Source organism: Schistocerca cancellata, chromosome 5 (genome assembly GCF_023864275.1).
Source record: "Schistocerca cancellata isolate TAMUIC-IGC-003103 chromosome 5, iqSchCanc2.1, whole genome shotgun sequence".
Taxonomy (NCBI): Eukaryota; Metazoa; Arthropoda; class Insecta; order Orthoptera; family Acrididae; genus Schistocerca; species Schistocerca cancellata.
The window spans coordinates 394,762,997-394,829,841 of NC_064630.1; the positions used below are offsets into that span (position 1 = coordinate 394,762,997).

Consider the following 66,845-nt stretch of genomic DNA (forward strand, 5'->3'; position numbering starts at 1 on the left):
TTATTCACCAGATTTAACCCCGTGTGACTTCTTCATGTTCCCGAAATGCAAAATGGTGCTTCGGGGGCGGCACTTGGGAGATGTGGAAGCCATCAAGGCGGAAATGACACGGCAACTGAACAACATCACAACTGAAGACTTTCAGCAATGTTATCAACAGTGGAAACGGCGTTGGCAGAAGTGTATCGCGTCTCAGGGCGAGTACTTTGAGGGAGACCATATTGTAATACCTGAATAATAGTAAAATAAAGTTATTATTCAACTTTTATACGTATTTTCCGGACAAACCTCGTACTGTAGACACCGACTGCGGGAAAGAAAATGCTGTGCTGTGAAAATCTGTAATTTCCTTTTCTTTCTCAAAATCAGTTTTAACAGAAACTAGGAAAATTATATTTATGGCTTATTGACTTTGGATTAGAATATTACTATGGGATCGGAATCACCCGAAACTTTATAATTCTACCCATTCATAGATGAAAACTGAGCGAAATACTGTCATTTAAGCTACTATCCTCATCCACCAGATGGAGAGTTCTCTCACATCCCGTATACCAATGATCCTAATCGATGTGCGCATTCATTTTAAGCGACTTCAATTCGTAGTCAATGTTTCGTTTACAATAACAATGAAGAAGGCTGAAGGTCAGAGACAGGAAGGAGAGGGTGAGAGAGAGGACATGGACAGAAAAGGGGGAGGAGGAAATGGGAATTGGAAAGAGGAAAGAGCAGATGGACAGGGAGAGGGGGGCGGAACAAGGGGAGAGGAAGAGGAGAAGATGGACAGGGGGGAGGGGGGAGAAGGAGACTATATTCCACTTGCCTTACATATCTAACAACTGCGAAGCGTTGGCGAGTTAGCTAGTGTACTTCAGGAACAACAAAGAGTCCCGACACATTTCCCTGGAGCATGTCTACAGCTACTTCTTGATCCAAGATAACATGATGCGGCATACCAAAACCTAAAGCGTCAATATAGTTATCCCTGCCAGTCACTAGTATTAGGTCAGATGCTTAGGCCGCTTCTTGTTCCAGTGCCTCGGTATGCTACAGGTAAGCCCCTCACGCGGAGTGAGCAACCAAAGCAGTGTGCTGACTCGCCCCCGCTCAAGGGAGCGGAAGCAGGTGGTGCGCGTGAGAACGGCAGTGCAGCCGCAGCCACGGCTAAGCTGAGGCCTGGCCGCTGTTGCGCCTGCGCGCCGCGACTCCCCCCTCCCACTCTTCCCCTCCAGACCAGCGTCAACTGACACTGGCGCTGCGCTTGTAAACAGCTGCGCTCTCAGAAGCAGAGCGGCGGCCGTGTTGGTACGATGCAGCAGACTGCACGATGCCGCACCGCCCGGCCCCGGCGGCCACGCTAGCCCTGTACCGGCTGCTGCCGCTGATCTCCGTCGTGGCGGCCGCCTCGGCGGCGTCCGTCCCCAGCCTGTGCGACGCCGAAGCGTGCCACTGCGACGGCGCAACGGGGGCGGTCACCTGCTCCTGCGCGGGCCGCGAGCAACAGGTAACTAGCGCTTCCACGCCGGTTCTGGCCAACTGCGCAGCGTTCTGCACGAGGTCGCAGCTCCGATACGCCCACTCGACGGTGTTTTCCGCGTTGCCAGCTGCAAGTCTCCAGTGACTCGAGGGAATATCGTGTGTCCTAGTTTCGCGGTGCGTGTGTGACGGCTGCAACTCCGGCGCACCAATTACTCCATCCAGTTCATTCTCACACAACACCTGCCGAAGACAACTACGATGTGTCCCCTACCTGCTCTTTTGCACAGCTGGACACTTCCATTCATTCCATTTTAGGAAGCGTGTTTAGACAACTGGCAGCTGGTTTCAACGTGTAGTACACAACAAAGTTGTGTGTGGATATGCTATCCGCTGACGGACTCTAACGTAACATTGTTGCTGACAGATGTTTTAAGTGTTCATCCACAATATAGTATCAGTGCATCGTTTCTTTCCACGACAAAAATGAATTTCGTATTGCTTTAAGGAGATAAAAAAAAGTTATTTAAGTATCTCCGGAGCTAACGAAAATTAGACTAGTGTGTGATAGTGCCTCCTCCCCACCAGATTTTGAGTGTGTTGTGTGATAGACTGACCTTTAACATACCCCGATGCCTACGTTCGCCTCACCTTTAACGCTTTATCAGTTATGCTACAAGGGAAATTTACAAAATCTGTATTAGATAAGACAAATCTGATTTTGATGCATGTTTGTACGTATATTGTGCATAAACTGCGAAAAATGTAATGGGGGCCACTATGTAACTTTTACAAAGACGACGGCATCTCTCGCCCATAAAAATATTACATTTGTATACTCTATACACCTACCCCATAAGTGAAAGGTCTGAGAGCCACGTGATGAACCGACGAAATAATTTGTGCTTGGTGCGAAGACTGGAAAGGATTCCTCCGGCCTTATTGAGGTAACTGAGGAGTTATTTGAAGGACTGGCTCAGATTTCGAAAAGTGGTAACTAGCAAGTAGGGCAGCGGCGTGCTAACCAGTGTCTCCCTCGCACTGACGTCACAACGCCTCTGGTATAGCAAATCGCCTCTAGTATAACAAATCCGTATAGTCCAAAAAAAGTTACTAAAATCTCAAAAGTGATGCCACGGTTCACTTGTGAGCGAAGTACGGTGCGTTTTCGCATTCATACCTGTTCATAGTATTTCTTCACAACATAATTAAAGCTTGTGTGCGTATGTAGGGTGTATCAACCCGATGTGCGCACTGCCTCGTCTTAAAGAATGTTTTCATTGTTCATACATGTCAAACTTCTGATATAAAGGAAATTATTTTCAAAACGTGTTTACGTTGCTGCTATAGATTAATTCTACAGCTGTTAAAACGCTTCTCATAAATGAAGTACCAATTCCTTCGGCAGAGATTACGCGCGGTTCAGTTCAATGCAAAAGTATTTACCACATGTGTGAGCACGCTCGTATGTGGAGTGTGGGAGGCGTGGTGGCGAACCGGCGGGTTGCGTAAGCAGTGTCATATGCTTATTCAGGACTAATGCATCTGTGTGTGAAAGCAACTTAACAGCCCGGCGCTACCAACTACTGAGCAGCGCCCACATAGATGCCGCTAGCAACAAGCGTGCCTGAAATCGCAGTTTACGCCCATAAAGCGAATCTCTCATTAACAGTGTACGCGTTGTTCTGGAGGTGCACGTAAAGTGGGAGCGAGAGAGTTAGGAGGGGAAGTTATGTGCTTCCTGCCTGCATTACTCGAGTTCAGTATTGTGGTGTGTCGTAACTTCTTTCATTGAAAGCGTTGCACTGAATCCCCGTTTTGTACTAGGTGATTCAGAACCATATTGTGAAAAGTTGTTCCCAGCGAAGGCAGGCTTACCAGTCCAACTGAGATAAGATACGATGAGATATTGACGCCTCTCGTTAGATTGTGAAACAGTCGAGTATTGTGCCAAATCCACGGTGCAGCACAAGCGCGAACAACTCAAGTCGAGAAAAACACTCATCAGTTTTCAAAACTACGTATTGGAACCGGAGAACACTCATTACGGAACCATCATTACAAATAATACGGTAACAACGGTTAAATTACAAGGTTCCCTGACGCCTATCATGCAACAGGTTAAATAAAGGAGTTAATTGGTTGTCGCCTATTTGAAAGAATTATGTTGGCAATCAACTGATGCTGTTACAGACTGAGTCAAGATTAACCTCAGCGGTACCTCTCTGCTATTCTAAGAACACAGGCAATTCAAGAGCTCGCTTGCACAATGACTGGAAATAGTGACATTACCTTTGTAAACTACCGATAACTGTCCAGAAAATGTACCTCATAAATCTTTCAAATTCAAATTTTCACAGAGCAGTGAAATGTAGCAGGAGAAGTTTGACCACTTACCGGCAATGTCAAATCGTTGAGGAGAGCTTCCAGGCCCTTGAACATCAACAAAAAAAGTTCCACATATCAGCAGTCTTAGTGGAATGTTGTTTTTTTTTTACATTTAGACGGATGCAGTACGTACAAAAACGGTAAGCTGCACCGCGGCTCGGAGTTCATATTACACTGAAGGTCTCCCTATACAAGCCACTGAGTTTTGCAGGAAACAAGGAAGAAGATAAGTGTTTAAGGTACTGAAGATTCCATCATTACAGGCCAAACACGCTCGCGGGCTGGGAAACAAATAACTTGCGCCGTTCTAAAGTGAACCTGTATCCGCCTTTTGCGATTAAGGAAATCAAGGCAAATCTAAAATCAGGATGGTCGGAGGGGGATTTGAACTGCCGTCCCCTCAAATGAGTGAAGTGTCCCACCACTTTGTACTATCTTCACTACGAACATGCGTAGTGGAGCACTGTAGTGTTCAAACGAACCGTCGCTTTTAGAACAGCTTTAGTTCTCTACAGAAGCAAAAGTATGTAATCTGTACCATTCCACCGCAATTCTGTATGTGGAACAAGTCACTAATTGTTCCATAAAACGTCCATAGAAACAAGAGCTATAATAAATAAGATAAAAACAGATGGTCTGTTTTGCACCGTACTTTTGATTTACGTCTGCCATCTTCCATCTACACAGATCTACTGTTAAAGGGTAACCTTCGCACTCAGTTATATTTCAGACGCTACATCACAGATTTCTCCAATCTTAATTTATGCGCGACCATGTTCCCCACCAGATCCACAATATGAGAAAACAGTGCCATTAAAGCTAGGTCAGCTGCAGAAATCTCTCGTTGCCTGGAAAGACTGCAGCTATATGGGAAAACGAGCTCCACTGCGCGTAGACACTTTGTATGCAGATAGCGTTCCATCGATTACCTACGTCACAGGTGTGCGTGATGCATCGCAGACCGTAGCCAGTAGTCTTCACGCAATCCTTGCATTTATGCAACGAAGCTTCCAGAGTCATACAAATGGGTCATCGCCATAACGTTACCCTCCGTGGAATTCAGTCTGACATGATTTACGCTCCACAGCCTTCAGATCTCAGGTATCTGAATATCCGATACGCTCTCTTCTTCAACTCAGGATAATGCTTAAAGAACTACGAAGTGCGAATAATAACAAGCAAGGGGCAAGAATATTTGCTTTTGCCCACAGGAGTGCTGTCAAGTGAAAAAAAATTAATTTGCATTAACAGTACTGTCAAGTTGTATATCCCAGCGAAGTGTGTGCCTTACATAGCAATATTCACCGCCGCATTTCCTAAGCCAAATACGCCCCCCCCCCCCCCAACAAACACACACACACCGCACCGACGACAGCATTTGAAATTATAATTCCCAGTCTCGCCACGTCGGAAATGATGTACAGCATTAATTTCTCTCTGAATATTTGAGTAGTTGCTGCCCTCATTTGTCTCGTGCGCGGAAACTGGAACAGTTCTCTATCTTGGCTTCTTAAGAGACCCAGAATTACTTCAGAAATGACAAATTCTTAGACTGCACCCAAGATTTAACTTTTAAGTTCTTGTTTTACCGTAGATACAATTTTCATGTAGTATACACTGTCTGAAGCAAAGGGACTCCCGTGACTTAATGCGTATTTTCCGATCACATTTTCAGGAGTCACCTTCCCAACGAATACTACATATTTAGTGCTGAATTTTATGCACTTTGCAAGGAAATGCAGCAGATAAGGCATCTCAAAGCAAAAATTTTCTCATCTGCTCAGAATTCCTGTGGACAAACTGATACAAAAGATACAGGACATCCTTCTCCTTCAACAGGAGGTGGAACATGCATCATGCGGCCGGATTCCAGACACGTGGGAATCTGCAGAAGCAACCAAGCAGATAAGCTGCCTGAAGGGTACACATGAAATTCCCCTGTGATCTGTCACTTCTCTGTTGTCAGAGAGTCATGCAACTGTGGGGAGGAGGAGTGGCTGGGAGCGGACGACAATTAGCTGCTTTCAGTGAAGCCAAGTATACAGCCGTAGAATACCTCATGCCAATCATTCCACGAGACAATCTCACTCTGTGTCCCACTTCCGAATAGGATAATGTCCGTTAACGCATGCTTTCTACATGACGAGAGACATTTCCTCCCCCCCCCCCCCCCCCCGCACCCTTTTCACAGTTTGACGCCTGTGACGTAAGAATCACAGTACATTTTACTGAGTGTATTTCATACCTTCAACGAGAGAACGTAAGCAGACATGAGGGGGACCTGCCAACCATTCTCTCTCGACAAGTAGACGAATGTGGTAAAACTTAAAAATCTGTGAACTCTACCGTATTTTACAGATAATAAGACGCTACGGGCTATAAGACCCACCTCAATTTTAAGCAAATTTAAAAAAAAATTATTATTAGTTTGCAAAGCCAGACTAAAAAAATTCTTAGTTTATAAAACCGAACTGATATTTAAAATCCCTGAAATTCGTCATCTGAACTTTTCTTCTTCTCCTCCTTCTCCTCCTCCTCCTCCTCCTCCTCCTCCTCCTCCGTCGTCGTCGTCGTCGTCGTCGTCGTCGTCGTCGTCGTCGTCGTCGTCGTCTTCTTCATATATATATATAAAGTCGGTCTTCACTGAGCGTCACTTACGCCGCATTTCTTCAGCGATTTAACAATAATGTCTTCTCTCTATCTGGACCATGTCTGTTTTATCCACTGACACACTGAGTGTATGTCGTTTCAAAGCTCCCTTCGGTGTGAATTCGAGTTGGGTTTGTTCCCTCATCCATTTGTTCCATTCCGCTCTCATACACACTTTAAATGGTTTATGTATCAAGACATCGAGGGGTTGTAATTGTGATGTGAATCATCTTTGAATAATAGGAAGCTCTGCATTTCCCTGTCTCAATTTCTCTTTCACTAAACTGATCCAGTACAAGAAGAGAACTCTTCTTCAAAAAAGCACCTCTCCTTCTCTCTCACACTCTGTTAATCCATAATTCCATACCAGCCTCGTCCATTCAACCATTTCCATGTACGTGAACAATATCTAGCAGTATTTCAGAATGTTTTGGCATTGTTTTGCGCTTGAAAATGATTGTTGGATTAAGTTTAATGCTGTCAGCACAACATGAAAGGCCAACAATGTATGGAATTTTTTCATGTTCACTATTTTTTATAGTTACAGTTGTAGCACCTTTCATGGCGACAGTTCTGTTACTCAGCACATCAAATGTCTGAGGAGTTTCGTCCATATTCGCTGTATTTGGATTAGTTCCACAATGGTTTTGACGGTATCCTTGAATCCAATTAAATATGTCACCTTCTAGTTTTGGCCATTTTGCCTTGTCTATTTGCACATTTGTCTTCATTTTTTTCAGTTCTTCTGTGTATCGTGAGTGGCTTTTCTGTTGCTGGAGTGCCGAAATGATGCTCAGCTGTCCGTTTTCATGTTCTTCTGCATATGCTATTACTTACGAAACTAGTTGCTAACAAAAATATTGTAATGTTACTGATGACACAAATCACTTTAAATTCAAGTTCACTGGCACAGTAGACTGCAATGACTACTGATCGTGGGCTAGAGAGCATTCTGGGTTTGTGATGACGGAGTGGGAGGGAGGCAAGTGTCAACAAGCTTGTGAATCCCGGCAACTCTGTTTGTTGCTTCGGTGCACTGCTACTGGTAATTGAATCCAATATTGCCAGATAGAGATACGTCTCCCGCGGCATCGAATATCAAACACTGGACATTTACATATTAATTTCGAGTATACGACGCACCTGAATTTTGGAGGCAATTTTTTGAAGAAAATGTGCATCTTTTAGTTCGTAAAATACGATAGACTCTAGTCTAAGCTTTAAAGCTGGATGTTTTAGTGTGTGCCAGAATAGCCGGATCATCCATTCCGAGTCAAGGGATCAACCGGCTCCGTAACTCTTAGTATCCTAATTTCTCAAATGAAACTTTTCTCTTTCTAGAACTGATATAGGAACAGTTCTTTCTCTCGTATGTGGGTGGTCGTGCACGTGGATTTTAGGGAAATGTTATGCCTTAATGCTCTTTTTGTTTTTATAGTTTTACCACTTTTAGGCACAGTCGTGTCATATTTTAACAAGGGCGCTAAAGACAGTTATAATAATACTGTCAAAGCATTATTATTGAATCTAACTGCAATTTGACATTCGTAAACTGTTGCAAAACATTACGCCGTCAAAACGCAGTAGTTTTACTTTGAGAAATAATTTTGAGATTATTGAGTTTTGTTCGTGTTTCTTGTGATGTTGTACGGTGAAATCCATTCATTTCAGAATATGACGCATAAGAAGTTTGGCAGCAAGGCAATTCATGTATCCAAGCAGAATACTGTAGTAGTAACGTGTTTACTGACGTAACGCAATCGGTACATATTCGTCAGAAAGTAGTATTTTATGTATCCCTCCAATCAATGAGTGATATTTAATTCTTACGTTAGGAAGTTGGAGGTAACTTTCCTGGATCTTTAGAGCATATTAGTTGCATTAACGTTTGTTCAGTATCGAATGAGGCATCCTTCAACGCCTTATATTTTATAACGGTACTTTCCAAATATGATCTGTTCGTAAACATTCATACTTGCAAATCAAAGTATGTAGGATCTTGGAATTACGGATACAACAATCAGCCTCAGACTGGCTGTTTAACTACATGACTGATATTACCGTAAGAAACTAAAAGTTAACCGTCCACATTAACCATCCTAGAGATGTTCCATCGAGAAAAGATAGCTATAGTAGTTCCAGGAAAGAGATTACTAATATTTAGGAAGAATAATTTCATAATTATATGTACGACAGCAATGTGACATTTTAGGAAACTTCCGTAGATTAAGCTGACTCAAATAACGAACATGTCTCGTTTGCCTTAATTGCAATTTGCTACAAAAGCGAGACGACACACTTATATAAACCTCCTTTTTCACACGTTCCGACATGTTAGCTGTAGTAATGCGTACCAAGGTGACACCTTTTCTGCATTTTACCGGATTATACCATCATATTGTCAACAAACTGTCTTTTACGAATATGCTCTCGTCATAATGGGATAGCCTTCGTTGCTGCCAAGAGCTCTCTGCACAGATATAACGGAAACGTTCTTTGATGCGTATGCGTATGACGATGACGGTGGTGCGAAAATCCGTACGAGGAAGTAAAGCTGTTTATTCCCTCTGTCGCTCTTGTCTCGTATGACCTCAGTGTCGACGCAGCACTGCGGACCCAACAGCTATCGAAATATCTCTATTCGACTTCAGACGGTGTTGTTACTTTCGCAACGACCAGTGTCTTTGAAGGTGTTTGTGAAACGTGAAAACTGGCGCCAAGAAAATGAGCGCAATCAGCAATGCCAAATAACTATGCGTAACGGATAGTTTACGTAGCGCAACAAATAAAAAGAATTGCGTAATAGATCCAGTGTGCGATTAACATGTAGCTGCATTTTTTCGAACATTACTGTTGTGAAATGCTGTGACAGCTTATTTACTTAAGGATCAATGTCGCTTCCAGCTGTTATCACTAATGACTCAGGAGAAGCAATTATGACATCAATCTCAACTGAGCTGAACGTGTAATTTGGAAACAACATTCTGTCCTTCCCAATCTGAATCGTAATCATAAAGACAAGCTCATATTAATACAGCGCTTTCTCACTCACATCAGCATAGCGAGTAGTCACCACAACAGTTAATGGAGAATCAGCAAGGGCCTTCTCTACGCGACTAAAGAATATTGGGAGAGGGTATTTACGAAATATACTTCAGTACTAATCTGTAACTGAATATGAAAATATCCAGACTACTACCTGTGTTTAAAGTTATATTATTGGAACTAAACTTCTTGACTAAAATTATTTTGCTGTGTACAGTAAATCGAAAGCGAAAATTTCGTTTGTCTGTCAAGCAACACATACAAGCAGCAGCTTTCCATAAAGGTGAATGCCGCAGAGGGGTAAAATCTGCTGCTAGGTTTCGAACGGAAAATCTATAGACATGCAGACAAAGAATGGCAAAGTCATCCACGCCACAAGCTAGTGTTACGACAAACAGCAGGCTGTTGGGAGCTCTTACCAATGGTATGTAGGGTTCGCACACGGAAAGTAAGGCAGACATAGAAACTTGATGGATGAAATGGAAAGAACATTTAACACACAATGCAGGTTACGGATAAACAGGGATACGGAGAAAGTGATGGGTGTTCAGTATCAGAAAAAACAGCGACATGAGTAACATCGAAATAAGGAATGAAACAGTAGTGATATGAAAGAATTCTGCCATATAGGATGTAATATTACACAGGACGTCAAAAGCAACTAAGATATCTGATTATGATGAGAGACGCAGGTGAAGAAAGCATCGGTTAAGTCTTTGTTCCCGAATATGGTTACGTAATTAAGGAAGAAGTTCGTGAAAGTAAAGCATAACAGAGAATTGTATGGAAGTTACACTTGGACCATGTAAAATCCGGGTGAGAAGGAATTGGAAGCACATGAAGTCTGGTGCTATGGAAGTATGTTAAGATGGAAGAAATAGGACTCGTACGGAGGCGCTCATGCAGTCGTTTTTCCCTCGCTTTATTTGCGAGTGGAACAGGGGAGGAAATGGCAGCTGTGGTACGTGGTATCCTCCGCCATGCATCGTACGGTGACCTGTGTAGTATGTAGATTGTTAAAAATTCATATGGAAAGGTAAGGTATGAAGAGGTACTAAAAAGAGTAGACTAGGAAAGAAGCCTATAGAAAACTGATCAGGAGGGGGGACAGATAAGCGGGACATCCGCTATAGTAGCCAGGAATAGTTAAATTGGCGCTGGAAAGAATTGCAAGGCGATTGTAGGGGCAGACAGTCTAGAATATGCAAGACAGGGGACACATACGAAAAAAACTTCACAAGTAAAATTGTCGTTAAACCAGTCAAAAGCCCGATCACTTTTAAAACGAGGCCGGGCACATGACTGATTTCCCGACATCAACCGACAAATTGTTTTGTTTATGTCGTCACTTTCCTGCCATGTCATAGAGATGTACCTCTCTTATTAAGCAAGCTAGCAGTTGTGGTAGACTGCAGCAAGAGCATTTGTTTTTATGATTAAAAAATATAGGGATGATAGCGTTTTGTTGCTCGATGTACATGTCTGTTGTTACTCCCAAGATGCGCCATCGGAGCAAACCTTCGGAAAGTGAAGTGACTTATCAGTAGTAATGATAACTGCATATATGCTGCATTATACGCTACGGTCAATGCAGGCCAAGGTTCCCCCAACACTCTGATGCCCGAAGATAGATCGGTATGGTTCCTGCTTCACGCGCTCTTGCAGCTATCGCACTCCTGGTCGACGTAGCACCCACAAACGACTATCAATGAGCACAACTTCGCGTAATTCATCTCTGCGCTTTCATTTTTCGCTGCACTGAAACCTGGAATTACAGCATGTGAGCTCTCATTATAATAAATGTAACACTTGGACACTGACACCCGGTATCAAAAGTGTACAGGGAACCCAAAATAGGACTTCGCAGAAATTCAGTTCATGGTATGAAGCGTGGTTTACAATGTTAAATAAGCCAGTAGATGGTCAAAATAGAAATATCTTTCACTGACGCAAATAAGTTATCGGCTAAACGTTTTTACGCTCAGTTTGCCATTCCTGTTCTGTTCGCAGAATGGTGCTTTTAATCTTTTTCCCTTTTGCTAGTCTCTCCAACCTCTTTATCTAAGAGTGGCACTTGCATCCAACGTCCACAGCTATTTGCTTGGATATATTTCGGTCTCTGCCTTTTCCTACAGTTGGTACCCTCTGTACCGTGGAAGTCAAATGTCCTCTTATTAAGTCCCTTCTTGTCAATATTTTCCACATGTTCCTCTCCTCGCCAGACCTGTGGAGAACCTCCTAATTTTAAACATCCTTCTGTATTATCACTTCTCAAACTGTTCGATTCTCTTCTTTTCTGGTTTCCCCACATCCCACGATTCACTTCCATACAGAGCTGTGCTCAAAATTTAAATTATCAGAAATTTCATTGCAGTTACTGATAGCTATCACAGCTGCTAGCAATAAGTTTTTTTCTACGTCACGCTTTTTAATCCCCCCGCTCCTTTTCCCCGTTTTCCAAAAGTGTGTGTTGGATATACTTTTTCCAGCCTCGTAAAATCGTGACACATGAGGAGTGGCTGATCAGAACTGGTTCCCGCAAATGTGAATGCAATGTGATTGTACGATGCGAGATCTCTTACAGATTGACCTAATTTAATTTTCGCCAAATTACAGTGAAATTGGTTATGATACGCTATCTGGTCAAAGAATCCGGACACATATTAGTAGACGATAATTTGGGGTGTGCCACCGTTCGGTTTTCGAACGGCTTGAAACTAAGTTCAATGAGGCATCGGAATGTCTGTGGAGGAATGGCAGACCATTCTTTTTAATGAGCCCCATAGCCAGTTGGGTAGTGATGTTGGACTCTGCCGTCTGGAGCGAATTCGACTTTCTAAACCATCTCAAGAGAGTTCCGATGCGTTCAGGTTCGGACACTATGCAGGCCATTTCATGAATGTTAAATGGCTCTGGCACTATGGGACTTAACTTCTGAGGCCATCAGTCCCCTAGGACTTAGAACTACTTAAACCTAACTAACCTAAGGACAGCACACACATCCATGCCCGAGGCAGGATTCGAACCTGCGACCGTAGCGGTAGCGCGGATTCAGACTGTAGCGCCTAGAACCGCTCGGCCACCCCGGCCGGCTTCAAGAATGTTACTGTCAACAAACCACTGCCTCAGAGAGGCTGCTTCAACATGGTGGAGTGTCATGCTGATACTCACACGTCGCGTCGTCTCCGAACCGTTGTACTGTACGCAGTACACTGCTGTAAAATGTGTTCATATCCTTCTAAAAGTAGCCTTTCCTTAAGCGCAATTAGGAGAACACATCCTAAATTTCAGACACCTACATTTCGTAACACTGCCTTCTCCGTAGTTCACTCGTAGCATTACGGATGACTATAGGAACGTTTCCCAGCCATTTGCCAAATCGAAACCGTTTCACAAGCCATCACCTCGAGCATTGCGCAGCGCTGACTACAGAAATGGGTGGCTTATGAGGACCTGTTCGACTACTTTACCTTATTCTTTTTTGCTCACAGTCATTGTGATAGTTGGAGTGCTGATAGTGCTTTGCAACTCTTGAATGATCCTTTCCACTGGTTTCATGCGGTTCTTTACAATAACTCTCCGTGATGCTCAATGGTCCCTGTTCGTCTCTACACGAGGTCTGGCTGGTCTTGGTGTAGCTGTGGTTGTTCCACTTCAGTTACATCACTAAGTCGACTTTGACAGGTTTGAAGTTTTGAAATGTCCCTGATGGATTTGTTATTCAGGTGACGTCCTATGACAACTCCGCATTCTAAGACTTAGTTCTCTTGACCGACCCATTCTGCTCTTACTGCTTCTCTACCCTGCATCCTTTTATACTGGCGTGTTCGCTTCTCGTGACATTTAGTGGTCAATTCCGCATTACATTAGGGTTCTGAATACTTTTGATACAACAGTGTATACGCGACCGACTACACTCAGCACGTTTCCCGTTTCAATCAATTTTATTACTAAAAAGAGTTTGTTATGAAACTTCTCGGGAGCACGTAAGAAATGTGTACCACATTAAAAATGTACCTTAAATATACGGTCATGTGTTGACGAAACATGTCTGGCTAATTTTGACACGAGAGAATGAAAAGGAAAAAATATGAAATGTGGCAAATAGTCCCAAATAAAAGTGCACTACAGACTACATTCTTGGTCTATAAATGGTAAACAGCGAGTTTTAATGAACTGTTGATGTTCTGCACTTCACAGAAAATAAGTATATACGTCCTTGAACATGGATCTGCCGTGACTAAATAAGGGACTAGACAGAGACAAAGCTATCGGTGCGAAGGAAGAGAATGGTACAGAGGAAGGATTTAAAGAGCATTAGTTTGTCGTGTCGTCGACCACGTCTTTAGTGATTCAATTAAAGATCAGACTAAAGAATAATAGGGATAGCCTGTCTTAGGGCTGTAGCGTGATGTGAACAACGGCAGACTTAAACGAAGACACCCGCCCCGTCGTTCGGCCGGCTCGTTGCCTGCTCAGCTAAGGCCTCTCCTCCAGACGGGCCTCTCGGCTGTCACGTGCTCTGCTGCTCCCGCGAGGTCGCGCTGTGGCGCGCCAATTGCGCTCGTTTGCCGTCAGCTAATGTTTACCGCTGACGCTCACAATGCCCGCAAATTAAATTAAGCGACCGTCCCCGGAGCTTGAGAAACAGTAGAAATCACTACGTTAATTACTCTTCCCTTCGGCTGACGTTCACTCACACTCGGCTCACGCGTGAAGGCAAATGTGCGCCAAGTGTTACTCATCCCATGCAAACATATCTTTTAAAGTATCAACAGAGTACGAAACATAAAATGAGTAAAAAAGTAATATCCTTTCCGTCAAAATTCTTCTGAGTGAGAGGCTGCGTTACGATGTGACGAAACTAGGACGATTCAGCTTCTATAGCAGGCACTATCCATCAGGGGAGTCACCCTCATGAAAAGTGATTGCAGTCTACAGGATATCTGTAAAGTAACTAGGCATTGAAAAAGTTGACTGAATGTTATATTTACAATGCTAATTTATTGAAATTAAGATCATGCATTCATTGTTAAGAATGTGGATGCACACTTTAAAACTCAAAGTAGGAACCTACGACGTTGATCAATGGTCTCAAATGGCCTAGTGTGGAATCAAAAGTCCTCTGGAGAAAGTCGCATGGGATATTGCTGATAACGTCCTGAATCTGCGCTTCCAATTCTTCCAGCGTGAGAGCTTTCGTCCAGTACACTTCATATTTTGCCCAGACGCATAAAAAGAAGTGACATGGTGGCAGGTCTGGACTTCTTGCAAACCACTCATGGGATAGGTGTCTTCTCTGCCAAAGGCCTGGAAACTTCTCATCCAACCAAGCACGCACGTCATTCGAAGAGAGAGTTGGTTCGCCAACTTGGTTAAAAATGTCTTCGATGTTATCCCATGCAGATGCTGTGGACTAAACATAATTTTCAAGCATCTGCAGGTTGCGTTCTGCGTTCATTTACCGCACAGGATAAATGACACGATATCATTTGTGGCAGTCATTCCACACCACACGGTCACTTTTGGGCGAGACCGCATTTTCTCCTCCTTAGAATGATGGCAATTGTGTCAACTGATAAAACATTGTAAGAACTGGAAGCATACATTCGCGGTGTTATCGGCAGTATCCCAGTTGACTTCTTCCAGAGAACTGTGGGTTCCATACTGGTCGACGTCTAGGTACCTGCATTGAATTTTTAAGTGTGTAGTCACAGTCTTGTACACTGAATCGCCAAAGAAACTGGTATAGGCATGCGTATTCAGATACAGAGATAGTAAACAGGCTGAAGAAGGCGCTGCGGTCAGCAACGCCCATATAAGACAAGTGTCTGTCGCAGCCGTTAGATCGGTTACTGCTACCACAATGGCAGGTTATCATGATTCAAATGAGTTTGAATGTGGTGTTACAGTCGGCGCACGAGCGATGGGCACAGGATCTCCGAGGTGGCGATGAAGTGGGAATTTTACCGTACGACCATTTCACGAGTGTACCGTGAATACAAGGAATCCGGTAAAACATCAAATTTCCGACATCGCTGCAGCCGGAAAAAGATCCTGGCAGAACAGGACTAACGAAGACTGAAGAGAATCGTTCAGCGTGACAGAAGTGCAATCCTTCCGCAAATTGCTGCAGACTTTAAGGTTGGGCCATCAACAAGTGTCAGCGTGCAAACCATTCAACGAAACGTCGTCGATATGGGTTTTCGGATCTGAAGGCCCATTCGTGTATCCTTGATTACTTGACGGGCGCCTCAAACCGCGCGGAGTGCGACATTAGACTGTTGATGACTGGAAACATGCTGCCTGGTCGAACGAGTCTCGTTTCAAATTGTATCGAGCTGATTGACGTGTACGGGTATGGGCACAATCTGATGAATCCACGGACCCTGCATGTCTCCAGAGGACTGTTCAAGCTGGTGGATGCTCTGTAATGGTGTGGGGCGTGTGCAGTTAATGATAATGGACACCTGACACGTCTAGATGCATCCGCATCCTGTCTGATCACCTACATCCATTCATGTCCATTGTGCATTCGACGGATTTGGGCAGCAGGCAATGTGACACCCCACACGTCCAGAATTGCAACAGAGTGGCTCCAGAAACACTCTTCTGAGTTCAAACACTTCTAATGGCCACCAAACTTCCCCGACATGAACATTATTGAGCATATTTGGGATGCCTTGCAACTTGCTGTTCAGTCGAGATCTCCACCCCCTCGTCCTCTTTAATTTATGGACAGCCCTGCAGGATTCATGGTGTCAGTTTCCTACAGCACTACTTCAGACATTAGTCGATGCCATGCCATGCCATATCGTGTTGCGGCATTTGTGTGCGCTCGCGAAGGCCCTACATGTTATTATGTAGAAGTACCAGTTTCTTTGGCTCTTCAGTATACAAGAGTGTATGCATAATATTAATTTCAATAAATTAGAGTGGTAAATGTAGAATTTATTCATCTTTTTCAACAGATAATTACTTTCAGACAGCCGGCCGCGGTGGTCTAGCGGTTCTGGCGCTGCAGTCCGGAACCGCGGGACTGCTACGGTCGCAGGTTCGAATCCTGCCTCGGGCATGGGTGTGTGTGATGTCCTTAGGTTAGTTAGGTTTAAGTAGTTCTAAGTTCTAGAGGACTTATGACCTAAGATGTTGAGTCCCATAGTGCTCAGAGCCATTTGAACCATACTTTCAGACACCCTTTATATTACTAAACGGCTAATGTGGGTTATGGTTCATAGTGATCGCTTCCATTTGTGGGATGCCTTCCAGGGAAACAATTTTTATTTTCAATATTTCGTATCTTATTGGCCAAATTTAAAAATTTAAACTGTCATCTGCTCATTAAGATGTATGATCTTATGTTTAAGGTGTGACACGGACAAGTATTGCAGTTAGGAATTGTACATGTCTTGAGACAGCGTAACTAAAGGCGCTGACCAGACTATCTTCAACCAGTGTTTGAGAAGGAGAGTACTTAGTGTGTTGCAACAAACTTTACACATCTTTTCTAAACTTTACTGAACCTTTTTCGCTGATAACCCCACAAAATAATGAAAGGAAAAAAGTTTATCGATTACTACATTTCCCTGTTCGTGCAGTCAAGACTTTTGCATCAAGCATGGCGTTTGAATTAATTGCTTCTTTACTACTAACTGTATTCGCAATTCATTTTGTAAACAGTATGGACATGCACCACTCAACGAACCTGCAAAATTATCACTGTGCAGCACATACTTCGAGAGATAAGACGTCTTAAAGACTAAGATAAGTGTAAAACTAGATTTTGCTTAAAAATGGAGTGCAAATTACACAATTTCACTCAAGCTGTGCGTGATAATGAGAGCACTTAGCTTTAGATATAATTTCAAACCTTTTCCAAACTTTTTCTCGTTTACATATTTGACGTAAAGTACTGAACACAGTAAAACATTTCTAAAGTAATCAGAAGTTTCAAGCTCTTTCATACACAGAAGTTCCTTTAAAGAAGTGGGGGGGGGGGGGGGGGGGAGGTTCGTAGTAGCTGAAACGCTGGTACTTTTATCACATCATTACGTGGTAATATATCTAGAAAATTTTGAAATGGACTCTGGTCCCAACACCCTACGCTCTTATAATATCCTAATCCGAACTGCAGAGCTATTCGCGTAGCTTAACGCTCAGCCCAATATCTTAAGAGACAGGAAGGCGAGGCCACAGGTATGCTACATCGCGCGGCCATAGCGTGCTTATTAGGAGGCTTTCCGCGCTCCATTAGGCAAATGCTAGGCTGATTCCCAATCTCAGCCTCAGAAATCAGGAAACACGAAGAGCTGAAATACTATAAGAAAACAAATCTAAAGACCAACTGGGAACCACAACCCAAATCCCTGGATGTGAAGCGAAGAGAAGGGGAAGAACAGATGACCAGATTACCAAGGAACAGTTGCTGCGCAGAAGGCAACTTAATCCTACAATGTGATATCGAAAGAAGGAACAACCACATCAGAAAAGAAAAGCTATGCTCAGAAATTGGTCTGGCGTTGTCCGCCTTATGCTACAGTTAAACTACCGGCCAAGAAAAATTAACATCTTCAAAGATGTGACGTAGAGTAGGAAACATGTACTCAGAACGAAAACGAAGAGTCCGTAATTCATATGACTTGCTGAAAAGTGGTCTCTAGTTTCGAACACTGCAATGGGTTGACAAACATTGCAGACGTGTCCGCATTATGTGGCCGACCACAATTTGTTCAATTTACTGAATTACAGCGAGGTTACATTGTTGAGGTTGGATGGTCCTTCTGAAAAATTAACAAACATGTTCAATGTGACGTGACAGCGGTGTTGGTTTTGGTCGTCCGAAGAAGGCTGACATGCCGCTCGCCATGGTTCCAGGCATCTGTATACGGACTTATGCCTCAGCCGCTGCACTAGACGTGGAATTATTGGTGTTAGCTCAGTGAGCTAGGACCCCAGGAACTGTTTGCTACGAGCGGGACTGCAAAGTTGCCACTCGCCAGTTCTCTCATAACGGAAGCTGCCACCCCCCCCCCCCCCCAAAAAAAAGAAAAAAAAACGAAAAACTCAGTTTGATGAATGATTAACGTGAAGTTTTAGTCGGTGATGAGAACAGATTCTACTTTAACTTGAGTGACTGATGTTTCAGACTGCGACAATTATGTGAAGACAGGTAACTGCAAGAGTTTATCAGAACAGCGATATATATTAACGCTGGGCGTCATGGTGTGGAGAACCATAGCCTACACTGGCCATACACGTTTAGTGTTCATTGAGGCAACACAGAATAGTGCAAAATCGGACATCATCACACAGGTGTTCCCTTCCAGCAGGTCAGTACCCGTACACACACTTCTAGAATTAGCCAACGTGTGGTGCAAGACTGTCAGTGCCACTCGAAACTAGTATCACCAGTCTTTTCTTCCATTTACGAACACGACATGACAAAAGTGCGTCTTCTGCGGTCTTATTCACCAACAATATTCACTGACCAGTTGGTGCAACAGGTGGAAGTAATCCCAAGATACCAGACTCCTCTGATTGTAACTCTTCAAGCTTTCCCGGCGGCAATCTCCATGACTGTCCCCATGCTCGACTACAAAATCATAGCCACTGGCTGTTTACTTTTATTCGTGCACTAGCGTGTATTTATCGGATGCTTAACTGTAATAACTGGATAGAGAGCGTAATGTAGTCAAGCACGCTGTTTCTGAGACTTACATGAGACTAGTGCTTCATCGCTGTTTACATGTACTTAGGCAGGAATATGCAAACAAAAGCGGATATATTAAATACAACAGCTGCTGTCGGAAAGTCTACTAATCGCGCATTTTTATAATGATACTAACGCGTGAATCTAGTCTGCAGGAAGATGTAGAGATACACGAGCCAAACGACGAGTATGAATACAGAAAGCAGGGCATTAATCTATCGACCTCTTATCTCTTTGTCGCAGTACTGCGCTCGGAATTTATGTTCTCAGCCGAAGGAAGCTTTCGGGACAGAAGCGACAGCAGTGTGGTTAACGCAACATGCACGCGTGACCAGTCAGTTGGCAGCACGAAAATACCTCGCTGACGCCACTGGTTCTAGGTCGTTACAAAAACGAGAATGGGGACACAAATGCACACACTGGCATTCGTGTTTTGAGTACAGTTATCTCCCTCTGGGCACACAACGTGAAAAATCTCAATATTATTCCATATACTTTGCACCAGATCGCTGCGCCTCTCTCCATTACAAAGTTTTCAAGTATCCTTATTCGCCGGAGAGTGAGAGCTGGAGGACACCAATTTAAGTCGTCGTTAAAACTGTTTTCTCCCGTTTTCCTTTAATATCAACCGAACCGATACTGTCCGGCCAATAACGCACTAGCAAACCGAAATGTTTACTGTTCTGTGCTAATATTCGTACCGAATGCACAGTCGCCACACTATTTGCTTAGAGATTGCGGCTAAAAACTTGGACACAATGTTAGCTTCTACGAGACATACTCTTTGGCACAAAGAAGTTAATTCCACTTTCAAACAAGATCGGCAAAAAATGTATCTTCAGAGTTCCCTGCTTATGTGGTTTTCCATCTTTACAGTGCTCTACGACGACACCGCCTTTATGATTAAGGACTCAAAACCTAAGCATGGCAAAATAACATACGCGCAGTTCAATTATTTCCTCCCTAACACCCGCATCTTTGAAACAGACGACTCACTCTTCTCTCGGAAAATTACTGACTGCTGACTTTTTCTGTGCAAATTCCTTTTCTTGTGAGCTGGTGGAAGGCGGGTTTAGGTAGGAATAGCTATTCCAGTATGAAATTTTGGTTGTTTCCGTGATGAACTAATACATGTAGGTTAGAGGAAGAATATGGCATGGTCTTGCTTAACGAGCCGCCATTACACTTGCATGGACTTAGCGAAACGACGGAAATAACGTAAACGAAGAACTTCTGAATACAAATTGTTGGACGTGTTTCCGCCTCTACAAAAGTATTGAATAACGGCAATGAAACACGTGCAGTACGCAAGCTATTCTTTCCCCCTTGCGTCTGAGAATTTATGGAATGGTAATAACTGGTGACGCTAGGCACTGAACAGCTGAAGAATAATTGCAGTAGCTTGGGTTACGAAAATTGATACAAGCTAAGCACCTGGAAGCTGTAATAAAACCACGTTGTTGGAAAAAATCCTAGCAAAGCACTGTGTTAAAGATGAATGATATTGTATATCTGAGAGGTTTTGTTTCGTATGAATTAATTGAACTATAGGATGAACCTACCAGTGGTGTGTGTGTGTGGGGGGGGGGGGGGGGGGGAGGAGGAGGAGGAGGAGGAGGAAGAAGCGCAAGCGCAAAAAGCCTATCCTGCCCCACGGTAATGTAGTTTCTCAATAGGTGATGTACCGCTCCTTTGTCAAAGAACACATTTAACTGTTAAAGGGAAAATGCCCCCGGAGTTAGTCGATGGTATCTTTAGCTCTAAAAATGACCAACAAATTCATTAAACTGGATCTTATTGTAATGTAGAAATGGGATATTTCCAATTATGAGCTTTGAACTCAGGAATCTAAGACAAAGCAGTTACCCTTGTGCGTAGACTACTACAAGGTTGTTGCTACTATTGGCCTATAAAATGCTGTCAGAATAAATCTCACGCAAAACTGTCTTCTAAACAGTGGTAGTAATACAACGAACAACAAATATTACGTTTTCACAGGGAATCTGTCATTTTGTAATACTTGTAATGTTTATCGAAACATCATCAGAAACTCACAATACTGACATTGATTTCACATAAGAATTATGTAAAAAAAGAAAAACCAGAAGAGATTCTTCAAAATAGAAAGTATGGCAAAATAATAAAATGTAAAAAATATACATGGATTGGAAACTTATTGATGAGAGCTGGTCGTTTTTCCAACTGCTTGATGATCTATTGTTTGCAGAAAATTTACATCCTGGTAGATGTTGGAAATAAACTCACGATACTGGTACTAGCAATTATTTCGTAGGCAAACATAAACGCTTCGTGTATACCTAGGCAGAAGGCTCTAGTATCAATGAATGTATCAGGAGTTAATCTGTGGGATCACCAGCATCATATAAGTATCTATGGCCGACTGTTCGAAGAGACTTAAGGTAGAACGAACAGGTACATCCCACGCTGACGAGGAAATACTGGTGTGCAATTAATTTGAAGAAATCTGAGATGATATAGCTTCTTATCCTGCGAAGAACATTTGCGAAAATGTAAAACTGTGTTTCGGACCGGATCGATCTGGCATCCCTGCCTTTCGCGGGCAACCAAGCTAGGAATGTATGAGCGAAAAATCGAAAGCTTTAGTCAAACTGTGAGGCCTGTTCGGATAGCGCAACTAGTGGAATACCACCTGCTAAAGACAGGAATCTGGAATCGATTCGCAGTGCTACACAGTGTCTTGTCACGAACGTTTTTATATTTGAGTTTTAAAGAAAAGACGAGTGAAAGGATCTGCCGTATCTCGTTTAGAGAACACCTCTGATTAGCCAGACCATTCATTAAGAGCACTTCTGTACTATAGGGATGTGAAGTACGGCTATGTGCGGTTCGACAAGCAGCACAAAGGCTGTAGAAGTGTTGAACGTACAGAGAAATCATTCAGACGATTCCACGTGCAGGTACTGAAAGATGCTGATTCAAGAAACGTTAACGAAGGACAGGTTGTGTTGGTTCAACAGTTTTAGCAAGACAAGAAAACAGCCGAGGCTTGACGGATGTTATTGTGCTGCCACCTGTGGTATCTATCAAATGACGGTTAGGTGCTGTACTACGGCCAGACGCTTTTCGTCCATGTGTCTTCCAAGAAACAGATTTTTGGTAACATCTAAGTATAATGCTATGGAAAGGAAAAAAGAAGTTGCACTATACTGCTATTTGATTATACAAATTTTGTTTGATTGGGACAGCCGGAAAAGGATTTGAATGTAATTCTAAATACAAGTTCAGAACAAAAGAGCTATGCCAAACTGGTGACCAAAACTCAGAACGACGTAAGTGGAGTTAGGACACACTTCGAAACGACGCAGGCGATGGTTGTTTCTTTCTTTTTTTCCCCCAACTTGTTATTCATATATAAAAGTAAGGAGAAGGGGAAACAAACTGGCATGAAGTACTAATAATATGTAGTATTCATTATAACGGCTCTGTAAGTAAGACGTCGGATATACACGAATTAGTTTCCTCCTTAATGAAATGTCTACAGAGTTTTAGGTGATTATTCTCGAACGTATACGATATCTTCCAGTTAATAAATTTTTAAGTCGCAGATAAGCCTATTGTCAATGGAATGTCGTAGAGCTTGACAAATAGCGAGATAGTGGTCAGCCACTAGAAAGACCAGCAGAGAAACTTAGCGGGAACGGATCTTGGAACTGGCCTGCGACTGAGCCTGCTGATCGACAGAGGAAACAAGGAATATTTCCTGACGTCAAGAATGAAACAATACCAGACCCCACGGTTGGTAGATTGATGTATGTGTATGTGGATTCCTAAGGGACCAAACTGCTGAGGTCATCGGTCCCTCGACTTACACACTACTTAAACTAACTTAACACTAAAGGACAACACTCACATCCGTGCCCGAGGGAGGATTCGAACCTCCGGCGGGAGGGGCCACACGATTAGTGGCGTGGCACCGATGAATTAGACATTCGTTTGAAGTGGAAGATAACATTGGAACACTTGTCCTCCTGTACCCTAAGAAGTACTCTGAGATTAAGAAACCTTGTCGCGCATAACAAAAATAAAAGCCTACAACGGCGTAATTCGTCCAATTAGTTCGCTGTGTCCGATGACTGAACATGTAGGAATCTTAGAAATAAAGAAAAAAAATTACATCTTCCGAAGAAAAAAATGAGGAAAATCATTGGAGATGCTGAAGATGGAAAAGAATTGAGACAAATGATAAGAGGTACTTTTTTTTTATACACGGAAATCGGATTAGAAACGTGAAAAGCAGATCGATAAAATCGGAAAAATGTCTGAAAAACGCGTGAAGATGTGATCATCATCATCCTAATTAGTAATACACATACACACTACTACAGTGATCCGCAATAAATAATGAGGGTGCAACTAGTAATTCGCCACACCGCCTTAGCTTTCTCTACAAATACTGTTCCTCGGTTCGATGTAAGATTGGGCCTTGAAGGTCCCAATCTGTACTACCATATAAAGCAAAGTCGTCGAACGTTGTTACCAAAAAATCTCGAAAAGTTCCTGCTTATTTACTTAAGTTTCACACGATACACTAATAAATATTCAGGCGGACGTAGGTTATGTATCTTTTTAAACAACAATGTAAAAGTTCGTTGCCAAAAACGACTTATGATCAGAATCTGAATGGTCTGAAATTTTGTAATCATACCCATTTGCAGATTAAAACTATGCGGAATACTGTCAATGAAGCTACTATCCTGAGGTCTCTCATACTGTGTATGCCAATGATAATAACTGATTTACTCACTCATTTGAGCGAATTCAGTTCCCACTCAAGGATTCGTTCCCAATAACAAAAAGAGAGAGAGAGAGAGAGAGAGAGAGAGAGAGAGAGAGAGAGAGAGAGAGAGAGAGAGAGAGGGAGGAGGGGGGGGGCTGGAAGAGAAGATGAACAGTTGGTGGAGGGACTGCTTCTCCCCCACTCCACCAACAGAGAAAGGGGTAGCAGAAAATTAAGACGTATATTCAATTCCCGAAAATACTTGTCAGTTCCGATGCACTGCCAAGTTCGCTAGTCTGTAATAAACATGTCAACCCGAAGGCTGGATTGCACCATGCTGCTTCATTAGAAATGGTCCTATTGGAGGTAGTGTCTGTTGCTTGCCTCCAACCTTTGAACTCACTCACCCAACCTGTTACAAGGGAACCTACAGTTTAACGTGGACTCCAAACCACAGTGCTGCTCGGCATTCCTCACATTAGTGTGCATTACAATAGGTGAAAGAAGTGACAAGTAACAGACAAAAATCTTAGAACTGACCGGTGTTTCACCCCAGACCTTTTGAGTCGTAACTAGCACTGTACCATCTTTATTAACCTGCCTCCTTCCTCCCCTGCAGCCTTTTCTTGCACTCACCACCATTTGCCATCTCGGCGAGTCTTCGGATGCCATGAAACAAAATTTTCTTCAAGAAAATTAATTCGTTTCTAGTTGATTATCAGGAAGAAATAGCAAGGAGATAAATACTTGCTTCTCTATAAAATAAACATTGGATCCTCATAAAAAGAACTTTTGTCACTTGTGCTCTTTAGGAAGAGGAAATCAGGGTGAGTCAAAAGGACTTTACAATTTTGGAATAATACAGAAATTTATTGAGATAATTTACAGATGTGTAGATGTCATTCTGTAGCAAACAACCTCAAGTTTCACATAAAAGTGTCAAGTGCCGTTTTGATTTGAGGTGACTACCATTTGTGATGCTGCAAACATCCCTCCGATAATCAATTTCGTCCCACACTCGTTGTGGCAAATCGGGCGTAACTTGTGCAACGGCAGCGTAGAACAGGATTTTCAGGTCGGCTAAATTAGTTGGCAGAGGAAGAACATCCACGAGGTCTTTAATGAAACCCCAAAAAAGGAAATCCATTGCTGTAAAGTCAGGAGAGCGAGGTGGCCATACGATTGGCCAATCCACCGACTGGGATGCGATTATCCAGGACGCTTCCAACTTCCGCGAGGAAATGAGGTGGTGCACTTCCTTGCTGGTAGTAAACCATCCTATCTCGGTCATATTCCTCAGTCTGCGGAATTAGGAAGTTTTTAACTGTGCACTACGCTGTCGCTTCTGGTGACGAAATGGGGTACTGACGCACTACATGACTCAAACTTTTGAGGTTGCTTGCTACAAAATAATACATCTACCGAATCTGTAAGTTATCTCAATAAATTACTATAGCATTTCAAATTTGTAAAGCCCTATATGATATACTTGATTTTTGCATTACTATGTTCCTTGGGGAATAATAATCAAAGGAAATATAGAGAAATAAATTGCTTCATCGTGCATTTGAATTGACGTGAACTAAATAAATGTCAAATCACCTACATAAAATAGTTTAAACAGAGATGAAGGCAAATGTAAAACATGCAGCTCTCATAGTTCATTCACTGAAGTACTTAGAAGCCTACGTGTTCACCTTTCTTCGCTGTTTTCAGTAGCACAGTTTATGCTCTATTTGATTTTTATTGCGATGTAACCTACTCCTTGCATATGGAAGACGCCAAATTTGTCTTCACGATCTTCATAGAATTCAGATCCAGTACAGTACTTGCATTCCTCTATTGAGTCGGATCCTGTTTCATTGATCACATATGAGAGTTACCGACAGCCGCATTGAAAATTTCATCAAAGTGTGGTATGTAAAGAATGGGGATAATTTCCTCCTGTAATTAAGTTCAAAAATGGTTCAAATGGCTCTGAGCACTATGGGACTTAACATCTGAGGTCATCAGTCCCCTAGAACTTAAAACTACTTAAACCTAACTAACCTAAGGAAATCACACACATCCACGCCCGAGGCAGGATTCGAACCTGCGACCGTAGCGGTCGCGCGGTTCCAGATTGAAGCGCCTAGAACCGCTGGGCCACTCCGGCAGGCTGTAATTAAGTAATATCAAAGATTCCCTCTGTTTACGGCAAAGACTCGGGATTGATCGCTGAAGTTTATCGCCATTTCGAGCATCAGTCAACAGTTGAAGTTATCCGTTTTCCTTTCATTTCAGTGGTTCAATTCAATTTTCCCAAGGTTTTATCTTCATTTCGTTCTTCAGATTTCATTCTTCTTGGAGTGAGACCACTGGTTGTCCGATCTCGTACCATTTTCGTTCTTTTACTTGGACTGAGAGAGGGGTTGCTTCCTTGTCCCGACTGGTGGTAGAATTATCGATGATGTCTCTTTTTCCTTCTGATATGACGTGAGTTTCTTTGTCTTTCAGCTTGATTTCACATGATTTCTCACGTTTTGGCGCCCACAGTTTCAGCTGCTTGATGAGCTATTTTTCCTTTTTTACTCTCACCAGGTGTTTCAAGAAGGTCTTCAGATGCATTACAGCCCGTTTCCACGCTATTTATGTCATCCGGTACGGATTTCGGTGGAAGCGCACAATTTTCGATAAATTCTATGGGTCAAATTTTCCTTTGACTGTAATCGATATGGCCTTACTCAGCGTTCATTTCGATGTCAGCGGCACGTTGCCAGTGCCGGCGGTGCGCTGACAGCCTTCCGGTTGCTGGGCCACACGGTGCAGCGCGCTCTACGCACGCGTGTCCTCCTGGGAGTTTGATTGCACACGTCCCCATAGGTCAGCATATATTATCTGAACCACACTTATACTTTCATTAGCATATGTAAATTTCATAGTGCCTCTTTGTCCAATTACGCGACAGGCAGCCCGCCAAATCTTGATGTTTTACATAAAAACTAGCGAATTGCGACATAATAAAAATATGAAACTTAAATTCTCTAGCCTTCAGGCAGTCACGATCAAAATTAAACTTCAAAGAATATCTTCTTGAAATCAATATCTTCAAATAACTACATTTTAAAAAATGCGCAATAGCCACATACGGCAAAACTTGTCTTGCTTTCTGCAGTGTACAGCTTGGCGTCAGCATGTCCGCATCCGCTCGGGACGAGGCTTCAAGCAACAGTTCCGTACCACTAAGCTACTGAGCTAATCCGATGAGGCCACTTACTCTTAATTCTTCTGGCACGATAAATTGCAGTCGAGTTTTGGCCTCGTCAGGTAGCATTCAGCGCAGTTTCACGTCATTGACCATCTTCTTCTCTTGCTCGAAGTATCTGAATATTCTTGGCCACCTGCCCTTTCGATCTTATTTTTGTATGTGTAAAGGGCTCGTCCTTCGCCTCTCTTAATCTTGAGCAGTCCCCTCTTCTACAGACGTTGCCGGCCCACCTCAGTTTACTTGTCTTGGCTTTTGCAATAACTTCTGATTTATTATAGAGAGGGGTGCTGAAAAGTAAAGCTTCCAGGTTTTTCATGTGAAACCTCTTAAGGCTTTTTAAATAAAACAATATTAACATTCTTCGTGTCTAAATATGTATTTCTCAACATAGCAACCATGGTGACTAACACATTACTCCCAACGAAAGACCACTTTGTTGATACCGTCACTGCAGAATGTTTGACTTTGGCGGTACCACTTCTCACCTCTGCTTCACCGTTTCATCACTACAAAATGAAGTCCTCGAAGGTGTTCTTTAAGCTTTGGAAACAGATGAAAATTGGATTCTGCCTAGTCGGTAGTGTAAGGAGGGTGATCGATGGTAGTGAAGCCAAGGCGTCGGTTGTTGCAGATGTGGCAGCGCTCGTGTGTATTCTGGCATTGTCATGATGAGGGAGAGGATGCTCCATGTGTGGAAGAATTCTTAAAATTCGAAACTCTATGACTGCACGCTGTTGCTCAAGCACCGACGTAGCACATTACTCACTGCCATGTTATACGCTACAGTTCGGGCTGCAAATATCTAGTCATGAATAGCAAAGATTTTAAATGTTAATAAACTTCGTTTTATTTAAAAACTTTTCGAGTTCTCACGTAAAAAATTCGGAGGCACTACTTTCCAGCATGTCCTCGTGTATCCCCCTGAGCTTCTTACTCTTTCTCCTTCGCAATTTTTTTCCCTTACAAATTGGTCCAGGTATCTTCCGCAGGACCTTCACCTTTCTCGCTATGTACGTATCTGTTCTCCATGTTTCCGCCCCCATATGGTAATACCAGTTTTACTGTGGTTTATATATATTTTAGTTAGTATTGAAATTTTGTGAGACTCTGTGGATTCCGCTTTAACTCTCGCTTCTACAGTGTCTTCGGAAATTACCATTACAAACCTCCAGGACTCGTAGAGGGGAGTGAGTACATTATATTTTTAAAGAAACTCATTTCCGGAAACGTACCGTTTCCGTTATATGATGGTTCCAGTTCAGATGTTTAACTCATCCAGTTCTGCTTGAGGAGTGGAACTCAGTACAATTATTAGACAACAGTTCGAAAGGAAACATAACGAAACATCTATTTGTCACTTAAGCACATTTATTTCCATCAACACTAAATATTACGTGTTCACATTATTTCGAAACAGAAATGAACCCAGCATACTGTACTTACAGACCAGCACAGAACTAATGTATTAAAACAGCGGCTCGACGTGGCGACCACCATTGTTATTCCAGACATTGTACACATCTTGCCTGCTCTATTGCAAGCCAGACTGACTTTCCTCTTTCCCTCAGCAGACTTGGACGCGTTATCACATCCGAATTGAAACCGTCGTAGAACGGAAACGGTGCGTTTCCGGACATTGGTTACTATTCTAAATGTCATGTAATCACTTCCCTGTGCAAGTCCTAGAAGTTTGTAACGGGAATTTCCTAAGACACTGTATTACTTGTTTCTCCTTATTACTGTTTGGTAAAACGCTCTAATATTTAAATTCGTCCGCCTCTTCAGACATTTGATCAGATCAAATGCATATATATATATACCGGGTGATCAAAAAGTCAGTATACATTTGAAAACTTAATAAACCACGGAATAATGTAGATAGAGAGGTAAAAATTGACACACATGCTTGGAATGACATGGGGTTTTATTAAAACAAAGTTCACAAAATGGCGCTGGACATATGGCGCTGGACAGCAAAACGTCAGTGACTGCGCATGACAATCGTGTTACAGAATCGCATAATTCCCAGCCTGGCTGATAAACATCTGCTGGAACGTACGATGTTTATGCAGGATGGCGCTCCACCCCATATTGCTAGACGCGTGAAAGATCTCTTGCGCGCGTCGTTTGGTGGTGATCGTGTGCTCAGCCGACACTTTCGTCATGCTTGGCCTCCCAGCTCCCCAGACCTCAGTCCGTGCGATTATTGGCTTTCGGGTTACCTGAAGTCGCAAGTGTGTCGTGATCGACCTATATCTCTAGGGATGCTGAAAGACAACATCCGACGGCAATGCCTTACCGTAACTCCGGACATGCTTTACAGTGCTGTCCACAACATTATTCCTCGACTACAGCTATTGTTGAGGAATGATGGTGGACATATTGAGCATTTCCTGTAAAGATCATCATCTTTGCTTTGTCTTACTTTGTTATGCTAATTATTGCTATTCTGATCAGATGAAGCGCCGTCTGTCTGACATTTTTTGAACGTTTGTATTTTTTTGGTTCTAATAAAACCCCATGTCATTCCAAGCATGTGTGTCAATTTGTACCTCTCTATCTACATTATTCCGTGATTTATTCAGTTTTCAAATTTATACTGACTTTTTGATCACCCGGTATATAAAGTACGTCACATTTTTGTGCAAGTGCTAATATTTAACGGATAGCTGTTCTGCAGGTTGACGGTCAAAGGTGTATGTTACGGTAGACCACTTCAGGCTAGCTTTGAGGCTCTTTTTTTTTCTCTCATAACAAACCAATGCCTCTAATGTAGCAGGTAGGGGGCGGTGGATAGCAGGAAAAGGTTGCGTCTCTTTCGACTCCGTTATCTGCTCGTGACTCGAGATGAAAATCGAAGCTGTGGAATGGCGGAGCAGTCGGTTAAGTTCACGGTCGATTCCTTCCGCGGACGTGAGCAGCGTTCGAGCAGAGGGAAACGAGGCCGCTGTCCTTGATTGGCATTACTGCAGCGCGCCGATAACGAGCTGGCGCGTGGCGTGGCTGGCCGGCTCTCTTCAGAGGGCGACACGCCGGGCCGCGCGGCTTCCTGTGGCTGTGGGCCCGCCGGCCCGCCAGCCGTGACTTCACCGCCGCTTTCAGCTGCGCCAGCGCCCGCTCCGCCACGGATTGCGCTACACAGGCACGCCCACCCGACCGTTGCCGTTGCGCTGCGAGAGGCGAGGTGAGGGGACTCGCCGCGTTCCAAAGTCCCCCGCCACTCGTGCATATTTTGCGCGCGTCCAACTGACGCGGCAGTACTGTCAGCGCGCGCGGCAGAGATGATGTCGTAGCAGTTTAAAAGCGCATCGTACGGCGCAGAAACTACTGCCTCAACTGCCAACACCCCACCCGGATAGTGAGACAGCTGATGTTTACGTGCTGCGAGGACTGTGTTGCTTCCCTCGTCCAGTGTCATTCGCCCCCTCTGACAGCGGACATCTCACGACGCGACCATAATAGTACAGCGTGGCGCAAGAAACAGGCCTGCCCCGAGTAGACTGCTTATTGTCACACGCCAATTGTCATTATTGTTCCGAAGCCGTTACGGTCACGTTTTGTATTGTCAGTACGAAAGGCGTCGTAACGTGATTAAGACGCGTGAAGTAAATATGTCAGCGAGATGTATTCTATTCAAGAAAGACAGTAGTGCAGGCTTACGTGTCAAGCCGTTCATTTAAGGAAATATGGCGCATTTTTGCAAAAACGTTTCCTGGCGTTTCCATACCAGAAAAGGGCGGTATACAAAGTTTGGTGACAATGTGGCTTGCTACAGGGTCTGCTGTAAACGCAAAAAAATAGCCATGTACGTTCGTAAACCTGCTGTAGCCGCGGAGATTCCAGCACGAATGAGTGTCCAAAGAAGTCGACATGTCGCAACAAGAGAACATTTGGCATAGATCTTATCAACGTGTTTTATACCATATAGGGATGAAGCCGTACAAAACTGTAACTGTGCAAGAACTGAAGGAGGAAGAAAAGGCAAAACGTGTGAATTACTGTACTGGCTATGTCAAACAACTCAGAGTGGAATGTTGGATCTCTGTTGTATTTCATGAGTGATGAAGCTGCTTCCAGCTGACAGGACATAGGAACTGGTTAACAAACAATCCCTACGTGATTAATGAGGAACGTCTCTACGGAGAAAACATCTGACTGTGGTGTGCCGTGTCAGCAAGTCGGATTGTAAGCCCCATAGTTTTTTAAACTACGGTAAACACTGCTGTCCACACGTTACCAATATTCTGCGATGGATGGCATGAATGTTTGGTAAGAACTCTTCTTTGCAGGGTGATCGTGTTTCTCAGCATTCTATCAATGAGCTGAAGGCTGCCAGCTACTTTACATATGAATCACTGTGATGATTCCAGTCCAGATCCCCACAAAATGTAAATCCAGGCAATTGCATATAAGAAGAGTGATTTAAATTGTGACTCATTCGTGCTGTCCTAGGATACAGTTTTTTCTGTATTTTGAAAATTACGTTGTTTCACATTTCTGAGATTCGAAACCATCTTGCCAATCTTTCAACCACTTCGATATCTCCCACTTGATACCGGTGCTTGGTGGACAACCGTTTGGACGTGACGAGAAAATGAAGAAAGCCTTTATCAACTGTTTTCAATTCCTACGCGGAGAATATCTATGGATAGGGGTTGAGGATAAAATACTTAGAAGTGAACGACGATTATACAGAAAAATTCAACCGCCATAGAAAGGGAAAGATACATATGATGCATGATTTCAAACATGACAATAAAGACTGTGCAGCTAGACAGGAATCAGTAACATTGCCACGCTGGCAAGTATTCTCTGTGTGTACGAGCTCTGCGAGTGAACGCCGCTCTCTGCTTCCTGTCCTGACGTCAGCAGTCAGTAGTATATGGAAGTGCTATGGGTGTGCCTTCCGCAGTGAGTCGCGGCAACTTCCAAGTCAGTCATTACCCACACGTCAACCAACATCTGAGACAGCTAAAATACTATTCTGAAAGGCGCGACTTTGATAAATTAACTCTATTGAACTCGCTTCTTTTACAAAAACTGCTAAATACCTACCGGTATACTGGAAGGGTCAGCGTATTAGCAGCAAACCAATGGGCCAAAAATGGCAGCCATCGACAAACTGACCATACGTTTTCTCTATACAGAGCTGTCTTCGAACACAGTGCTTGATTCGTTACAGCACACACCGGTACTTCGTGCCGATGCCTCTGACGGAAGAAAATAAAAACCTCAGATTGTGAGTTGTGGCACGATAGAACTTTATTTTTTTGTCAGTGTAAATGTTTTATTGACACTTTCAAAATGTGCAGAAATGCATTAAAGTAAACGTTTTAAAAAGTCTAAATTTCAAATACCCCACTCCGGAAGGTCACAGTACCGGAACTTTTTTTAAACAACTCAAGCTATGTCAAACACTACAACTTGTCACGTCTTTGTAGTAAACGCTCCAAAAACGAATCCACAGAATTATTGGTGGCTCCAGTTATGCAAGTATCGATATATCTGATTATCTATACATGGAGTGCATAGTCGCTTGAAGACTGCATTATTGAGATGCCGAAACTGGTTGCCTAAATAAATTAACTTCTCAAAATATAGGGCTGTTTCACGATTTTCCTTGGTAAATATTTGGACCGGCCGCTGTCCAATGGATCAACATAGATTGGACAGACTCTATAACTTAAAGAGCATTTACATGAGCCAGTTTTACGGCAAGGTTTGAACACAATGTTGACATCACCACCGATTCTGGCCCCGAACTTTATTGCTCCAAACACTGTCAAGCAACAGTGATCAGCACTGTTGACGTCATGTGCCTGCAGTTCGTGTGACCTGCAGAAACCCGGCAATATTACCGGGATATGTTATCGGCACTGTACAATTTTTATAGCCTGTGTAAACGTGTCTTACATGAACCACCCTCGTATGACGGGTAGCAAGCCCACTGCCATACTACGTTGTAGCGCATGAAAAACCGGGCCTGAGAGCATACTGCTCACCAATTACGAACGAAATTTTGTCCACCACGAACATATACAATAACAAATAGATAAACATGACAGAAATGAAGAAATAACTAAGCTAATGCAAAAGTTCATATTTAGTGAACTGATCTCGTCTTTTACATTACAATAAGCGCTGAAAATGAGCTTGTGTTTCAATACACTTTTGCGCGCGACCTAATATTTAATATACGGTTTGCGCGACTCTGCCACATCAGTTCTCAAAATTTCATTACGAATATTGTACTCAAAGTCGTCTAAACTTATTCGCACTACAGATTCTCTAAATTGATCCAACAGGAGTAATGAGAAAATCAACTGCATCTAGATGACTAGACTGCAATTTACACTTGAACATAGCACATGTGGGAAAAACGAACACCTAAATCTTTCTGTGCCAGCTCTGATTTATTTTATTACAACGCTCATCTATCCGCATGTAGATGTGAATTAATAATATATTTTGGCATTCGGAGAAGGAAGATAGTGATAGAAATTTCGTGGAAAGATCTCGCCGCGACGAAAAACCTTTTAACGATCATGTATCATATGACACACATACTCTCCCCTATTCCGCGATAATACAAAACTTGCTGCCCTGCTTTGAAATTTCTGGACGTCCTCTGTCAATCATATCTGGCAAAGGTCCCACCGCGCAGCAATACTCCAGAAGACTATGGACAAGAGTAGTGTAGGTAGTCTCCTGCATTAGTTAAATCTTCTAAGAGTCTGCCAATAAAATGCCGTATTTGGTCCGCCTTACCCACAATATTTTCGACATGATGGTTTCAATTTGCAAATAATTTCTAAGGTGCGTATGAAATTGCAAGCAACCGGCTCTCGAGCAGTCCATGACCCGCTCGAGGAAAAAAACGGAAGGGGAGAGACTAGCCTGAGCATTCTGTGAGCCACACTTTCTAAGGCCAATCCTTGAGTATTGCGCCTGCCTACGGACAGCTTCCAAAGCACAATGCGACAGAATTGCTGCATTCGATCGCCGAAACTTAAGACTGCACTACACCACGGCAAACGAACTAGTCTGTGAGGTCACCAGTACTCGACCTAACCTGGAAAAGATAACACTAGAATGTGCCAGATACGGACTAGGTAGAGAAGGGACTATGGAAGACCTGATCTGTGGGCCAATCTATGACTTCAGAATAATCAAATAGCCTCACCCCCCCCCCCCCCCCCTCGACTTCATCGCCACTCAATTCAAAGGACGTTCCCCCAGTAACAAAGAGTTAATGGAAAAAGTTAGAAAGAGGAAAAGTCAGTGAAGTGAATTGCTACACATAACTCCTTCCCATCACCACAAATCAGTGGAGTGAAGTGCAAGGACCCATCATAGCTGCCCTGACCAATCTCACCACATACAGAGCTTAGGAACACAGTTAACCAAGAAACTAAATCGTAATATAAAAACATACTCAGCCAGTATAGCGAAATCCAATCGTAGGAACAGGCTGAACTCAGAATCACATTGAATAAGCAACTGAGTAAAATTAAAGTACCATTAGAACAACCAGCAGAATAGTACTCCAACATTAGAAATACACAAGAGATCTGTCTAACTAAAACACAGTATCAACTACAAGACAAAAAGAGAAATTTGCCATGAATAGAAAATCAGAAAATCCAGCGCCAACCCGACTGGGGTTTTCCCTAGTTGTAAGGTGAATACCGGGACGAGGAATTCCAGCACGTATAACTGGGCAAAGACTGACAACAAAATGGCTTGTGCGAGGATAACAGTACCAACCCAAGTAGGCAGGACTCCTAAAGCACTTAAAAAGTGGAAAAACACACACCAAATTTGCAAACCATTTCACGTAACAGAATCACCACCGCACTGGCATAAAAACTCGAGTTAGCATTAATAATAATTTGTAGACATCTAATGTCCATCTACCACAACCCAAAAAAAGATCCACTACAGTAGCTTCTAAGCATAACGTACACCATGACACCATCATACCATCCTTCTCACTGGAAGAAATTTTTTGAGGTTATAATATACGCCTAAAATTTCTGACACCGATTTTGCCTACTTATGAATTGCAATAAACCTGCAATTTCATTCCATTGATTCCAAACTACATCCCGATTATATTTTTCGTGCTCGGGATGCCACTAACTCCTTCTTTGGCTAAACTTATCACTTTCTCAAAGTTAGTGTTTCGTGTTGTGCAGGCCAATATGACCGAAGAAAAGAATCTGTTTTGAGTATCAGGTACTGTCGTCCGAAGCCTATACGTTCAGACGAGATCGGCTACATTGTGACTGCACACATAACTGCGTGCTGAGTTGAAAAGACCTGGCGTTTTCGGCCCATGTCGGCACGTCGGTGGTCGGCGGAAACCACCGAGATCGGTGCTACTGTAACTGCAGCTAAACACGTTAGACTACACTTTATATGGCGGACTGCTTGACTCTGCGCGCACAACGCCCTGATCAGCTAATTTCAATGTTAATTAATTTGTCAACGGCGCAATATATCGATTTTTTTTCTTAGCAATTATTTTTCATCACAGCCTACCCTGCAACACCCTTACAAGCATTTCAGATTGTTTCTGACCACCCTGTATACTTAAAGATGCGCTGTACCTTCCCGGAACCATTTCAAGAAATTTGTCTTCCTTTCGCCTTCCCTAACCGTCCCATCTCATATCGCTTCGTAGTATTAACCCTAAATATTCACACGTCGTGCCGTGAACAAGATGTTCACCACATTAGTTGTAACGGGATACTTTTCCAGAACGGAACAGTGGATATCTGGCAGCAGTTTCCGCTGGATGCACGGGAGGTAGCGGAGACAGGCGTGTTTGCGCGCGCTCGCGCACCCACTGTGTGAGGACAGCTGAGTGCTGGACAATGGGGCCCTTGAGGCGCGGCGGACACGTGTGTTGGGAGAGCGCCTTATCGCCACACCGGCGCGCCGTGCAACGCCGCTTCGCCCTCGTTCGGAACCATAGGACTGCCGCTGCTGCTCCAGTACCCAACGTACAGTGGACGTAGCACACCATGCGACACTACCGGTTTCCCTGTTACTTTTTCTGACGATTTCGGAAAATAACGGATTCCGAGTAGATCGCCTTCTAACTTAAACTGGCAGCATTTTGTTGTCTCTTGTCACCGGTCCGAAGGTTGGCTGGATGCTGGTATCCACGTTAGTCAGTTCTGTGCAAGTTTCTTCATCTCTAAATTAACTACTGCATCGCACATCATTCGGACCCGTTGCCTCCGTGTGCAATAATTACCCCCCTCCCCCCCCCCCCACACACACCTGAAAACACACACACAAAATCAATACCTTGCGAATTGATGACGTTTTATGAGTGTTCAAGAACATGAAAGTGATGCAACGTGTTGAGAAGGGAAAGACATTGGGTCATAGCGCATCGCCCATGTCATTCTATAACTTCGAGCCAATAGTACATCAAACTGAAGAGAAATCTGGAAAGGGAATTAAAGTTGAAAGAGAAGAAATGAAAACTTTCTAAGGTTTGTGGATGACATTATAATTTTCGCAGACGGCAAAGGACTTGAGAAGAACAGCTGAATGGAACGGATAGCATCTTGATGTTAAGAGATGAGCATCAACGGAAAGTTGAACAAGTGTAATGAAGTGTAGGCGAATCAAATACGGTCATGCATTGTTTTAGCAAATAGCGCACTATAAGTGGTGAATGAGTTTTATTGTTTGTTTTTATCTATTTATTTACATATTTATGTAACCTGATCTGATTAGGGCCATCGGGTCCTATGTTCCGTCGGACCAGGCTTTCGCACATTCAGTCCTTTTTTGCATCAGTAACCTAAGAAATAAGTTTTAATAGGGCAAATAGTATTAAAATTGTTTGAGTGTCTATAGCGGCAATGTGAGCAAATAATACTATCAACTAATATAGTTCATACTGGCAGTACTTGTGCTGATGCTGCTTCTGGCAGTTACAGTGACAATAGTAATGATGATAGTGGCAAATATTAAAAGAATTTATAGGTACACAAAATAGATGTTTCCCTGTATAGCGAGTTATGGGGAAAGAAATTTAAGGAGACTGCACCAAGTAAAAATACTGGGAAATTAGGCAGCGAAATAACGGAGGGCGGCCTAAGTATAGAGGAAAATTCACGTTGCTAATAGAAAAAATATCTTTCAGAAAAAGATAAATGTGTTCACATGGAATATAGATTTACGCGTCATGCAGTCTTTTCTGAGGCTATGTTTACGCTGTAGCATTAGGTGGAAGCTACGCGTGTGCGATGAAATGACATGATCGTATGGTGTTATTAGCCGGGAGACCCTACCTGAGGTTGTTTGGCTAATGGTGCAAGTCTTTCTACTTGATGACATTTCAGCGACTTGAGCGTCGATGAAGGTGAAATGAAATGACAACGGAGTCCCCGACCGAAGAGAATCTCCGACCCGGCCGGGAATCGAACGCGGGACCCGATGATCTAGAGGCAGCGGTGGTAATCACAGGATCACGAGCTGGGAACCACGTGGGCAACAGGCAAGAAGGCAATAGAGGCTTTCGAAATGTGGCACTACAGGAGAATGGTGAAGATTCGACGGGCACATCGAATACCGAATGTAGAAGTGCTGAGTCGAGTTAGGAAGAAAAGTTTTATGGCTCAACTTGATTGAAAGATGAGATAGTTGGTATGTCACATTCTGTGGCATCAAGGAATTGTTGACCTCGTAATGGGAGTGGTGTGGAGAGGGAATTGTAGTTGGAGACAGACTTCAGTACAGTATGCAGGTTCAAATGAAGTAGGGTCCAGTACCTACGAATATACAAAAAGACTAGTCCAGGATGGACTAGCGACGGAAGCTGCCTCCGACTGATGACAACATGATGTTGTTTCTAAAGGTGCTAGATAGTTTCTTAAGACAAATGTCAGCTTAGCCGATGTCTCTAAGATAAATAGGGCAGTTTTCTCCTCTCCACAAAAATTCTTCAAAAAGGAATGGCCATGTGCGTAAAAGTGCAACTCGTTACTCATTCACTTTAGGGTAATCTTTGACTGCAGCATTTCACTGGGAATGAGTAATAAATAAATTTGCCGCAATGATGGGCGACTTCAATTTTTGCGTCGTCGGTTTCGATGGGCGTAAGGTGGACAGGATCGTGAAGCAGAAATATGGATTCGCTAATAGCGCGCGCTAATTTCAGAGGAAACTGCCTCGCCCAAGGGGCGGAGGTTGGAACGGGATAGTGGGGTGCAGAGCCGTTTGTGAACAGCTACGGAGGAGGAGGAGGAAGGAACGGTACAGCTGCTCTTGCAGGTGCGCGCTTGTCCCGCGAGGGGAAGCAGGTAGAATGGGGGAAGCCGCTCCACACTGGCTGCTGCTACTTCGCAGTAGAGTTGGGCAACACGATTCTTTTTCCCGATTCGATTCCTACGATTCAATCTCACATTGTGAATCGATTCCTACGATTCGTTCACGATTCTTTCACGATTCATTCTAGTCTGCGATGGCACGATTCTTACGGAATGCAAAAAGTTCTAAATCTTACTCACAGATGGCAGGACGTCTGAAATTGTCAATGGGGTTAGAATCGAACTTTCTCATGACAAGATATGCCAGATATAGTTTATTTATGAGTAAACATGCATATGACGTTACAAGTGTGATTCTTGATTTACACCTGTAATGCCTTAATTGATGAAAGGTCACGTTTCATTTGATTGCGTCTATTGTTTCTTCGTTCCGAGCTTCCTTTGTTCACACGCATCCTCCACTTTACTGCCATCTGACGATCGTAATCATTCGGCACGACTGGGCATGATTCGGAAGTTGCCTTCGAAGCATAGCGTACTAAGAATCGATGAATCGTTGGAACTTGGAATCGTCACTACTCGGAAACACGCAATCGTTCTTACGAGTCTTTTGAACGACGATTCATCCGTATCACGATTCGATTCTTAAGATTCTTAAGATTCTTTATTTAGAGTCGTTCAAATGAACGACTCATTCACGAATCGCCACAACTCTACTTCGCAGACCTTGTGTAGTAACGGCAGGGGCGACTATCGGAGTAATACCAGCAACGCACTTGCAGTAGGTTGGATTACAAAACTGCATTAGTGGCGCTTATCAACTTGCCAGTCATATACTACGTGTTTTGTGAATATACATTTTGGCGCCCACCTACATAGGGAAAAATGACTATCACAACAAGATTTAAGTATACGCTTTCTCCCGAGCGCTGTTCGAAGCTTGAAGGTGGTTCGATGAACACACTGCCAGACACTTAACTGTGATTGCATGTAGATGTACAACCAGGGTTTGCCAGCTTTCCTGCTTTAGCATGACGTGTCCGCTTTTTATGGTCGTGTCTGGCCAAATGTATATAAATCTGATTTGTTCGGCCTTATTAGCTTCTTAGCGACGAAGTGAAGAACGCACAAATAAGGCCCGTTCGAAGCTAATGACGTAAGCCTGATCAAGTATAGGGAAGAATAAGGAGATGTACCATAAGGATATTTAGATATCCCCACCAATGCTGTTCTTAATTTTGTGTCTGTTTTTCTTAGCAGGCTTAACGAGCGTAATACATGTTATTGCCACGTCGCGCGCTGAGCGAGCGAGAGAGCGAGCCGATGCGCGCCCCGCCACGCCACATGGATGACAGCAAGGAATTTAGTTAATGTTAAAATTTCACGAAATTCAAGCGCCAATAAAGGCGACTGTACCTTTAAGGTGCTTTTGACACACAAAAAGTGGACAGCTTATTTCAAATCATAGCATAACGAAGAATTTTCGGAATTACATAAATGGGAAGAACATTACTTTCCAGTTTCACGTCACAATACCAATGTCGTAAGTGTGTTCCCATCCATAAACGCCCTTGGGCAGAGAAACGTAATAAAATTCAAACCGACACAAATCACGACGACGACGATGATGATGTTGGTTTAATTTAAAATTACTTTGTCAAGAGTTTCACTAACCTATTTTCAAGAAAAATTACGTTCTGGTTAAAGTAGGTTCAAATGAGAAATATTAATACTTAACGACAAATTATTTCTTTACAAGTCTGATCGAAATGAGCAAAGTTATTGAACATCTTTTTATTTTGTGCTCCAGAAAAATAAATATTTAATTTATTTAATAAAAAGCTTTATTTTCACATAAGTTTATCTTACGTTAGAAAGAAGAATGAGCCAAATCATAAGCCTGTTCAATATTTTTTCTTCTTTAGTTTAAGCACTTTGAACGTTGATCTCACAAAAAGTTAACTGTAATTGATTGTACCCACCTGAAGCTATTGCTATTTAAAGTATATAGTTTGGCTTTTTGGGCAAAACTTTTTTTTTCCTCTTAGCAACCGTTCATATACCAGCCGTATGATTGTCAGTTAGGACAGTATAAAAATAGACGCATCATTATTTCCTCTCTAACTGAGAAAAAAATACTGCAGAATTCAGATGCGTTTTGCTAACGCCTCTGCCGGAAACTGGCCTTCAAGTAGTTAATGTAACATGTTTTACGGAATTTAAAATAAAGGACAAATATTGCTTGACGGCATTGACATAACAATATGAAGAAAAGTCCGGCGACTGTCTGCTGAAGAACTTTTATTGATCGAAACTGTAGCTTCTCCTAAGGCTTATAGTCTCGATGAGACCAGATGGCTTACTCAGAATTTAAATTGGCTGTCGTGACATTTCTTCCATAGTTCACATAATATGCTGTTTAGTTTCATATAATCAGACAAGTAACATCATAGGCGCCACGGCGCGACGCTTCACGGGGCGCCGTATATGTACAACGTCGACACGATTCTGATCCTAAAATTTACATTAGATGTAAGCCTGCACGTTCGCGAACATGTGTATTCGCACTTTCCTTCGCCAGCCGTGGAGCCCACACAACAGACATTAAAATATAGTCCGCTGTGGTAGCGGGTAGTCAAGTTCAAATGTTAGCCCAGTCTCTTGATAAACTTGTTAGTGGATTGTCATGAAAATAACCCCATATGATAAAGCAGCGTGTCTTCAGTCGTCGAATAATGCCTGCAGTTTTAAAATTTTAACCGAATTGAAACGGAGGTTTATGCAAATAAAATGTTTTGATTTACTGTGACCATAGTGACCAACTTTAGGTACTGTGACTGTTATTAATGAATTGTTTTATATTGCTACCAGTTCAGTATAAAGAATTACTTCACTTGGAATAATATTTTCATTCACTGTATTATGAGTTGTGATTTACATTTTCTTTGGCATCCAATTATTTTTATATTTTGAGCAGAATTTGCAGGTAGTCCTAAATTTTGGTGGCCTGTGACTTGACTATTTGCCGATAATGTTCGTTTGTTGCATTTGTCCGGCTTATAACAGTCCGTGTGCTCTTTAAACAGTGTCTTCAAATGTCTGCCATTTTGACCTATGTGAAATTTGTTGCACTGGCTATAGATGTATTTGTAGATACTAGATGTGTCCATATTTACACTTCTTGACTTTCTATTGTGGACAAACCTTCTACTTAGGTTGTTTCAGGTTCCGGTAACATCACAAAACGCGTGAATTAAAACAGTCTATATTAGTCCAAAAATATAAATACGGCCAAAATGCAATTAAAATTCATATAACTCTACGATATGACTCTTTAAATGGAAACGTGTTATTAGCAAACTTAAATAACATAGGAAACATACGTAAGTTCGGGGGAAAACCAACAGTAGCAAGCACTCACTACAAAACTAGCGGAAGTTTCCATTAATCTCTTTCAGTTTTCGGCCTCAGAATGTAACTTCCAGAAATTACGTAACGTTGTCGCAAGCCATTAGATTCTTTTTATGGACAGGGAGAAGAAAAAATGTAATGAGGTGATTGTAATTCATACTCTTTCGAAAGCTAAACGAATTAATCAATCATCAACAAACTCAAGAGTTACGCTCGACCCTCTAAGCGAGTTTTATAACTTGGCATCAAGAATGTCGATGTGCAGTGTAGACTGACACTCCCCGGAACGGAACACATTTCATGTACTGCGACACTCACTCATAGACGTGCCAATGGTGCGCAGCCTTGTGGGACGTAAAGTTGCACCAACACGAGTAACACAATGGGTTCTTCCCAGTGTACAAAGTGCATCGAAATTGATTGCGGACTTTATGAAAATTTATTATGACCTGCCAAATAAATAAATAAATAAATAATGATGATAGATATTTATCAGTGTATCAAACGGTTCAAATGGCTCTAAGTACTATGGGACTTATCATGTGATAAGAACTTAGAACTTAGAAGTACTTAAACCTAACTAACCTAAGGACATCACACACATGCATGCCCGAGGCAGGATTCGACCCTGCGACCGTAGCAGCAGCGTGGTTTCGGACTGAAGTTGCCTAGAACCGCTCGGCCACAACGGCCGGCATCAGTGTATCGCGAGAACTATTCCAAACCGGGTATTTACACCGTACAGTCACATTAATGTCCCCACCTGTCAAAAGCCTGAATAATCACCTTTCGCAGCGCGAGATGTGCAGGAAGAGAGTTTTGTATGTATTGTATTGTATGTTAACTGGGGACCTAGAAACGACGGAGAGGCTCCGTCCCCGCCGCAGCCGCAGTGGTCCGCAACTCCACGACGACTGCTCAGTCCACTTCACCCCTCCGCCGCACCACACCGAACCCAGGGGTTATTGTGCGGTTCGGCCCCCGGTGGACCCCCCAGGGAATGTCTCACACCAGACAAGTGTAGCCCCTATGTTTGCGTGTTAGAGTAATAATGGTGTAGGCATATGTGGAGACCTTGTCTGCGCAGCAATCGCCGACATAGTGTAACTGTGGCGGAATAGGGGGAACCAGCCAGCATTCGCCGAGGCAAATGGAAAACCGCCTAAAAACCATCCACAGACTGGCCGGTTCACCTGACCTCGACACACATCCGCGGGGTGCATTGGTGCCAGGGACCAGGCGCTCCTTCCCGCCCGGAAAGCCGTGCGTTAGACCGTACGGCCAACCGGGCGGGCTAGGAAGAGAGTTAATGAGGTTATGGTATTTACCACAGGGTTACGGAGCCGTGCCGATTCCAGCGACGTGGCCAGCTGCCCTAGGTTTCTCGGTTGAGGATGCGTGACGCGAACAGCCCGATCCAGGACAATTCTTGACTGGGTCTAAGGCCGGGGAGCTTCGTGGTCCTGAGAGTACTGCAAACTCATCGTGGTGCTCTTCGAACTACGCACGTACACTGCGATCTGGTAGATGCCGTCGTGCCCCAATCATAGAGGCATACTCAACATGGCTGCATGATCCAGGCGCCTACTGCGGAGGCCCGTACGCAGTAACGTTCGCTTAACAGCCACTATTGTTAGCCCCCTTAGTTGATGTGGGCGGTCAGTTTCTGAACAGTTGTGCATGTGCATCTATCCGCACGTTCACATCTTCGCAGCAGTCGTTCATCGCTATCATCTGCGGTCCTCGGTGCCATCGCGCCATTTTGCCATGCACGGCATACCTTACCCATGGTGGCTCGCGAACAATTTAAAAACTTAGCCGCTTCGGAAATGCTTGCACTCTTTGCCCGAAAGTCAATGAACGTGCCCTTCTGGACGTCAGATAATCCACTCCGTTTCCGCGTTACAACAACAGCAGCAGCAGCAGCAGCAGCAGCAATGCGAGTCGCCCGACACGCTTCACTGCTGGTAGTGCCACCTGCCGTCAGTGGGTGGTTTCTACACGCTGACGTCGAACATGGGAGGCGGTGACAATGTGACTGGACCGTGTACCTAGATGAACCTTCTTCTTTCACATGACCAAATGTGTGGCGTCTAGGACTACGATGATTCGTCTTGGGAAGTTATGTATTCTTCATACTATCTACATTTTATTCTAATTTACAATGCCCTTACCGGTGCTGCAACATTCTGATAATAAATTGGACTTTTGACAGAAAGCCATGACAAAATGTAAAGATGTAGGATGCAAAAAAGGCATGCGTTTGGGGGCTGAAACAAAGAATCTACCAACGAAAAAGAAAAAAATTCTGATGGTTAATAGCATGTGGGGAGGCATGGAACGTGCGCTTGATTAATCAGCTTTTGAAATACTAAAGAGATGCAAAGAAATTTAATTATACATTAAACGAAGCTAGGTCACACTGGAATCTTCATTCCGCCAGTATCATCACAGCTGATCCGTGGAGTGCTGTGATTTATATCAGGTCGTCTGCCTGCAGTAAAGTCACTGCTGAGATCAGACTCTACGAAATTATGCCTTTGCTCCATCAGTGACCGAAGACTAGCTGATGAACTTCTCAAGTGTCCCCCTAATGGGTAAAAAAAAAAAAAAATCTAGCCTTCACATACATTCAATGAAGGCAGGAGTTTCCCTGCGACTCATCATCGGTTCCCGTTGACCAGTGAAATGCAAGTGTCATGTATACGAGTTTAGAATAACTAACGCGGGCTACGTAGATGGTTCTGATTGTTGCCTTATTTTTCATCGATGATGCGTGGCTAGCAAGGAGAGGAGGGATGGTGGAAGATTGCCCACAGAACACCAAGCTTAACGTTAATGTTTTGGATTCGATTCTAAACCACCTCTGAGCGTCTAGCGTCCCACTTGATATTTGTTGATGATTCCATCATATGGGACAGTTAAGTTAGACTGTCCCTTCGAATTCCTTGAAAGGACTGGGATATGTATCGACCCGTTATTCTCTCTCTCTCTCTCTCTCTCTCTCTCTCTCTCTCTCTCTCTCTCATGATCAACAACACAAATACAATACAATACAGTAACTTACTGCACTGCGCAAGTACTCACCAGTCGTATATACACCACATACTACGTACCTTGTCGGAAGTAGGCAATGGCAAATGGCAAATTACCCTCAGGACATTTGTCCTCAGTCGTCATTTTTTTGTGTATTGAGCGAACTTCTATTTTCGTTTGGCGCTAACGTAGAGACGTAAAGACACTGTTCTTGCGTTTTTATATGCTCATATTGAACAAGAAATGTTAAAGCAGTTTGGAGGGAGGGAGGGGGGGGGGGGAGAATTTCTTAATAAGTAAGCCAGAAGGGAGTTGTCACCCTGGCTGTTTTGGGCCAAAACCTGCTTGCTGAAGGCAGGAGTAAATAGCCGCCACATGATAATGATTGTCATTCTTCCCGCGCTCCATACGTTAACGGAATGGGAAGGAATTCTAATAACTGGTACTATGGGACTACCCTCTGCCATGCACTTCGCGGTGGTTTGCACTGTATAGATGTAGATTCTAAAAGGTCCAACAAATACTTGAGTGGCCTTCTCGAAATTAGACACCCCAAGGTCACGCTCACCAGGGGGGAGCAGTAAACACCGCGCAGAAGCAAACGCGTCTCTGCCATTGTGCGCATTGTGCCACAGAGGAACACTGCGCCCATACTTCTTTGTAGGTGGCTGTGTGTTTTCCTTGAGTATTGTCGTTTTCCCATAATTACTTCCGCATAGTGAGTGATGTGTTTTAAGCGTGCAACAGGAATATGCTGTTTGTTGTTATTCTCGCGATGCCCATTTACAAAAGATCTGGATGTCGAAACTCTGTAGCAAAGACGTTGTGAAAGTCTCAAATGCTAGAATACAAATTCGTCGTTTGAAAGAAACTGATGTTGTAGACATGCGTTTGGGACTGCTAAATTTACCACGGAAACATGTGGTTACGAGTGATCCATTACTATCGTGTAATTATTAACGCCTCTGATAGTACACCACGCGCAACAGAAGAAAGAACGGAACGTTTCAATAAACTCGAGACGTCCGTCTCGATATATGCGCGGTCAATGAGGCAGATTGCTAACCGGAAGGGACTAGGTTCGATTCCCGAGGGCTCTAACTGTTGTTTTGTCCTTTCTTCGTATGGTCATAAATGACAAGAAAATCGTCTCCAACACACTGTCGTATCGTATTTCCATTACGAGATAGCCGAATGGGAACTACCCAAAAGCCAATAACTTGAAATAAAAAATAAACTGGATATTTGTAGAACCAGCATAGAGACTTTAGAAAAGCTTTCACTACGGAGAAACAGTGCTGATAAATGTAACTTGATATTTGTAGAACCAGCATAGAGACTTTAGAAAAGCTTTCACTACGGAGAAACAGTGCTGATAAATGTACATTTACAGACGAAGTTGTTTGTAATGATTCAGATAAAATCATTTTACAGAATTCCGTAGTTGCATTACAAAGGAGAAACACTCATCTGAAAACCATGTGCACGAAATTGCGAGTACATAATAAAGATCTTCGAATTCAGTTCTGATCGACGAAACAGCTTCTGTACGATGAAGAAAGAAATCAAAATGCACTTGGGTCTCCTAAACTTATTAGAGTACTGGACAAAACAGTTTCACCCAGTCAAATCAGAGTTTTAGTAGGCAGGTCGAAACGGGGTCGATGGGGCAAAGAGGACATTTTCAAGTTTGTTATTTTGCGCTCCGTTTCGCAAAAAATGGCTCTGAGCACTATGGGACTTAACTTCCAAGGTCATCAGTTCCCTAGAACATAGAACTACTTAAACCTAACCAACCTAAGGACATCACACACATCCATGCCCGAGGCAGCATTCGAACCTGCGACCGTAGTGGTCGCGCGGTTCCAGACTGTAACGGCTAGAACCGCTCGGCCACCCCGGCCGGCCTCCGTTTCGCAGAAAAATTAGTTTTCTCAGGGAACGACTCGAATAACCTGTATCTAAAGTGTCAGCCATGCATTTCAGTTGCCACCCAGGTATTTTTTTGAAGGATATTTTAGTGGTGACAAAAATGCACGGTGTAACACTGACTGACAGAACATATTTATGTTTTTTCATTCGATGAAATGAACACTGATAGCAGAATTTCTTAAGATCAGGATGCTTGGACTTCACAGCAATGTCCCCGTTGTTACGGGCTGGGGATTGTTTACAACTTAGAAGCAGCCTGCCTACTTCAATTTTTTTTTATATTCGAATGATAACTGCGCTCTTGACCGAAATAACTGTGTGGTCCTCTGAAATGTGTGTTTGCTGACGCCCCACATTTGCCCAAGCTCTTGAGGAACCATTTATTGGATCAAGGAATCAGGTTGGAAAACAAGGCAGTGACAAAGTAACTTTCGAGAAACTGTTAATAATGAACAGCGTCAGGTGAAAATAAGCCCTAGTTAACTCAACGACGCTTCACAGTGAAGGGCAGAGACCGACAGCTAATGTGCTCAGCAGCTCAACCACTGTCTCACACAACAGCACAGGCAGGCCCCTGTTAAATGCCTGAAGAGAAGGGCACGACGGTGATTTCATAAATATAGAAAGTGACACCTTCCATTTGCGTGATTCACCAGCCCGTGGATTCGATATTAATTTTCAAGCCCAAGACCATTTCCTACATAAATTTTATAAATGCTGCGAGAACGAAAGCGTTGGCTGCTCAAAGCATCTGCCGCAAATTCAAAAGGTGTTACTGAAAAAAATATTCGGTCACTTTTGGGTCAGTTCAGTGACTTAGAAGTTTATAATAATGAATACATTCTCACCGTACGGCTCAGTCAAGACTGTTTGGAGAACTTGTTTCCCTTATAAAAGGCCTTGGACATTTTTGTGCTCATTTTTCATCAGTGGCGGTAAAGAGCGGGAAAAGACTGTTCTTGTCGTGAGCAAACCGCCCACCATGTTCCTCTTTCAGGTGCATCGTGTGCTGAGCCAGGTGAAGAAGGGAGGTCTGTGACTGGAACTGTGTTTGGTAGCACTTGCAACATATGCCTGAGGTGGAGGCAATTGAAGAAGAGATCGAAGACCTAGACTTCTCAGTAGCAGATTCCGATATCCTACCAGTGCGTTTATTTGTGCATGTTTCAAATGCTTGAAGTTTTTACAAGTCGATAGTGCCTGTTTAGGAAACAGTTACAGAATTCAACAGCAACATTTTAGCAATAGTGTAATAGCAATTTACATTTTATTGTTCCTGTAGAGACTAAAACATACCACAGATACATCGCATAAATGCGCGTTTATATGTTACAGCGCTGTTCCCTTGGTAGACGATGTTCCTTAGTGACGTCACAGCGCCAACCAATGGCAACACAACGCTTACTGCCTAGCCTTATTTTTCTAAGGACCTTCACACCCGCTCCCTGCAGTCCGCCGGCCTAACCGCTGTGATTCCCTCGTCTGAGTACACGCACGTACCCTGTTACCTGTGCAGTAGGTCAGTGTCAGCTGAATGATCACCGTTTCCGTGTGATATCATGTATTCACATGTGGCAGTCTTCCTGTGGAACGACGCACTGATGTCTCTTTGGTAAGTAGCGAAATGCAGGAACAAGGGCCTATCTGTAGTGATACTCCGGTCGATATGCGTAAAGGGTGAAAAGACATTCGAAAACAATCTAAAATTGTTGTATAGAAAGTACTGAAGGTTTCTTATTGATGTAGTCGGAAGTGAAAGAGCCAGGAGTAATATAAATTTTGCGAAAGTTCATAAAATAACAAAATCTTGTAGTATTTCCTATAATCGACAATATTCCTTATTAGCAGTGCAGTAACAACGGCAGAATCTCTAGATGTGAACAGGCGTTTTGATCATCCAAGAAAGAGAGATACATGTAAAGAAAATCATACATTTGACGATTTTCACAAAACATTTCTGGCCGGAACCGTACTTCTATACTACGCAGAGGAGAGTATCCGATGGCTAGAAACATACAGAGTGATCTCTGTGAAAAAAAAATAATTATTCTGTCTGAGACCTCCGTTCCTTGTCTTCTCCGATCACTCTGTTTCGATTCAGAAACTATAATCATGGGCAAATTTTTTTAGTGGAATGCAGAGTCCTTGCAGCAGCAAGAACGAAGTTTTGTGTAAAATGCACCTAACTGCCTGCAAAGAACAATAGCATACCCTGGGTTTCACAAAACATGCAAAAATATATTTTGCTCGATTTCAACGGAAATATGGCCTGAAAATACATACAATTACTTTTATATAGCGTATATAGGCGTTTTGGGCGAAGGGAAAATTAACGGTCGTATTACGAAGAGCCGTCGGAACTAAAATCCTGACTGCAACGTACTAGTAATCGCGCGCTGTCGCACACGGGGGCTCTCGTAAAGAAAATGCATTCATTCGTGACATGATACAATAATGATGTCTCGGACGTAACCAAAATTAATTTCATAGTTTTCTCAACAACTATCCTGCTGGAAGTTTCCAGAAGGCCCAACAGAACGCAAATCCATCAGCGACCACATTTTTCGTTACACAGCTGAAGTTTCACGTCTCTTACGGTATTTTATATTTTACCTCGGAATACTTTTATGTTTTCACGATAAAAATATGTACCATAGGCATCTATAAACTTTGATAATGTTAGGTAGGAGACGAGATACTGGCAGAACTAAAGCTGTGAGGACCGGGCGTGAGTCGTGCTTCGGTAGCTCAGATGGTAGAGCACTTGCCCGCGAAAGGCAAAGGTCCCGAGTTCGAGTCTCGGTCGGGCACACAATTTTAATCTGCCAGGAAGTTTCATATCAGCGCACACTACGCTGCAGAGTGAAAATCTCATTTTGAGAATGTTCATACATTATTTTCAGTCCAAATATGTCATGGGGTTCTGTATTTTTTTTTTTTTCCACTGATTGAAATACAGATATTTTTCTTCGAAATTTCTTGTAACGTTAGTTTTTATTTATTTATTTCGTACCAGCTGGGAAGAATTTTCTTTCTGAAAGTACTCCATTATATTCTAGACTAGAGGTCTAATATTTTTTTCCGAATTTCTTGACAGTGCCTTGAGGTGCCTGTTTCCGTGGCGGCCGCTATAATCGTTCTAGAGCTTATTCAAACAGGTAGTGTTCAGCAGAGTACATAGCCTGATATAAAATTATCATTAGGATGGGTACCATGTGTTTCCGAACCTTAGTAGCTAGTATGCCCAGGGTGAAATCTCAAGAGTTTCCGCCGCTCAGCGTGAAACTGGCTTGCTGCTCCAACCCCCACTCCCTTCCAGCTCAGTTCCTGAATCTCCGCTGAATGTGTTTACTGTATCTAGTGTAATGTGCATATCAGAGAGAACCAATAAACCCTGGACTCTTCTAAGAAACGAACTGCCAGGTATAAAACAGCTTCAGATTGCCGATTACTTTACGAAAAAGTTAATATGTTAAATATTTGCTCTGAAGCATATAAGCGAGAGAAATTTTAGAAATGTTTTGAAATTAAAACTTTTTGGAAGACGCTAATTGCTCTCATTCTCAATTACTGGATGACTTGTCAGAGTATTTACGCGCCGTCAGCTACGCTATCACAAAGCAAACACACAGTTTGTATTGTCCTATTGTGTTAAAAGTTTAATGTAGATCGACAGCATTTTAATTTTTTTGGTTTGGTCAATAATTACGAGTAATATTGAAACCAGTTTTTGTTGTCCCTACACTATTTTGGGTTCCAGTACAGCGTTTTAATAATGTAGATTCTTGCTTAACATCCCGCTCGCGCGTGAGAAACTTCGACAGAAGTAAAATACTTCCATTCAGTCCCTTATGACCAGTCTGGTGTGGAAGCTGAAGATAGTAAAACGAAGACCGAAGTTTTAAATTTCACGTTCAAGAAATCGTTCACACAGGAGAATCGTACAAACAGACCGTCATCAGACCATCGGACAGACTCCCGTTGGGACGACACAGTAAAACGCATCTCTGGGGTAGAGAAACCATTAATCGTGAATCTCTCGCCCAACACGAACTCCCAAGCAACAGGAAAAAAGCGCAGGTGACTCTTGTATATAAGAAGGGTAGAACAACGGAGCCGCAAAATTACAAAAAAAAAAAAAAAAAAAAAAAATGCTCCGAGCACTATGGGACTTAACTTCTGAGGTTATCAGTCCCCTAGAACTTAGAACTACTTAAACCTAACTAACCTAAGGACATCACACACACCCATGCCCGCGGCAGGATTCGAACCTGCGACCGTAGCGGTCGCGCGGTTCCACACTGTAGCGCCCAGAACCGCTCGGCCACTCCGGCCGTCGCAAAACTTCAGACTAATATCCCTAACATCGGTTTGTTGCAGAATCCTTGAACATATTCTCAGTTCGAATATAATAAACACTCTTGAGAATGCGAAGCTTATGTCCACGAATCAGCATGGATTTAGAAAGTATTGCTCGTGCGAAACTCAGCCTGCCCTTTTCTCACATGATATACTGCGAACTATGGACGAAGGGCAACAGGCAAATGCCGTATTTCTAGATTCACCTGCAGGCTGTTACCGAAGAATGTCTAATGAGTGGGAAAGAATATGAAAGAGCGAAAACATTTAAATATTTAGGTTCTGTAATAACGGAGAACAATGAAGTAGCAGTAGAATTTCAAGAAAGGATAGCGAGTGGAAATCGTTGCTATTTTGCCTTGCAGAACTTATTTAATTCCAGGAATGTTAGTCAAAAATCAAACTATACACGACCTTATTAAGACCTATAGTAATATATGGATCAGAAGGCTGGGTATTGACATTAAAGGAGGAGAACTGGTTATTGAGATGGGAAAGAAAGATACTGAGAAGGATTTTTGGAGTAGTGAGAGTAAGAACAAATGTAGAACTACACTTTTTGGACAGATGGATACTGTTGTTAAAATTAAGCAGGGAAGAATAAGATGGGCAGGACATGGACAGAGAATGCCAGAAACTCGGAGTGTCAAGAAATTTTTTTATGGGAAAACCTGACGGGAGAAGAAGAGGTAGACCCAGGAAAAGGTGGCTGGATGATATGGAAGATCTAAAGGCGATGAGAATAAGAAATTGGAGAAGGAAGACGATGGACAGAGAAGAATGGAGGCAGGTGATACAGGAGGCCAAGGTTCTTCAAGGACTGTAGAGCCAACCAACAAGAAGTAGTTAACGAATGTATGATCATATGGAGTAAGTTGACAGATATGTGAGTGGCTCGCAGACTTTTTGAGTAACATAACCCAGTATGTTGTCCTCGACGGCGAGTGTTCATCAGAGACTAGGATGTCGTCAGGAGTGCTCCAGGGAAATGTGGTAAGGCAGGTGTTCTCTCTCTCACTCATATGTGATTTGCCGGACTGAGTGGGCAGCAAGTTGCTAATGATGCTGTGTTGTACCGTAAGGTGTCGAAGTTGAGTGACTGTAGGAAGGTACAAGATGAGGTAGACAAAATTTGTAGTTAGTGCTATGAATGGTAGCTAGCTCTAAATGTAGAAAAACTCAAGTTAATATGGGTGAGTAGGAAGAACAAACCTTTAATGCTCAGATACAGTATTACTAATGTCGTGCTTGACGCAGTCAAGTCGTTTAAATATCTGGGCATAACTTTGCAAAGCGATATGAAATGGAACGAGCATGTGAGGTCTGTGGTCCGGAAGGCGAATTACTGGGAGAATTTCAGAAAAGTGTGGTTCACCTGTAACGAAGACCGCATTAGGACGCTGGTGCGACCTGTTCTTGAGTACTGCTCGAATCTTTGGGATCCTTACCAGGTAGGACTGAATGAAGACATCGGAGCAATTCACAGGCGCGGTGTTACATTTCTTACCGGTAGGTTCGAACGACACGGAGATGCTTCGGGAACTCAAAAGGGAGTCCCTGGTGCGAAGGTGACGGTGTAGAGAAAATTTAGAGAAGAGGCATTTGAAGCTAACTGCCGATATTATACCTTGCACTGAAAGACCACGTAGATATGAGAAATTAGGGCTCTTACGGAGACACATAGACAGTCGTTTTTCCGTCGCTATATTTGCAAGTCGAACAGGAAAGCACTTGACTTGTAGTGGTACAGGCTACCCTCCGCCACGCACCGTATCTGTGTAGATATAGTACTTCCCCTTGCAACAGTCTCCTCAGCGACACCTTTTTGCAGGAGCTGTCACTGGGCGCCGAAGACGGGGGCTTCGCGCTGCCAGTGAACACAGCGTCGCTGCACGTGGAGCGGTGCGCCAACGTGACGGTGGGCGCCGGAGCCGTGTCGCAGCAGGGGCGCCTGCGCCTCGTGCACGTGGCCCACGTGGCACAGCTGCGCCTGCGCACCGCCGCCTTCGGCCGCGACGCCGCCACGCTCGAAACCTACGGGGCTTTACCCCCGCTCGCCATAAACATCGAACGCTCCAATGTCACCTCCATAGAGAGCTTCGCCTTCAGGTTTGTGCTTCATCTGGTCTTAAAAGTTATAATACACAGTGGCATAGTCACCCGGTGCGGAGTTGGAGTTTTAACTTGTCAGCTCGCTCGCTCGTCTCCCCCCCCCCCCCCCTCCCCCCTCCCAACACAACACACAATTTTTTTGTGGGAGAAGCAAGTGAAGTGGTTAGTTAAAACAAAGTGTAATGTTAATTATACTGACGGAAAATATTGCAATACCAAAAAGTAATTAATGGTAGAGTAATGAAATTTCAGGAATACATCTGTCCAAGTAACAAAAAGTGATTAACACTGCAAGATCACAGGTTAATATACGTGCGAGATAAGCCACTGCAAATGTGAAATGCTGATACATTAAAAGCTGGTGGAACCATAAGAATGTTTAATACATGCACGGAGATGTACACGTATTGTGTTGTACAGGTGCCGGATGTCAGTTTGTCGGATGTAGTTCCGTGCCTATTGCACTTTCTAAGTCAGTATAGATATAGATAATGCTGGTTGTTGATGACACTAGAGTTGTTGTCCGACGGTGTTCCATATGTGCTCAATTGGAGACAGATCTGGTGATCGAGCAGGTGAAGAAGACATGTCGACAGGCTGTAGAACACGTTTCCTTACAGCAGTGACATGTGGGCGAGTGTTGCACTGTTGGAAAACACCCCCTGGAATGCTGTTCAGGAATGGCAGCATAATAGGTTGAATCACCAGACTGATATACAGATTTGCATTCAGGGTGCACGAGATAACCACGAGAGTGCTCCTGGTGTCATACGAAGACACATCTGAGACCGTAACTCCAGGTGAAGGTCCAGTTTGTCTAGCATGCAGACAGGTTGTTTGCAGACACTCACCTCTACTAGCCAACACATGGCATGACTGGCACAGAGGTAGAACCAGCTTTCTTCAGGAAACACGACAGATCTCCAGCCTGCTGTCAAATGACCTCTCACTTGACACCACTGAAGTCACAAATGGCAGTGGATTAGGGTCAGTCGAATGCACACTACGGAGTGTCTGGCTCGGAGCTGTCCTTGAAGTAAACCATTTGTAACAGTTTGTTGTGTCACTGTGGTGCTAAATGCTGCTGCAGGTGCAGAACAATGCACCAGTGCCATTCGCCTGAACACAATGGTCTTCCATCTCCATCGTGCCCTGTTGCTGTCAGGAGTCCGGTCTTCTTGTGACCTTACATTCTTGTCAACCTTTGTGGCTGTCTCTCAGCAATATCACATAAGGAACATCCAGCTTCACGTAGCCCTATTACGTGACTAAGTTCACTCACTGAGATGTTGATAATGGCACCTTTGTCGCCTTAAAGGCATTCTCGACTAAAATCAATTCGAAACACCCAATCTAAAAGGTAAATAACGCTCGTGACTGTTACAGTGTGTATTTAAATGAAACGTGATTTGCAATCCTCGTAGTGGAAGTACTAGTGCCACTCTTATGTGGCTGGTCCAAAATTTGAGTAGATATCATCTTTCAGATGTAGAAACACACCTACCACCTTTTGTTAATTTTGCACAACTCCTCCTTCTTCATATTTTTTTGTCAATGTATTTTGTAAACAGTTTTTATGAATGGGAATAAATAAGTAAAACATTTTTATAAGTCACACAGTTTAACTGCTTATCCATGAAGGAATACAATTAGACAAAGATTTTATTGATAATAAGTGACTTCAACATGCAGCTTAGAATATCTTCCTAACAACTTTTTCTGCTGTGGATTTTGAAATTGCATTATCGAAACCAATAACTTTAGCTACACTGTTTTTGATTGACAAAATTGCCAAATTGGAGAATGTTGCTTGACTCGTAGTGAACTTAACATAATCCTTACTTAGTTTGATTTTGTGAAGAACTACTTCTCCGTGACACAGCCAAAACATACCAAGCTAAGAAAAATCCTCATGTTAAAAGGAGACTGGGAAGAGATTTCAAAAAGTCATATTCAGCCATGAACTGTAAGAATCTTTTGGAATATTGGCAGCATGCAGAAATCTTGTCTGGACACGGAATTTCTGCAAGGATATCATCCTCAGGAATCTCATCGTAATTGTCAACTAAACTTTTTACAACAGTCAGAAGTTCCATTTTTGAGGTTTTAATAAAACAGAATAATGATCTGATGACCAATTCGTGGTATTGCAATGTGTACTTATTTCTAGTAGAAACCCGTAGATGCATTCCAGCTTTGACCTTCTCAGTTCCTAATCCAAAGACAGTGTCTCATCTGCAATCTTCTCTCTAGGCATCATTTTCTTCCTTCTGATAGTTCTACATTTTTGCCCTTTGCAATTCAAAGTGCCTCATGAACTATTTCTCTAATCTTCTAGAAAGAGCTGAATCCAAGAATCTGTAAATACTGTTAAGCATGGTTGACTACTTGTAAGACCGTGCTCCACAAACACACAAAATAAGAAATAATACAAGGCAGGCAGCGAGTTTGAGCAGCTCCTCTTTTTTTATAGTTTCTGAAGAATCATACTTCTTCAGTGTCATCGATAATTTTCTTTAAGGCATTGAAACTTGCGCATAACAGTTTCGTAGTGAGCACTCCATCATGAATCAGGAAGTATGTTAACTGTAACTTCAACATTCGTCAAAAGGATTGTCCATCTAAGGAAAGAAGCTGTGTAAAATGTGTACAAACTTTCTAAAGTCTCCAAAAAGTAACACATAATAGAACTGTTGCAGAAGTGTGTGATCCGCACAGGTTTCAACTGTGCCTTAGCATTAAGTTCACAAATTCTTGCTTGAACCCTTAAATGCACTCCAAACATCGTAGGAGGCCATTGTTATTGCCAGATCATAGTGTTCAATAACCAGAAAAATACATTTTGTTATATTAACAATTTTCTTCCAAATCTGCTGAAAAATAACCCAGAAATAACTCTCTTACTTTTGCTTTTTTGTTTTCTATCTGAGCTTATCGTATGATTTCTCTGGTTCAATACATACGCAAGATGTCCAGCATGCTGTCAAAGATGATGCAAAAAATACTTGGAATTTTTCATATCATTTAAAATGCTTAAATAAGCAATGTACCCAAAATGGAATGAGTTACTCATCACTTGCCAGATATTCTGTAGGTATATATGCTTTTGCATTTTTTTCCCTATATGGGGCAGAAATTCACAAATAGCAAATAAAATTCAGAATTCACCAGCTCATAATAATCATTTGCTTAATGTATAAATACCGAGTGACACCACTATTTGACATCACAGCTGTGTTTTCTTGTAATTTGTCTTACTGTTACACTATACAATATAATGTACCACACTGGTAGTCTGGCAAAAACTCTCTCTCGTTTTATGCTAGCCCAGATTCATGGTTGGGTCCTGCTTCTCCAATCTCAGCACTTGGTCACCCCAGCTTCAGGTAAATATGTGAAAATAATATTGTGGCTCCTTTGGCTAAATGGCTGCATGTTTAATTCAGATGAACTGTTCAGATGGGGAAAAAAGGAAGCCATTATTAATACCAATGGTTTCAAACCAGAAGTGTCACTAATATCTGAATGAGTATTGTATTCACTTTCTTCAGTGTTATCATGCTCAAGCTTCAGAGAAACATCTTACTGATTCACCACAAGCCTGCAGCTCGTGGTCTAGTGGCTCATGTTCCTGCCTCTGGATCATGGGGAGATGAGAGGAGAATCGTTAAAAATATAGCACACCAGGTAGTAACTTCTGTCACATGTATATGTCATGGTACTTTTCAGAAATTGTGATGTAATTTGTTATTAACTGCAGTTTATGTAAATTTAGTCATTGTGTGTCATAATAAATATAGCCCTTGGAAAAAAAATTGTGGACACTAATATATATTCAGCAATGAAGCAATGCTTCAATTACAATTAGAATATCAGATGTGACATACTGTACCGTTTTCATCAGCTTCAAAGACAATTGTTGAGTAATGCCACTAAACATCATGGGCACTTGTCTAATACTCAAATCTGAAGCATGTGATTTATAGATGTAATTATGATTATTTCTGCAAATATATAAAAATACAGACATTTCACCTATCAAGTACACAACACAGACCCTTGCATCTTTGCTGGCATTTATATCCCTACATACATGCAGATGCATAATTGTCAGGTTGGGCATGCTGCTAAGCTGGCTTAGTTCTGCCCTTAAGGCACCCTAAGTCTCCTGATTTAGTGTTATGTCATATATTATTTCCAAAACTACTGTTAGATCATAAAAAATGCACTAATACGACTATGATGACTGTCAACAGCAGGGTAGTTGGGAAATCTGCTACCAAGTGGACATGTCATGTGTCCAGTAAAGCACATGGGGGGGCGCGCATTTATAATGAAAAGGAAAACCGTAAACTAGCAGTTCATTTTCATGTATCACCTCTGGCAGGCACATTATGGCCTTCTGCCTTGTACATGCTAACAGATATTTCTCATGCCTTTTCCTCTTTCTCATCACCTCCCCCTTAACGATACATGCACTAGTTCCCCAACCCTACTACACAGACAGATTTTCCTTGCCATGCTAAGTCTCTGTCTATTGCACATTCCTATCTTGTGCACTTGCTGCTTCCCCCAGAGCCACTGTTCCTAAATCCTCTCTCCCACTCCATACCATCTTTCTTCTCACACCCCTTCCACCTGACAGCTACTGAAATTTTCAGTTACCTTTATGTCCCTGTCGATGACTTAACATCCCGAGTCGTTACTTTTACTCCTAAATTATTTATTACATCAATGAAACTTTAGCTGCCTCTGTACCAGGCAGTTGTAGGCACAATCTTTTCTGCAGGCATTAGAGGTACAGTAATTTCACCACTAATAACAAATCCTCTCTAATGGCATCACTATGGTCAGATCATCGAGCTATTATGGCATCATTCAATTTTTAGTGCCATCAGGGAAGAAAAACAGTTAATCAGAGTTTATCGTCACCCAGACATAACTGTAATTTTCCCTGCAGAAGCTACTTAGACTTAGTGAATTCATGTGAGCAGTTTAAGAATACTGTGTGAGTTTGCAGAAACAAGTCACTAATTCTGCAAAAACCGAAATATTTTTGATGGTGAGATGAATGGAAGAATTTTTCAGTAGATTATGAATACCTTGTCTGAATTACAGTAGCGTGCTTAATTCTTTTTCATGCAAAGTGCAGTGTGCACATTCTCTTGGCACAAATTATACTTGGATTTATTATTTTATCACTAGGATAACACTGTTTTGGACACTGGGTACTACTGAGCATCTGAAGCAGCTTATGTATTCTTGGTAGCATAAAATTGTTTACATTGCTACAGACCTGGAAAATGATTACAGAAACAAAATTATATGATCATCAAGAATAATTGTTGCCAGTCAAGTTCAGATAGATTAACAAAGGTCAGTTTGGCTACACATAGTACAAATCAAATGGTTCCCTCCCTGGCTGTTGCTGTGATGTTCACCTCACCTCCTTCTGCACATAAAATCTTCAGTTTCACTATTGTTCAGATTAAATATAAATAGCACATCCCTCTATAATGTGCTAGGTGACTCAGTTCTCAGGTCAAAGGAAGTAAAGGCTGTTTCATGTTTTAAGTATCACAGTAATCTTTCAGAGTTCAGAGAGTTCATTAAAAATATTTTTTCTAATAAGGCAGTCTTTGCTATAAAGCTTTTGTAATGTTAAATAAATGGTATTCATAATTATAAATATGGTTTTTGCTATTTTTCAGAGATCGGATTGAAGACATCCTTTTGCACGCTCTGCACATCGAATACATAGCACCATTCTCTTTCGCAAGTCTGGGAGAAATGGACCGACTGGAGATCATAAACTGTACAATTGACAAAATTGAGGGACAAGCATTCAAGAGGTTTTCTGTGGACACATTTATCATAGCTGGAGGGACTATCAGTGGTGAAGTACACAGTCGTACTTTGTCTGATGTAACGGTGATGCGCGAAATGCACATAGATGGACTGACAATGGAGGAAGTGCGGAGCCGGGCATTTGAAATTGAAGGACCACAAGTCTTCACACTTCGTGCCTGCAACATAAATCGGACTCATGGCGAAGCATTTAGAGTGGTTGTGAGAGGGCCTGTAGAAATAAGGAACAACTACTTCTCTGTGTTAGATTCAGGTGCTTTTGCTGGGTTGGCTGTAGATGGATATAGTCTAAGACTTCATAATTTAAGAAGGGTTACATTTGAAAATAACACAGTTGAAGTCTTTCAGAAGGGTTCACTACGTTTTAACAAAACTGGTCTTGACATAGTTCTAAGAAAGATAGTGGTAAATCAGCCATGTTCATGTTCTTCACTAGAAGAATGGAGTTCTTATTTACAGAAGGATGTTCAGTATATCCAATTGAAGGAATCTGCATCACTGTCAACAGAAGAAATATTGTGGTGTATAAAGCAAGAACCGCAGAAGAGAGCTATACTTTTTAGAGACTTCCAGATGTTGCAGTGCAGTGCTATACCGTCTGGATTGAATTTGTTCCTTCTCATTATCATTCCTATTTGTGTTCTGCTACTGGTAATTGGTATCTGCATAATTTTAATGAGGCGGAAACAAATTAAAAATCGGAAGCACTGGGTTAGTGTGCCAACCTCTAATAATTCAAAAGGTGGTGATGAAAACAAAACTTCCAAAGATAAGTCTGAAACACCAGAAAATAGACTGAAACTGGTTGTTCCTGATGGACGAACATACAGGGAAACTGAATTACATGTTATTGTTGAAAGAGCAGAACCAATAACAGACAATTATCTCACTGCATCGAATGATGGGAAGTGAAGACTTTCTTCATGAAGACTGTTGATATTAAGTGATTCGTATAAGCCTAGCATGCATAGTGCAACAAGTACCATGCTGTGCTAACCACAGAATGCTAGTCACAGTACTACTTTGCTGTGTAATGGAATGTATTATGCTTTAAAAACATCATGTAGGACGCAATAATTGATACATAACTGTGATATTAAATCACTATGTACACAAATGTGATAAACTGTATGAAGTGATGTGGAGGAAATAAAACTATCTACATCCATACATAATACAAGGAGTAGATAGATGCACATGGCAGGAGGTACTGCCAATATTTAACATTGTACCAATTGTGATTTTTTCCTTATGTAAATGAAATACAAAAAATATGTTGATAGTAAGCAGTATTCACATGGAGCATGATACAAACTGTTTTATTTTTTACAAGAACTAGTCATTTTTCTCTAAACATATTGAGTATGAATGTAAATTGTATTTTAGTTTTTGTAAACAGTTGAAAATCAACTGTATATCTGACTTAATAAAGTTTCTTCGTATGAGTATTAGAGTTTGGTGTACAGCGATCACTTTATTTATAAAATATGTTTGTTATAGCTATTTGTCTTAAATAGCAAATCGTTACATTGTTTTGGCATAATTAAAGCTACTCAATGACATAGGATATTTCAGTTGATATTCTTCCTGTACCTTTATTACATAAATTTCTTGATGTTACCCTACTTCATATATGCAGTGATATAAAACGTTTCCTTTCTTTCCCTTCCCTATGAAGACTGAAGCATTTGGTGTTACTATAGAATTGCCAGTGTTGTATGGAGAATTAGTTATGGCTTATTTAAACAAAACACTTTTTTTTTTTTTCTTTCAGTGTAGGATTACAACATATTTAGACATGGCCCTTACTACTATAACTGACTACTTAAATTTCTTGTGCATCAGGTTAGTCAGCCAAAGGCTTGAGCTTCAATTTATGACCCATCATAGGCTGGAATTCTTGTAATACAGTGACTTCTTACTTTACTGATTTTGATATATGAAGAATTACGAGCCCACCCTAGCTTCACACAGGTAGCACTAATTATCTACTGCCAGACTACGTGTCTGACATAATTGTAATTTTGTTAATTTAGCACTGTGTAGAGTTATGATCAAAATTCAGAGAACAATCTTAGGTCCCCAGATATCATTAGTTTCACATAACTTCAATGATTTAAGCAGTGCATACCAGGAAAGTCCTCGGGAGGCACAAATGTTATCTGTTCCATACTGAATTGGAGTTTGGAATGACATTTAGTTGCAAACTACCACACCACCTGGTCCATCCAAATGCAGGGCCGGTTCAGCAAGAGGTAATCTGTATGACCTTCTCCCACATTTCTAAATGATTCCAAGGAGTTTTGCCATTCACCGCAGCAGCCTTTCATTCGTCACAGTTCAGTCAAAATTTATAAATTATGTACACAAGCCTCCCTCGTGAATCTGTCTATTAGTGGAAACTGTATCAAATATCTGTGCAGTAGTTCATGAGACTAGTCCAACCATACAGACAAAAACTGGTGGGCAACTCCGATTTCTATAAATACCAGGTGCAGATGCATGAAACTGGAATTTCCCTGCAGATGGTGCTAGCCATCAGTGTAGGGCCCATGAGACTGTGTCTGCAGCCACATCTGCTTCCTGTAATGGCTTATGATGAACCAAGTTCCATACATTGGTACCTGTTTCAAACATGTTTAGTTTTATGTCTACGAACTAAGATTTGCAGACAGCATTGGTTTTCTGTTATCATTTGAAGAAAACTGCTGCAGGATAGCATTGAATGCTTGTCAAAGCTTTTGGCAAACATGCTCTTGGGAAAACAGTGTTTTGAGTGGTTAAAAAAATTCAAAAGCGGTGATTTTGACAGAGAAATGACAAGCACCGGAAACCATCAAAAAAGTTTGAATAAAATGAATTGCAGGTCTTATTGGATGAAGATGATACTAAAACTCAACAGGAACTCACTGAACAATTGAACATGATGCAGAAATTCATTTCTCTTTGGTTGAAAGCTATGGGAAAGGCGCAGAAAGTGGGAAAATGGGTTCCACATGATCTGACTGAAAGACAGCAAGCAATTCAAAAGAAAGTCGTTTCCCCATCAAATAGTGACAGTTGATGGAAAATCGATATATTTTGAGAATCATTAGCATTGTAAATCAGGGGTGAATCCATGCAGTTCATAGACGTCCACTGCAAGAACGAATCGCTTTGGTGAAATCCGAAGGGTGTCATCTATTACAACCTGGTGAAACTGTTAACACTGATCAATTTAAATTGAGCATTAGATAAAAACAACCTGAATATGGAAAAAGCCAACACAAAGTCCTATTGTTCCATCATAACACACTGAAAAACAGGTCAGAGAAACGATCAAGGTGTTTAGTTGGGAAATGCTGGGGCATGCAGCTTATTCTCTAGACTTGACTCCTTCCAATTATCATCTATTTGCTTCACTGGGACATGCTCTCGCTGAACAATGCTTCAGATCATATGAAAATGAACAAAAATGGCTCGCTGACTATTTTTCTTCAAAAGAAGAACTTTTTTGTTTTGTGTGGCATTCATAGCCTGCTGGAGAGGTTGGAGAAACGTATAAATAGCAATGGAGATTATTTTGAATAAAATATTGTTTACAAGTCTGTGGTTTGAAACTGATAATTACTGCAACCAAATTCCAGTTTCAGACTTCTACACCTGGTATAGATAGAAGATGCTAACATGCACTGTAATTCAAATTCCACATAAATTGCTATGTCTCTGGTTCTCAAAATAGTCACCCTATTCAAAGAACACCAGTTTCAAACTAATCATCAGATAAAAGATTGTCTCGGATTCTTCTGCTGACATTTCTTTGATGTTTTTTCTGACATTTTTCCAGCATGAGTATCTGGCATCATCAAAGCTTCAGCCTCCATTGCTGGTGGTGGAGTGGAATCAGGCTCGTGGCCACAGATTACATGTACGTGCCACATCAACATCAAGAGCTTTTCTGTGGCCATTTCCGGTGCTGTTCTGCCCTGCTACTTGCAACAGTTGTCCACTGCAGAATGGAAGTCCAGGAGCCATTCACTTTGAGGCTTTCTTTTTTCCTTGTTGAAGATATTATCATGTTTATGATTTCTATAGCTTTTCTCAACAAGTGGGTATGATAGGTCTTCTCTGCAGCAAGAACTTGTGTGCTGTGCCATCATCGATTTGTCCACCTACTCCAACCTGCAATGCCACTTACATTAAATGATCCCAATGTTGGTTGATTGCCCAGTCATTCCAATACAGACTTTTCCTCTAGTACATGGTATGTGGTATATTCCCAACATTGCAAGTTGGTCCCCTTTCTACTAAGCCAATCTGAGACACACTTTGATCTTATTTGTCAGTTTATACACTGAAGAGCCAAAGAAAATGGTACACTTGCCAAATATCGTGTAGGGCCCCCATGAACATGCAGAAGTGCCGCAACACAACATGGCATGACTTATGTCTGTAGTACAGATAATACTGGAGGGAACTGACACCATGAATCCTACAGGGCTGTCCATAAATCCGTAAGAGTGTGAGGAGATGGAGATCTCCTCTGAACGGCATGGAGATACGCTCGATAATGTTCATGTCTGGGGAGTTTGTTGGCCAGCAGAAGTGTTTAAACTCAGAAGAGTGTTCCTGGAGCCACTCTGTGGCAATTCTATATATGTGGGGTGGTGCATTGTCCTCCTGGAATTGCTCAAGTCCTTCATAATTCACAATGGACATGAATGGATGCTTGTGCTCACATAGGATGCTTATGCACATGTCACCTGCCAGAGTTGTATCTAGATGTATCAGGGGTCCCGTATCACTCCAACTGCACACGCCCCACACCATTACAGATCCTCCACCAGCTTGAACAGTCTCCTGCTGACATGCAGGATACATAGATTCATGCAATTGTCTCCATCCCTGTTCATGTCTATCAGCTCGATACAATCTGAAATGAGACTCATCTGAGCAGGCAACATGTTTTCAGTCATCAACAGTCCAATGTCGGTGTGGACTTTTGTGTCATGCAGTCATCAAGGGTACACGAGTGGGAATTCGGCTCCGAAAGCCCATATAAATGTTTCGTTGAATTGTTCACACACTGACACTTGTTAATAGCCCAGAATTGAAATCTGCAGCAATTTGCGGAAGGGTTGCTGCACTTCTGTCAAATTGAACGATTCTCTTCAGTTATCGTTGGTCCCATTCATGCAGAATCTTTTTCCGGCCACAGCGCTGTCAGAGATTTGATGTTTTACCCGATTCCTGATATTCATGATACACACTTCATCACACCTTGGAGATGCTGTGTCCCATTGCTGGTGTGCCGGCTGTAACACCAAGTTCAAACTCACTTAAATCTTGATAACCTGCCATCGTAGCAGCAGATGTATAGGGAACGTATAGCAGAAAAGCACTACCCAACATTTATCTTTCCGATTTGTCACTTCGCAGTGTGTGGGATTCGGAGACACTTCTTATGTAACTGGTAGAGTACCCACTGCTCCTCAGAGTGATTTCTGGGTGTTCATCTCATGTCTGCAGTGCTGTGGCTCACATATCAATCTTGCTTGCATTACGAGCATATTAATCATGCCTCTTTTCTGGCTCAAGTGGTGATTTGACAGTTTGTGCAGGTAGAGTCCTTGTCTGTCAGTTTTTGAAACGCATTGTGTCCTAGGCTTTGACCGCCCCTCATGACCAGCACATCTAGAAATGGTAGCTGTTATTCCTTTTCCACATCCACGATAAATTTTACGTTGACATGGAGACTGTTCATGTGTCTCAGGAAGTTGCTGAGCTCTTCCTTAGCATAATGAAGGTATCATTGATGTATCTCACACCTTCAGTTGTGATGTCTTGCAGGAAAATGGAACTGATACTACTCCAGAGTGTCATTGAGTGGCGCTTCAGCAAACAAAGAACAATATCTAAGCTGACAAAGATGTTGTGTGGTCCAAGTTTTAGTTTCTGCAGCTTCTCAATGAAATGTCCTGAATCCTTTATGAATGTGACAGTCTTTCCCACATGTGACTGGGGCAGAAAAGCCAAGTGTTTTGCCAGTTCATATGTCAGTGAGCCGGGAGCACTAAAAATCAATCTTAATGGAACATCTTCAGTAATCCATGCAGCCGAGGTGGTATGACTTCTGTGTTGTGCATTTTCCTTCTTTGTTTACCATTTGAAGTGCCATTCAGTGACTCTCTGGAGTACACTGGTACTATTTTCCTGCAAGGCATCACCAAGCTATTTCATGCATGTCTCACCACGAGCTACTTCATGGGGAATGGCAACTTATATGAACAGCTGGAAGGCATCAGCATGGCTAGTCCACTTAGTCCAGCAGTGGCCAACTTCTTCATGGGACATTTCAAAGCACAGGCACTGGACTTGGCAACTTGTAAACTGAAGGTGTGGTACAGATACATTGATGGTGCTGTCGTTGCATGGGGCCATTGTGAGGAACAGCTCAGTGACTTCCTAAGACACGTGAACAGCCTCCATCTCAACATAAAACTTATGATGGAGGTAGAAAAGAACAAACAGTTATAATTTCTTGATGTGCTGGTAAGAGGGATGGTGAAAACCTGGGACAAAGTGTGTATAAAAACTGATGCACATGGACCGATACCTGTGTAAACTATCAAATCACCACCCAAGCCAGAAAAGAGGCATGATTAATATCTCGCAATGTGAGCAAGACAAATATGTGAGCTGCAGCACCTCATATGCGAGATTCAGCACCTGAAAATGTTCTGAGGAGCAATGGGTACTCCATCAGTCATATAAAAAGTGTCACAAATTAGACAATCAGCGAAGTGACACATCAGAAAAAGAAATGTTGGGTATGATCTTTCTGTAATAAATTCCCAGAGTGACAGACAGAATTGGCCCTATATTGTTCAAACATGGCACAAAGACTATTTATAAACTGACAAATAAGGTCAAAGTGTGTCTCAGATTGACAAAGGAGAAAAGGGACCCACTTGCAATGTCAGGTATATACTGCAGAAAAGTCTATGTCGGAATGACTGGACACTCAACCAACACCAGGATGACTGAACGTAAGGGGAATTGCAGGTTGGGGCAGGTTGAAAATGGCCATGGCAGAGCATGCACTGTGTGTCACCAACTACATACTAAAATTCACGGACACTGAAGTTCTTGCTGTAGAGAAGAGCTATCACACCCACTTGTTCAGAGACTCTTTCACCAAAAAAGAAGAAAACCTTAAAGTGAACAAATACTGGATGTCAAAGCTGCAGTGGCTGACCGTTGCAGGTAGCAAGGAGAAAACTGCAGTGGAAATCATCATGGAAAAGCCCTTGAATGTTGGTGTGCCATGTACATATAATCTGTGGCCATGAACTTAACTCCACTCCACCACCAGCAATGGAGGGTGAAGCTTTGAAGATGCCAGCAACTCTTGCTAGTGAAACATCAGAAAAATCTCAAACTCTGGGTGAAGAAGCCAAGGCAGATGTCAACAGGTGGTCATTAAAGCGTTAACACTTGAGTAAGATAAGTGACTGTTATATGATCAATCATACGGAGATCAAAATAAGCATGCGCACATTTGTTTTGAAGAAAATACCT

The 66,845-nt window shown here is 42.4% G+C and overlaps 1 protein-coding gene across 1 annotated transcript; it reads left to right on the forward strand.

The window, feature by feature from the left end:
* Positions 1–1,278: 1,278 nt before the first annotated feature.
* On the forward strand, positions 1,279–60,738 carry LOC126187523 (uncharacterized). Its single transcript, XM_049928659.1, has 3 exons — positions 1,279–1,504; positions 53,137–53,414; positions 59,129–60,738. Exons 1-3 carry the CDS (start codon positions 1,328–1,330, stop codon positions 60,195–60,197), a joined length of 1,524 nt encoding a protein of 507 aa, XP_049784616.1. The 5' UTR covers positions 1,279–1,327; the 3' UTR covers positions 60,198–60,738.
* The last annotated feature ends 6,107 nt before the right edge of the window (positions 60,739–66,845 follow it).

Coding starts and splice junctions, on each gene's coding strand:
- LOC126187523 (XM_049928659.1), top strand. CDS start 1,328: ATGCCGCACCGCCCGGCCCCGGCGGCCACGCTAGCCCTGTACCGGCTG. Junction 1,505..53,136: donor GCGCGGGCCGCGAGCAACAG/GTAACTAGCGCT, acceptor ACCTTTTTGCAG/GAGCTGTCACTGGGCGCCGA. Junction 53,415..59,128: donor ATAGAGAGCTTCGCCTTCAG/GTTTGTGCTTCA, acceptor GCTATTTTTCAG/AGATCGGATTGAAGACATCC.